Raw genomic sequence first — 70,632 nt, forward strand, 5'->3', positions numbered from 1 at the left:
CAAGGTAGATTATTTTTATCCTTAACAGGTTATTCAACAAGATTCTAATAACAAAATACCTCTGGATGCGCCTGAGAAGGAACACAGACAGAGGAGACATCATGGAAAAAGAGAAAGCAAAGAACAACCAAGCCTGTATACTGAAGATTGCGGCAGTAGTGTACAAACCCACAAAGAAAAGAAATGTACGCCCACCGAAAGAAGAGAAAGAACTAGTAATTCCAAAGATAAGTTCTGGGATAGGAAAGAAATTTCTGAAGAAGAGCATAGATCAACGCACACGAGACAAATAGATAAATTTGAAAGTAAAGGGAAAGGGCGAAGAAGACGAGATAAACCTCTTACATCAAAAGACCCTAAGCAGGTACAATCCGAGAAACAGGCAACAAAGTCTCAGGTTTGTATGAACAGTCTATAAAACGTAACGATACATTCATTCATCAATTCAATATTTTAAAAATATGAATCAATTCATATATTTCCATTCATGTCCACCATCAAGTATATAACGAACTCACAATCTGTGTCAATGGTCGTCTCTCCAGCTGGCTATAGATTAGCGTTGCGTCCCGGGTCATCGCAAAGGTCAGGGCTCGATTCCCGGTCAAGCCTGAAAATTTTCAGGTTCTTTTTCACCCTCTCAGGTTGGACACTTAACTGCGAAGATCATTTTCACTTTCATATCTTTATCCGCACTTCAAAAATATGACGGGTCCTTTCATATGTTTCCATTCATGTAAAGAAAATTTACGTTACACACCCATTTTGCCCAGCTACTTACGCTGAATACTAGTATAATTCTAAACTTATTATGCGCAAACACGAGTTTTTCATTCTCCTTTTTCTCGTTATTCTTTTGGTTATAATGGATTGGTAGTAAACCGTCAAACTTAACTATATCCTTATGCTCCTTTTCTTGACCCAGAAACAAACCATCTCCTCCGAGAAAAGCGATGTTTTGTCCTCCCTGGTGAAGTTAAAGGACGCTTTACTGTCTCAAAGTAAAGACCACAAAAAAGCAGCCATCAAAGAGGTGAGCAAGATGAAGATTTCTCTCGACATTTGCCTATTTTTTTTTTTTCAGTGAAAGCTGTGTTTTTAGCGGACACCGCTTGTTAAGTGGCCACAGGCGTCGCTAAGACCCAATTTTTTTTTTTAATTTTTTTTTGCTACATAAAACTGTATTCCACGGATACTCCTGTAAGTGAACACTAACGAGGGTCCAGTGGCTTTCCGCTTAATATGCATGCGCAGTTAGCGCCTTTTAGAGGATGGTCTACGAGTGGCCCCGTAGAGCCTTGAGAATGATCCTTGTTCCTAAAACAATGGGGCTGCGTTGTCTCCACCATCCGGGTACCAAAAAAAGAAGAGGAGGACTGAGGGAGGACGGGAGGGACTGTTCCTGAGTCAGTGGTTTGAAAGCAACTCAAACCTGAGGAAGCCGACCCTCGAAACGTCTAGTTTTTCCCGAACTTTTTCAGCGCGCATTTTAACAAGAATTTGACTTTAACACGAATTATTGTACAGCCTAGGGCTACGTATTTCCTGAGACCAATAAAATACCAGCATTCTAATCCCGGGTCGAGAGAACTGACAGGCAATTCGTGACCCGAAGCCTATTTCTTGAAAATCCCCAATAACCTCTCGGATCCGGAGTTATATTATAAAACTGAATCAAACCAAATCTGTAGATTGGTGGCATATTTTTTATCTTGCGAACAGATCTGCGTTTCCTTAGAATTTTTTTCCTTACCTTCTAAACCGTTTAAATCTAAATTTTTGGCTTTTGGTTTTTTTCTACCTTAACTTTCAGCAAGCAAAACATAATAGAAATGTTGTTGATAAAACGTACAAGAAATAGGCCCCAGTCCACCGACCTTGCCGAGAAAACACGGTATGAAGAGACACCTACCGTAATTCGTTTCCAGGCTCTTATTGCACACGGCATTTTTTTCATGCCAAGATTCTAATTTGTATCAGGTCTATGTTCCAATAATTCAATTTTTTAATATGACAGCTGTCGTTCGATTGTCAAGCTATAGTACATTTAAATTTCTACGATAAGCTACCAAGCCTTTTAAATGACGCCGGAAGATGAAGCCTACTGCTATTTATCTTTTATATTATTCATTTTCGACTTCCAAGTGGGTTTCTTCCCCCTTCCCTTTTCTGGAAGTCATCAACTACCACCGTTTTGGTGTTGCTATTCGCATAGTAAAAGCCCATATTCCGAGTTAAAGAACATCTCTACAAGTTTTATCCCTAATTCTTTGGAACCGTGCTGGATAACTTCTTGCGCAGGTATCACTCAGTATGTTTTTAAATTCTGTTAACTTTTGATCGTCTTATTTACAGTAACGTTAATTTATGCTTGTCCTATGATTATAAGCATCCTTTTGAAACTTCAAAGACAGTTTTCATGGTTGTGAAGCTTAATATATTGCCGCTTTAACTATTCGTTTTATCATTGAAACTGAGACTTTCTGCGAAATGTAAATAGTTTCGCGATAAGATAAATTGTACGTTCGCTGAGTGAAAAGCTTCAGTTTCTTTAACTGACAGTTATTTATACAAAAGTTTCTGCCGTTGCCCGTCCAAACGTTAATTAAAAAAATATACACGAACATTTCATCATGATAAATCCTCGAGTGAGCTTAAGGCGCTTATTAACGCCCTTTGAAAAATAAAAGGCATAAAAAGATATGCCAAGAGTAATGCCATCTTGTCTGCGTGGGCTTTTTCCGTTAAAATTGGCCCTCAGTTTTTTTCCAAAAAAAAAAAAATAGATTACTTCAATGTCGCCGATTTACTGGCGTTTTCTTGTATCCATAAACGGATTCCTTACTTAACCTAGAAAAGTACAGAGAAAGAAAAAAAAATGTTAAATGAACTGAAATTAAGAAGAAAGGAGCGGTAGAGGTTATCCGAAGCGTGGGTTGAAGATCCTGTTCATTTTCAATTTTGATTTTCACTGAGCAAAATCCTCTCTGGGTGATTGTAGATAAATTTCCTCAGAAAGAAGGGTGCTTTTAACTCTAATTAAACACCAGAGGAGAAACATATGAAATTTATCAGTAAGGGGCCGACCATTTGCCTTTTGGGGGAAGGGGGGGAGGGGGTAAGGGTGATTTCAGAAAAAATATATCCTGCAGACTGATTTCGAGGGAAAAAATCTTGAAAGAAAATCAAAACCGGGGAAAAAAATTCCTTGACTGAAAAAAAATTCTCTCCAGGTGCATAATGCTGGAAAAAATTCTTTCTCCAGAGGTTTGAGAAAAAAATTCTTACACAAACCAAATCAGCTATACCCCCCTCCCTCCCCCCTCAAAAGTTTAGCATATGTATGACTATTGAATTGTTATTCCCAGTCCGCGCGCGGTCACGGAGAGAGTTCACGCAGGTGGTTTGCTAACAAGCATTTTGTCAGTAAACCGCTTGCCGGGCAAAAAAAAATTAAGCTTGGCAATAAGTGTTGTTAAATATAAGTAGAGAATAAATGATTCCGTATGTCAAGAAAATAATTTTAAGAAAATTCCAGAAAATCGTAACTTCAGTTTTTAATTTACGCCTAAGATAAAAGTTCACGTGAAAAAATGGGTCGCTCCTGGTAATAATTACACATGTTTTGTAGGCTTTAAATCTTTTTCATAATTTAGTTGGCTTTGTCAGCAACTGCCTATCGGGGAGATCCTGTCTCGGTGTTTTATTCAAATTACTTATTGTTATTCAAATTTCCGTAACCGGAGTTCTCTCGGCCAAAGCAGACGTTTGATCGCGCGCTTGTGATCAAAGCGCAAATCTTTATGGTTAGCGCTGTTTTACAATGCGTGGGATAACTGTACATTGCCCGTGAAACCAGAGAAGTCTTATCCACGGAATTGAGATCTTGAGAATGCTGACTAAAATAGCTGCTGTTTAAATGTGAAGGTATATATTTCAATCTCAATTTTGACTATGTTTTGTTTGCATAGTTATATGACAACGTACCATCAAGGCAAGCACGTAAAATGCACGAACCACCACTCATCCAATCTGTTAAAAAGCATTTTTCTAGAGCTGCATTTGTTTTTGGCAAAGTGAATTTTTCTATGTCTCATACAACTGCTGAAATTAAATGTTCAAATATATAGAATGAGTATACACAAGCCTTGCTGGAATTCAGAAACGTTAATATTCGCCTTTCAAATTTTTTTTTCGCTTTCTGCAAAATAGTAAGAAATGGAGTCAAACTAAGTTTCGAGGGAACAAATTGAAACATTTTATTATTCTCAGAGTTATTACTACAGGCATCAATTATGGTTTGCTGTTCTCGAGATATCGGGTTGTTTCGTCGATGTAAAGGAATACGTTTGGCGTTTTAAAGTGATGGCTTATCCCAGATATGCCGATGTGAGACAATTATAGAAATTTTGATACGAAAGGAGATGATCTTTCAAGGAGAATTATTTATAGCAGTATTATTTTTACCATAGTGTACGTAGTTTAACTTCACTAAATGAAAACTGTGAGTCATTTGCAAGTCACATTTCCTACTTTGTTATCTTAAAATTAAATTGAGATGAATATCGACATAAATGCAAGAAGCCGCAAAATCGCAAAGTCTACGAGATTTCACGATACAGCTAGTAACGCTATTTTGATATTTTTTTGTCATATTTTCCTGTGTTTTGCCTTGTAAATCAGCTTCGTTTTCAACTACTGTTTTTTTCACCTGCTGGCATCGTAATTGATGTAGTTGGGAACAAACGACATCCTTTCACTGTTTCCTTTTAAATGTACCGAACCGAATGATTATGGTCAAATTTGTTAGTTTGCAAACAGAAGAGAAAAAAGTCCATCAGAAAGTGTTGCGAACGTTCGCCAGGTTTATAATCGTGGTGTTCATTAAACAGTATTCACTCATAGGTAAGATATGCTAGTGTGATCGGTCGTAGCCGCAAACAATGGCGATCTCAAATAGATTACAGTTTTAACAATAAAGCCACATCAATATACGTCAAACATAAGTTTGCTTTTATTTATTTTCTTCACTGATCGTACTTCATTAGAATGAAACAGCTGTTTGGCCTTTAACCTCATTATGAAAACGAGTTCACAGCACAGGTTACCCAAGCTGAAAATATCGCTTCGCCCATTCGTCTTGTCGTTTTGCCCAACAGTCTGTATGGAAAAAAAGAGTTTTTCCTACGCAAATCCTTTTTTGCTTTGACTGTTGCGCAGTTGACACAATTTGCGGACCCTTCTATTTCGAGCTTTGGATTGGCTGTGGTTCGAAAGAATAGTTTTTTGCAACGGCTGAAAAACATATTCAGTCAGGGAAAAATAAGAAAACAAAACTAAAACAAAAGTCGATTTCATGTACACGAATAAATTGTTTCCGCCAGAACAAAGAAGCGTTTAAAATAATTAAAATTTAGACCAAATAATGTCTAGAGCACGAGCATAAACGGAGTAAATTTTTTAATGATGTCTAAGTTTTGGTGAATCTAAGAATGAATTTAGCATTTTCATTTATACTTGTGCTAATTTGTCTTAAATTTACTTCGGACCGAAGTATTCTTCTTGCATGAGGCGAAAGAGCTGTTCTATTGTTTCTTTCAAATGAAAATAATCTAATAAACTACAGTGATCTTGACCTGTAGTTGCTTTTCGTGATGCCCACGTTTTTGCCTTTGAGTATTATGGGAAAAAATCGATCGTTATAGAGCAATCTCTTTCTGACAAAAGAAGGCCTCAGGCTTGGCGAGCGTCAATTACTAGAAAATTCGTCAGTTTTAAGACCATTACATAAGGAAAATCTATTTTAAGTTGTCTCGTTAAATAGCTTTAAAATTCTCCTGCGGGCTACAACCTGAGAGACCTATATTATACTGTCAGCTTTTTCATTAATAGTTACGTTGATGGAAAAATACAACGTGACACGAAACTACGGCTGTCTATTTTGGGTATTTGTCGCCCGTAATTACAGTTATCGTTTATTATACAGCAACAAACAAACTTTGTGTAGTGCTTTCGCGTGCACACGTTTTAAAATTGGTTTTAAAAAGGTTTCAAACTGTAGTTACAGACGATATTACATTAGTTACGAGACGGAGACGACCTTGACTTCTTATCTATTAATATTGGCCTTGAAAACCGTAATTGGTTGAAATTACTGAATATTATAAGCATTATGCTGGTTTCTAACTTTTTTCTTAATTGAACATTCTGACAAAAGGATGGCGGAAACCTCGTCAGAAAACCCGCATCTCTAACTTCAAGATTTTTCTTCGGTTATTGCACCAAATACTAAAATAAAAAGTAATCATCCATTATTTAATGAATATACGCTCCTTTTGCCCTTGTTTCGTTCAAACACCAAATCAGCTTCTCATTAATTTATAACATCATAATGTGAATCGTTACAGGATCTTATAACACTCTTGTTAAGCTTCACTAAAATAGTGGGTTACTTCCTTTTGCTGCATGGTAAGACAACGGGTACATTTCTAAAGGAAATTTAACGAAAATAATATATTCAGTTTGCTTATGTTTTACCTTTTGAAATTAATCCAGTCATATTGTTTAGATTAAGGCCATAATAGAAGAGCTTTCTAGAATTGTCTTTAAATTTCTGTTTAAATTAAGGTCGATAATTCTCAAAGAGAGGTTCGTCAAATCCCCAAAAGCCGTCAAATAGGTTCGTGTTTGTTTTTCGATAAGAAGGCATGTGGTCTAAATTTTTTGTTTGAAAAATATATTACTTACGTTGTATTCATAAGCATTAAAATACGCTATTTTGTTTACTAAAACACGTAAGCACTTTTTCCAAAAAATGACACGGTACAATAGGCTACAAGCACACATGCAACTCACTATTTTGCTTTTTCTTTAGCAGTGACGTTTCACGGGATTCTGATTATAAATTATGCAATAAATTCTTATCTTGATTAAATTTAATCTGTTGCATCTCTCTTCTGACCACGGCTTTGGAATCTTGCAGAGTTGCCCCATCAACCTATTCTGCGTCTTCTTTTAACCACAAAATAAGTTAAATATTGTTTCGGTATCACTGTACTCAGCGTACCGAGACTTGACAACTTTGTCCGTTATTTTCCTTGTTAACAGGGTTCTCCTTTAACCAAACAACCCTCAACCGTAAACGCTGAAGCTGTAAAGGAAGATTCAACCATGTGGCGAATCACTACAACGCGAAAGCTGGCGGAATTTGTAAGTTGTCTGTGGTATTCTTGACGTTAAGGAGATAATTGACTTTTTTCTTAAGCGCGACTTATCTCAACGTGCAGTGGGAAAATGCTGTTGTTAATATCATTTTCAGCTTTAAGTTTCTTGGCTTATTCACTCGATTTTGGGGCCAGATTAACGATAGTTTTCCTGTTCATTCAAAATTTCACTTTTAGTCAGGTTATACCTGGCCTGGATTGACTCCGATGTCATTAAGGCCTACGAAACTAGTAAAAAATCTCACCATAAAGCACTTAAAACACTTATCACTCATTTATTTGTATTGTTTCTTGTGTTTTTCGCTTTGTAATGTAAATTGGAAAAGAAAAGACGACAGGAGAATAAAATTCGGCTTGTAATTATCACGTGACTTTTGTAATACTTAGGACATGCGCAATGGAGCTTTGACGTTATTCCCTGTGGGGGCCTGGGCGCCCCTGCAGGTAGAACTAAAGATTTTTCTGTGGAAATGAAATTGTGGGAGATCAAACGGTTTGCGTCATTACATGTTTGCTCCAAAAACAAATGATTTCTAAAGTATCAAAATGTTAACGCTTGTTTCAAGGGGTTCGCTTTACAAGACAGCGATTACAATGCTAGCAGACATATCAGATTTATTTGTTTATTTAATTTCTTTACGTTTATTGTACAGTTCAGTATTCTTTCTTTTGTTTGAATTTATTCATAACGAAAATATCATCCATCAATTTTTCCCAACTGTGAATGACAAGAACAACCTCAATTGCCATATTTATTTGATCTCCGTCATTTCTTATTCAGTGAATGCTTTCTATGTACTGTAAAAATCTTTATTAATTACCAAGATGGATCTTAGTTTGCTCTTAAGTTTGAACAATATTTCATCTAATAGAGAATGAAGACGCATTTTTCTATGCGGTTTGATAAGAGTAGATAAAATCTAACAGACAATAGCCAACGGATTCATAACAACCACGAACGATTTGAAAAGTTTGGCTACGTTCTTCCACGTTTTATTAAATTCATTTCCTGCCCTTATTACATATGTGGTTCATAAACGCAGCAACAAAGTAATGCAAATGAAAGACTCCAGAAAGACTCAGTCAAGAAGTTGGATATGTGAAAGTCTCACCGAGATAAAACGGAACGAGGATTGTGGCCAGAGGTATGCCGGGGGCTTTCCCCGGCAGCATGTACCTACAAAGTCTACTGCATAGATTCAAATTCAAATTCAAATTCATCGACGACAATGACTCGCTTCGAAGAAGAGATAATATGTTGGAAGACAAATGACGGGTTATATTCCTACCAGAAACAGATACAGTCGGTTACGTATGAGGTTTGTAGATTTGTGTTGTTAGTTAACTCTCCAACGCTGGGTGCATAGTTAGGTACTTCAGTTGAGTAAGGAATGTCGAGTAAATGCCGTTTTATCATGTCAACGTTGGTGTAGTTAGAGACGCAGACGGGGGATATATTTGATAGCCATAAACCTTCTTTATCATTCTTGAAAATTTCCGCTGAAGTTATTGGATAACTAAAATAATCGGTTACAATTTTTTTGCGAGCCGTTTCGTCACTTTCAAGCGATTCTGATTCCGAAAAAGCTTATTTTACGTCAAGAATTCTTTTCTAAACGAAGATTAACAATAGCGAAGGAAATCATAAAAATTTTGTCTCCATTTAATTAAGCTAAGAAAACATACTTCTTATTCAATTAACACAAAATTTGCATTAAAGTAATTTTGGACGCCAGATCATATGGGCCGTTCTTCTTGACCTATCAGCTGCAGGTTATAGAAAACTATATTTGCTCACAAATGCAAAGATAGTCTCTTATTTGATCTTACATCCCTAATAAACGATTTTTTGTGAATCAAGACCCCCATGGTGGTCGCCATAATTTTTTGTTACTTGTGTTAGCGTCCAGCTGTGTCATATATTTTGCTGATAAGCTGAATGTGAAGGTATTTTAGAAGACTCGTATTTGAATGGTACTGGCTAACTACTGGCTAACTAACTAATCATTTCTTTGATATCGGCTGAACTGATAATGCGTTGTTTATTAGTTTTGTTCATATCATCTTTCTGCCTAGAGCAGAACTTATTATAGTGGAAGCCGGTGAAAACGGACTCAAAAGGGACAAGCCAAAGAGACCCGGGCACCTGCTTTATCGATGCAAAGACAACGATATTTAATGTCGTAGCTGTAGCTGCTGGAGAAGTACAACCTGGAGAAACGAAGTTAAAGTTCACCCAGTGTTTTGATTGCGACCATGTACTCTAAACTCGTTCCCAGGCCGGTCTCTCGGCCCATTTCTGAAGGGAAAGCCCTGGGGATGAGGCTGGTTCCTCACACAAAACAAGATTCTGGTAGCTTTTAGGGATGTAGGAAATTTTCCGACGGTCTCTCCGGTCATGTTTTATAGATAATCGAACCTTGGGCGCATGAGGTTGGTCGATCCATATGACGAGGGAGCAGAGGACGGCCAGGTAGACTGTTCACAGTCCCCTAATTTTTCGTTCGATCATTGGGATCGAGCACCTACCCTTACGAACGGCCATCGTGGTTTGAAATGTACCAAGTCTAGCCTGAGCAAATCCCAACGCCTGCACCCTCGGTAACCGTGGAACCAAGATGGCTGCTGGTGACGGATTAGTCAATTCCAGCTGCGCCCAGCCTTCCCACCCGCCCCCGAGCTACTGCGGGGCATTTGCCCGCCTTTTCAGTCCCGCGGGTGGGGCATTTGCAAATTTTGCGCTGCCCGGGAGCCGGGCATTTGCCAACCCCGGGGGTATTCCCGAGCTTTTGACACGCACGCGGTTTCCTATCAGAATATAACTACACAGAGGATATTACTGGAAAAAAAGGGCAGATTGGCTCATCTGTCAAGGACAGGGAGTTGTAAAGGCATGTTCTCAATTTTACGCATGCATTTCTTCACTGTTTATCAAGCCAGAATTACTGGCGAAACTAGCTATCGACGTGAATCAACGCTTTTTGGTTAGTGAATCAAATTTCTGTTGATATTATTTAAAGAATATCCTTTCATAGTTATAACCTATTCATAACATATAACTTTACAGCGCTCTATTAATTTTAATGTCAATAATTTTATACTAAAACTAAAACCATAAACCGGTGCATGTCGTCGCGGCGTGAAGTCTTAATTAGAATCCTAGGGCTATTACAAAGGAAGACGTTTCTTGAAACAAAAAATCACACATTAATGATTATATAAATTTTTTAACACCGCACCATTCGACTGTGCAATCAATGAAAAATGTTGCAGTGTTGAAAGAGAACGGGGCATTTGCACTCTGTTTTCGTCCCCACCCCGGGAGATTTGACAGCTCAAGAGTCCCCACCCCCGGGAATTTGCCATCCATGGTCAAAAAAATCCTAATGCCCGGGAGTCAACCCGGGGGGAGGGGAGCTAGGCGCAGCTGGAATTGACTGATGCATAAGCGCTCGATCTCGGCGATCTTTCGGGAAAAGTAGGGGACTGTTAGCAGGCTAAAAGCCGGGCGGTTTCGCTCAGTTTCGAGAGGAAGGGATGATGAACCCTCGCTATGCCTCGCTATTGTGACTGTATTGTTGATATTTTTCAGTATTTTTTTAACTGATTCGCAGTAGTCTCAGCCTACCTTACTTTCCAAATTTTTCTCTTCCCCAGACTTCCCTCTTCTTTACCAAATCAAAATGGCAGCTAACCATTTTATGCAAAGAAGCTCAACTCGACGTTCACAACTCCAAAACACACATTCAATTCAAGCTACCTTGCCTGTGCGAGGAAATTCATTTTCATTTTCATTTATTTTTCATCGGGAGCAATCAATTTTTCAAATTTCCAGAGATGACCTTGCGATCGTAGATTATTAGGGTCACCCGTAGTCGTGAATTGGATTTATAACACGAGTGTTTTCTTCACAAGAGAGCGGTGGAAACGACAAAAGCTTTCCTAACAAAGTATATTTTCACAATAAAATGTACGCGCTTTTGTTTACATTGTTTAAATATCCGCAAAGAAATTTTTGCTGCTGTACGACAGCTTGCGATAACAACATAACCGGGGGAATCAGTTTTCCTTTTTACTCAATACAAGACGTTATTTTATGCTTTCTCCGCTCGAAGTAAAAGCCGTTTTTTAATCAAACAGTTACATTTACCAGAAATTTTTCTTGAAATCGAAAACGTAATGAAATCGTCCCAGTGTTTTTGTTAACGCCTTGCTTGACAGCATTAATTACTTCAGGGAAAATATTGTTTCGATTATTGAAGTCTTTAGTGATGGATGAATGTTAATAAGGAGGAGGCAGTAATTTCATTTCTTGCGGCTGATTTTCTTTTCTTTTTTAGCGTAAATAACCAATATATTCAGCAAACCTCCCCGATGATTGGTTCGTCAATACGACCGTATAAAATATTGAAAAGTAATGACATATTGTGATAATTGCAACACATGTCGGAGTGAAGGGAGTGAGCCATTGGTTTTATTTCCACTGTTCAATTTTTAAGGTTCAAGTTTATTTTTAAACGTTTATATCACAGTCGGAATCTCTTCCCTTTGCCTCGGGGTCATGATCTGGGCTTTGCGTGGCGCGCTAGTCACGGCAAAATTATTAGTATTTTTGCTGTGTAATGTCGAAGAAAACCAGTAATAATCGCCCAGAATTGGAGCATCGCATGTTTCCTGCAGCGCGCAACAAATTTTCCACGACAACCTGAAGAGCATTCTGAATCACAAAATGTCCGCCGAGACTGTTGACGAGAAGAAAACGAAACCCGAGAAAATATCGGTGAGACTCGCTTTAATTTTGTTGGGTATGCGAACACTAATGGAGAAAGCTGTTTGTAATTTTTTGCTACTGTATGCTTTAAAGTACCTAAAAAAAGATTATTTGTAACATTGAAATTTTTACGTGTAATGTGTTTCTTAAGCAACCGGAAAAAGCATTTTCCATGATTCTTTGTTTTCGTGTTTTTAAGATTACACTTAGTGTAAAATTTAAAGATGAGTTTGAATATTTTCAGGAACACAAGATGGCGTCTGTTCGAGACGACATGGACATGAATCCCGTTATGATGGATAATCCAGTTTTTGCGACCGGCAGTTCAGTGAACTTATTTTGTCCGCTGTGCCACGAGATGTTTAATAATCCTCGTCTTTTACCATGTCTGCACACATTCTGCAAGCGATGTTTGGAAAATCTGGTAGTCCCGAGGTCAAGTACGCTCAGCTGCCCGGCTTGTAGAACAGATGTTCAGCTTACAGTACGTTTTAGTGATTTTCTCTTGCCTTTTATTAATTCCAAACAACCCAGTATTAAACTTGATCCAATATTTCAAAGAGTAATGAAAATCAGAGGGACACACACGTGTAAGTAATTCTCAACGGCTTCTTCTTAATGCGGGTCGCACAAGGAGTTTGCCTTTAAGAATACTAATTTAAACTAAACCGCAGAGTCAAACAGATATATACACCAATTTATGTATTCAGCACTCTCTTGATTTTAGGCAATCATTTTGCTCAGTTCCACAAAACAACGTGGTGTTTTAGTTAATACTGAACGAAGTTACTGTGTCAAGTTTAGATCTCAGTGTGGCTGCGATAAATCAGAGTTAAATTGTGATCGCAGTATAACTGCACTGACCTTTTCTATCATTAAAACTGACGCGTCGAGCCTTTTTTGCCTTTTTTTCTTAAATTTATCATGATGATCTAGTTCTTGTTCACTTAAACAACATAGCGCGCCTGTGATTTTATTTTGAAGCTTGGTGTTTATTAGCGACGCAATAGCAAGCCAAGTGAAGACGAACAACGACGAAGCACTCTGAGCCCAGGAGTCCCAGGGAAGGGAAGGATTTGATTTTTGTGCCTGTGTTAAATCTTGCGTCAAGGTAGTTTTTTAGGTGAAATAGGGATCCTTATCATTACTCTTGAACTTGCATCGCTAGTGAACACCAGGCAACAGGCACTACGCCGAAACGAACAGCATTAATATCTTGTAAATGATAATATTTTAAAGCTAGCATAACCATTGTTCACGACAAGACCGCACCGGCGTGAAAGTACCAGTCAATGGCTTTCGCTTAAATTGGCTTGTTTTGGGATTCTATCCACAGATTAAAAAACTGAGGACTTTTGAAGCAGTCGTCTCACTCATATTTGTCTCCAGGACAACAGAAGGCCGGTTTACAGGACACGTTTACAATAGACCTTGTCACGGTTTTCGACGCCATCTTGACGAGTAGGCAAACGCGTGAGAAATTACAGTGTTTGCGTGAGAATCTAATGTATAATAATTTCCGTAAAACGACTGTTCTGAAAAAAATATGAATTTTAAACTAAAGCTTCACTCCTACGGATTCTACCGAAAAAGATTGTGGGCGTTACATGTGCTAGAAGACGTAAAACAACTTTTTAAAATTTTCTACACATTTGTCTGTAAGTGTAATGTACCAGGAATTTGTAGTTTGTAATATAGCAGGAAATTGTATAACGAACGCAGAGAACTCAACAATATTTTACTTCAAGTCTGTAAGCACATGGCAAGAACAACCTACTGCGCATGTACGAAGCGCATAAGGATTCATGGGATATGACAGTAAGAAAGTCCCAGGAAAAATTTACAGACAAATATATGGAAAATCTAAAGCAAGCCTCCGGAGAAATTTAAGCACAGATACGCCTCAAAAATGTTTTAGTACAATCCTTTGCTTTGTACGTTCAGTTTACAATTCATATTTGTTTTAGAACAGCCGTTTTACGGGAATTATTTGACATTAGATTCTCATACAACGACGAAACTCTGTAATTTCTCACACGTTTGCCTACTCGTGAAGATGGCGTCAAAAACCGTGACAAGGTCTATTAGTCGACGAGATCTCTTGGCAGCCAATTCACTCATGATGAAATTTTTTTTCTATTTACGTGGAAGGCCAAAATTAAAAAATCGGGTCGAATTTTGTGTTCGTTTTATATTTTCTTTCCAAAATCCGTTCGGCAAGTCGTAGCGCGGAAACCAGCGCAACAACTGATATTTAACTTTGATATTAAGGAACCGATTGCTTCCTCTGAGACCGACCGATCTAGGGCAATAAAGAGCTTATTTCTTTTTTTTTTCCTATTCCAAGTCCATCATTTTCCATTTAACCCCTTTTTTAAAAATATATGACATACAGACATTTACACTTCATTGCATTCAAATCTTACTTATACAGTGCATGCATTGGTACAAAAATTACAAACTGCACAACACAACCCTTAAACGACATTGGTTACAGTTTGAGGATTGAAATGCATTTTTTGAAAACTGACTTTTATTTTCTTTATTTCTCACTTCAGGAGCGCGGTGTCGGCGCTTTCCCGCCAAATTTCGTGGTCACTACCATGATGGACGTGGCGGCTGTGCGCGCGCATGACAAGAACCCAATCATGTGCAGCAGCTGTGAAGACAAACTTCCTGCGGCTGCGCGGTGTATTGAATGTATGGACTTCCTCTGCCATGACTGTAGGAATGCACATATGAGGCTGCGTTTAACCAAAACTCACAGAGTAAGATTTAAGAGTTTATAAGATATACTATGACGGGGAGAGGAAACGGGGACAAGGAAGCCTTGCAATGCATGGAAGAATATTCTACATGTGTACAGTTTACATCCCTCGATGCAGACCTATGATGGTCCGCATCGAGATTGATATCCGGAGCACAATTAATACCTTTCGACGAACTTTTCCAATATCCACGAAACTTGATCATGATCATTAGTGTTGGTCAGGTAGACCTTGTGACTTGATATGATACATGGAACGTCAATCAAAATACTTAGACGTAACTTAGGAAGAACAACAGATTTATTTTATCGAGGGAAACTTCAATAAATTACAGTCAAACTTGATCTTTGACTCCAGAGCTCTGCTTGTCACTGACGTTAATTTGCCGGATTTTCAGGTTGTATCTTTGGATGAGCTCAAATCCAGTCCACGGCCACAAGACTTACTCCACCGACCAATCTTCTGCATGGAACACACCCACGAAAAACTAAGGTACCTTACACTTTCAAGTAAGACTTGCTTTAAAGGAAAGATGTAATAATGGGTAAAGAAGTATTCTTTACTTCCTAACCGAGTTCAAAATTGACATTTTCCTCTTCCTGTGGGGGACTTTTGACATTGCTGATAACAGATTTTTTTTTTTGATATTCGAAGATGACAGCGCAAACGTCAATTACTATCGTCGCTTTTATTTTCTAAAATTTGCCATATTTGGCATTCCTCTGGATCTGAATTCTAAAGGATCGTTTCTAAGTTTAAGAACAGCGTGTTCTTGCAGCCAGGGATGGTAGAGAAATAAGCATAAAAGTTTGATGAACGTGCAGAGTTATTGTTTTGCTCATTTAACCGACAAATTGTTGAAGTTTTGTTGCCGTCATCGTGGTGTCCATGACATACAAAGTATTCGCGATAAACACTAACAGCATTTAGTCTACTGAGAGGTAGTTAAAAATTTCGTTCTTCTTTTCTGGTATTTCTTTTTTTAAGAAAAACAAAGCTTTGCATTTGGAGAGCTATTCTACTTAATCTTTTCAGGTATTACTGTGAAAGCTGTGAACAAGCTATCTGTCGCGAGTGCACAATGACGTCACACTCAACAGAGCGTCACAAGTACACCCAGCTAACAGACACAATTGACAAACAAACTCAAACTATCTCACAACTCGCTGATAAACTCAAAAGAAAAGTTCCTGTTGTCACCCAATCCACGAAAGATGTGGAAGAGGTGACTTGCCGTCTGGAAGCTCGAGCTGAAGTGGCAAAATCTGAGATTCAGAAATGTTTTCCACGCATTTTGAAAGCCCTGCAAGATCGCGAGAAAGGGATGATGGCGGAGGTGGAATCTATGGTGCAAAGGAAATCCAAGGTTTTGGGAATGCAGCAGGAAAGGCTGGAAAATGAACTGAAACGGCTTACATCAACATGTAACTTTACTGGTAAGATATAATGAAATAAATCAACTAAAACGAGTTCCAAATGACTTACGCATTGTAAAGCATGGGAAACATAAAAGCCTTGGCGAGCACGGGAAATCTTGCACCCGGGGCGCAGGAAAATATCCAGTTGGCGCCAGGCCTCGTGAAACTTATAACTGGTGCCATAAAAACGCGGGAAATCATAAGCTCAGCGCGGGAAAACATGCAAGTGGTGCTAATGGCGCGCAGAGGAAATGCAGCCAGCACCAGACGCCGCAAAGAATGCAATCGCAGCAAGTAGTACCAGTGTTTGTTAACTCGTTTTTTTTTTCATTTTGTTTTCAGAGGAAGTATTGAGGCATGGGAATTCAGTAGAAATTCTTGTCATAAAGAAACAGCTATGTGATCGACTGAACGAACTTATCTCCGCTAAGTTCCAAGGCGAACCAGAAGAAAATGACGTCATATACTTTTCAGCCAATCAGGATGAAGTGCTGAAGGCTCTGGAGAACCTGGGACAGATAAAAACAAGTAATGCCTTTCCCACCATGTGCACAGTGGCAGATGACATGAAAAACCCCACTAAAGGAAAACGATCAAAGTTTACCGTTCTTACTCGGTAAGGGTGTAGTACTCATTTCAGCTTCCTCACTAAACTGAAAACACAGTCGCCTATTTTGAGTGTGGCTTTCGAGGTCGATCACCGAGATTGAGATGCCGCCGTCTTGATTTTGTATGAGAATAGTTCAACTGAATGCCCGAGGGGACGGCTCCCGGGGGACGGCCCACAACCCGACTCGGCAAGCGCGCGAAAAAATAGGACTGTGAACAGGGCAAGAAATAAGGTTCGTCCGATAGTTAACCCTTTAAACCCTAACATCAAAATTCAAATTCTCGTGTGTCACCCCTACACATTTTCAATAGAAGTAGTGGGGAGAATTTGTTGCAGTATCAGTTATATTCATCTTGGGTGATCATGTCCTTAATTCTCATAACCACACTGTTTTACAAACCATTGATATTAGAAGGAGAAAATTGATGCTGATCACTCTTAGGGCTTAAAGGGTTAAGGACAAGTAGATTTTCTTGCTGGGCAAGCAAAGTTTTAAACTTACTCGCCCAATTTGCAAGGGTGTAGGCAAGTCAACATCTAAAGAAATCATTAATTTATAAGAGGAGCAAGAAGTGGCTCCAGGCAAGCAAAGTAAGACAGCTGCTTGCCGCAAGGACAAGCTGGAATGCCTTGGGTGAACACTGTACTCTTTGGATCCCAACTGAGAAAAGAAAAATATTTTCAATGAGCTAAATTTCCGGAATATTCACTGTGAGACCTTTGAAAGCTCCTATTTAAAACTTTTTAATTGCCCTTACCTTGAACGATTTTGAGATAGTTACAAAAGCATTTTTTACTTCATTGCTTCAACCAATGCTTCCTTGTTGTCGTCCTACTGTTTGTGTAGAGGTCTGTTTACATGGTATTTTTTTTCAGTGAATTTTGCTGCAGTTTAAGGCACCTTTTTGGCAACTCTCGCGCAGAAAATCGCTGCCGATAAATTTGATCATAATTCGAGCATGGTTGAAAAAACGGCGATTGCGAGGGGGACATATGGTCATAAAACCTCCGTCAGTTGACACGTGCGTTTTAACCTTTCCCTCCCCCCCCCCCCCCAACACTACCACCACTCATCCAAAACTTGAATTATAACTTACGACAAATCGCCTTTGTAAAAAAAAGAAAATACCATATTTACTCCAATAAGCGAGGCCTCAAATGCGGCGCTTATTTGAGGGCAAGGTTTGTTTGAAAGTTGGACGCGACAAGGAATTGTTCTAACCACGGTATTATTATTTTCCGTTTTTAAACTTTTGACTTTGATTATAGCCTGGCCTCGGCGCTTATTCGGAGCCGGTACTTATTAACTTCTTTGTCCCAAATGGGGCGCTTATTGTAAAGGCTAGCTTTCACTAGCGACAGAGTCGGAGTCGGAATCGTAAGCGGACTCGTAAAAGCGCATACGACTCAGTGAAAATCAAAAATCGGAATCGTAAGCAGATTCATAAGCGCGGAGGAATCGGAGTGGGAAGAAAAAGTATGTTTCCATTTTCTTCCGACTCCGCTTATGACTCCGTCGTTTACGATCCAGTGAAAACCAGATTGTGGGAGTCGGAAGCAGAAGGGGAATCATAAAGCAATCACAGTTTACGTTCCCACGCTTTGTGATTGATTTAGTTCTTACGCTTATGCTTACGACTCCGACCACCTAGTTTTTACTTGATCGTAAACAACGAAATCGTAAGCAGAGTCACAACGCTGTTTTCAATAGATCATTAAGTTCTACTCTTCTGATTACGACTCCGACTCCGACTCCGTCGCTAATAAAAACCAGTCTTAAGGTATTGAACTAACCTGTTTGTGATGTGTTTAGAGATCATAGCGGTGCTCCGTGCAGCGGCGGTGGCGAGGATGTATTGGTTGATGTTTACACATCTGACGGGAGAACAGTGCCTGCCGAAGTAAGACAGCTTGCTGGCTCCTCCTCCTATCACGGTTCCGCTACCTCCTCCTCACACGCCCCAGTCTCGCGTTACAACTCACAAAATGTTAGCATTTCTTTCAATCTGACATGCATTGTAATAATGATTCATGCACAAAATTATCGCTTTTGTTCCAGTTTGTCTGTCATGTTAGTTTGTTTCGTTGTATTTTATGCACCTTTTGTGTTTTTAATTAATAATTCACGGCATGTGTAACATCTAAAACTGCCCTAGTCGAAAGTATTTAAGTTTCTTACATCCTCTTAAACCACCAAGTAGGAACCACACCATGTTGTGGTTTGAATAATCCTGAATCTTCTACTTCCTAGTGCAGCTCAGTCAAAGCGCACCAGTGAAAAAAGAAACAATTTCAGCAGCCTACGTGCAACATACTCTTTTTAACGTAGCGTGCAGCGTTTCATTAGTTCGTTTTGGTCATGGGAAGCGAAAGGTTTAGCCTTAATAAACTCCTCAGAGTGTGGTAAGGCAAGTCAGGGGAACGTCGAAGGCCACTTCCCATACACTAAGTACATATACTTCACAATAGTCAAAGCACATTTTTATTTATATTTCAATGTTATGGATTATTGTATGAAACCGATGAGTAGGGGTACTTTAAGATTGTTAGAACAGGCTGACAAGAAACACAAATTATTCTTATTTCAACATTCGACAAATTCAATGTCGAGTTGGTTAAATCACAATGTCCTGCACTGATATGGTATCGATCTTTAATCTAAGCTGTTTTTGTTGTTGTTGTTCGTATTGTTTAGTTTTTGTTGGCACCTGTTGGTAGACTCTTCTTAATGAAAGTGCGCAAATAGCCATAATGACCAGGAAAAAAATTATAAATGTGTAAGGCTTTTATTCTGTTCTACTAGAGGTGAAATTTTTCACAGTTTCTCATTACTGACTCATTGTACTTTTATAAGGTTGAAGACCACAGGAACGGTTCTTATGGAGTTTCCTATAGTCCAATCACTGCTGGGATGCACAAGGTACACTGTATTTTGATTGGTTGTTGAACGAACGTTAAATGTCAAACTCATGTACGGTTCACCAGATGTTCCTGAAAAGCGCGAGTGAATAAAACCCGGCCATACTCAGCCTTTTTCTGCTTTGTTTGTCATTTGGTACTGATAGAAATTAAAGAAATATCTCAGATAACAGACATAGGAAAATCCCAATTCAAAAGAAGTATTCTCAAGAGAAATCACAGTCTAGCAAAGTTTTCTAAGAAGAACGGAAGTTTGGGTTAGGGAAGGGGAGGAGGGCGGGGGGGGGGGGGGCAATTTTCCAGATTCACATACTGATCCAAATATTTGAAGTTCGTAATTGCATGACCAAAAAATACTTTCTAGTCAATCAGAAACAGGAAATCTGTAAATGCTACTGGAATTGGTTCTGTAAACAGTTAATGCCCACGAATCAACCTTTTTCCGTTGTAAAGCGACTTTTTCCGTAAATACACCGCCCAAATTCGCTCTCTTTCTGGTCTCCCAGGATATTTGAGCGAAGAAAATAAATTACTTTAAATAGCCGAAAAGGTTTATGTTTGTTTTATTTTCAGGTTTCAGTCACAGTGCGAGACAAACACATCCAAGGAAGTCCTTTCAAAGTTAATGTCGTCAACACTGGTGAAGCTTATCTCAAGTTTGGCAAAAAAGGAACTGAAATCGGCGAGTTCAATGGTATATTCGGCGTTGCTGTTGATGATGAAGGTCGTATAATCATCACGGATTGTCACAATCATAGAGTACAAGTGTTCAATCAAAATGGCGGTTTTATGTTCCATTTCGGACGCAAGGGCGAAGGCAGCGGACAGTTTCAGTGCCCCACAGGGGTGGGAGTGGATCCTGATGGAAGAATTGTAGTCTGTGAGAGACTGGGTAGCAGAATACAGGTAGGAAGTGAAACCGCGGGCTACAAAACAGCCTGAATTTCATTTGTGTACTTGTTAACTGAAGCGGAATAAGACTACTCCAAGAGTCCCACAAGCCAATAGGGAGGAGAAGTCGTCATGTCATGTTGCCATGGTAGCAAAATTTCCGATGACAACAAACCCAAAACGTCTGTTAAAAAGTGAATTCGTACCGTTTCAAACTTCACCGATCCTAATCGATTTCATTGAATTAATTTGTCTTCGCTGTTTTGCTGTTATGATTCATTTGTCTCAAGGTGGATGTCCACTTGCGCGTAAATAAAATAGAGGCAATGTATGGAAGGTCACGCGTAAAGGTAAAAGTTGAACGTCGCTCAACTCCTCGTTTACGCGTGGCCTTTCGTACATGGCCTCGATTTCATTTACGCGCGTAAATTTTAGGTGCGTTCGCACGGAAAAATTACGCGACAGTGGAAATCAACCCTTAAACACCAGGATTTGAACGTCGGCTATTACAAAACTTTCCAAAGTTAGCATTTATACTGTGGTTGCATTTATCCTTCAACAACACTAATGGGTTACTAATACAAGGTTTTTTTGTTTCTCTTGTAGATTTTTGACCGTGATGGAATGTTCCTTCACAAGTTTACCGTACCAGACCTCAAGGCCTCCACGCTGGCAGTGGACGCCAACAGGAGGATCATTGTCGCGGATTCTGCAAATCGTTGTATTCACGTCATTTCACTGGACACAGGTCAGTACAATTTCTTCTAGTATAAAGGGTGAACGGCGTACTGTTATTCCTGAGGTGTTTGTACTACACTTTCTTGTCTGTTAATTTACCTTGGGACATTTACCTATGGATTGGAACGAATTTCCACCATGTTTTCAAGTTTTGATCAAGACCAATAAGCGAATATCCAGCGACAAAACTGGAAAGAGCGCCTTAAAGTAGTTTTACGAAAATTAAAGGTGATACTTGGAAAGCGAGCGAAGATATTGCTTTACAAAGTAGCGGAATTCTACAGAGGCTTGTATGGTGCGGGCACGAACTTGCTCCCCACCATACAAACGTCTGTAAAATTCCGCGGCTTTGCGGAGCTACACCTTCGTTAGTTTTCAGCAAATCACTTTCAAACTAAGGCGTTGAAGCGTTAAGACGTTCTTTCCAGCCCTGTTAACGGATTTTCGCTTACTGCTCCCAGTCAAAAGTTGAAACTTAAAAAAAAAAAAAAAAAAAAAAAAGTGGAAGCGTCTATTGCCACGAGCCCATCAATCAAACGTAATTTGACAGTGATATTGCCTTGCCCCGCCATGTGATTGGTTAATCAATGTCGTGCCATTTCTTAGCCAATCAGGGTAAAAACAAAACCCACGAGACTTGTTCGCGTTTTTTTCCCGCACTTTTTGACAGCTGCGTGTACTTGGTGCATCTGGCCGTTTTTTGACTGGTCAGAGTTGATGACTTAACTTTACAGCACCTTGTAACATATTGCTCTCTGTCGTTTTTACAGGTCAATCGTTCAAGTTTGGCTCATTTGGCGATGGTAATGGGGAGCTAAATTATCCTTGTTACGTAGCAGTGAACTCTCAAGGACACATTATTGTGTCGGACATGCACAGCCATCGGATTCAGGTTTGCTTCTCTCTTGTCGGCTGTAGTGTAAGCCTTGCTTGTAAAGGTATACCGTATTTACTCGAAAAAGCGCCGCGGCAAGGATATAATCGAAATCAAAAGACGTTAATTCGGTTAGTTTAATACGGAAAATGATAATACCGTAATTAAAACAATTCTTTGTCGCGCCCAATCTTTAAGTACACGCCGCCTTGAAATAAGCTCCGCCCTCGAACAAGTGCCCCATTTGAGGCGTGAAAATGTAATAAGCGCTGAGGTGCTTATGCGAGTATATACGGTATATAGGTTAGAAGATCATAAAAAGAGAACTTATTGTTTTTATTTTCGTTGTTTTCTTCTCAGGTATTTGATTCACGTGGTCGATTTATGTTTAATTTTGGTCGTAAAGGCAGCCAAGTAGGAGAATTAATGCGTCCGACAGGTGTAGCCGTGGGTCATGATGGAAATATTATTGTCGCAGATAGAGACAATCATCGCATTCAAGTGTTCTCTAGCGACGGTCGCTTCATTAGCAAATTTGGCACTAAGGGGGATGGAGACGGGCAATTGAACGATCCTCATGGCCTGGCATTGACCCCTGAGGGAAATATAATAGTTGCAGACTTTCGTAACAATCGTGTGCAACTGTTTGGACAGCCAGCATAAAAAAAGTCGTGATTGACACTTGTGTCCATGCATCGAAGTACATTTGGATGGAGAGATGGAAGCAGGAAATTACTGTGAAGTTTTTCAGTCCAACAAAAGGATAAAAGCGTCTTGTGTTATCAGAGAATGTTCTTCAGATTGGAAATCTCTCAGCAAAGGGATTGGTAGATAGGCAACTCGCATTCTCAGATGGTCATTTGTCTTTTGAACACTTCTTTGTATTATTTCTTTAAATATTTTTATTTTTTTATTTAATGAACATGCCACTTTAAGAAACGTTTTCGCCCGGCAAGAAGAGGGGCAAAAAATTAAAGAAATAAGAACATATGCAGAACAGATAGTTGTCTATTGGTGGGCGTTGAGGGTGGGGAAAGAGAACAGGTTGATTGATAGCTGTCTATTGAGAAGAAAAATGCCTTATACAACCAGTTACTTTAGGAAACGATTTTACCTCGCAATCATCACTCGAGTGTTACACAAGATGTGTTACATTTCTATCTAAGTAATGCTAAAACTAAGGCAGTACTGTGGAGATAGACTTTGCCGGCGAAAGGAGTTCAAAGGATCATGCAGTGAGATCAGTAAATGAAATTTTTCATCTTGGTTGAATGGCGCGCTTTTGTTAAGCCGCCCCTCTCCTATTCTCCACTTCACTCCCCCTCCCCCTCCCCTGCCCTTTTTTCTCGAACGTTCAGCCTCTCTCTTCTGCTTCGTTTCATTATTTTGAAATTAAAGTTAACTAAGCTTAGAAAAATTTAGACAAGTAAATACAACCAACAGAGCTAAAAGCAGAATTTTTGAGTTTCTTTCAACTTTTTCACTCTTTCTTTCTTTCTCGATGATTTTTAGAATTAGAGTTTCAGGCAAACTAGTCTATGAACAAAGAAACAATGTCATTTCCCTACACGTTAAAAAACGCGCTCCGCTTCCTTTATTTAATATTTAACTATTATAATTTGACTATTTTTGTTCTCAGATAGCAATATGCTCTTAATTTTGTAGACGAACATAATGATCGCGCGTTTATTACGTACTGACATTGTATTTTTTATTTCTATTTTGATGTTTTTTATTTTTATTTTTTTAGCGTTTTGTGACACGACAACTTTTATTAAATAATAATTAGGGAACACGAATAAATGATGAGTTTACTTATTTCCTTTTACCTAAAAAAATATGATCCACTAAAATGTCAACCCCTAATCCATACCATGGGTCACCGTTTGCTTTTCATATAGCTGTCAAGCGAGTCCGTCTTACCTTAGTAATTGAAGAAAAAAATATCCTGGGCATGTTTCCCGGGGGGGGCACTTGGGTATTTTTTGGGTGGGTATGTGCCGCCCGGGACTCCAAATTGGCAACCCGTTCTAGAAAAAACTTCCCCTAAAATTGATACCCCGTTCTAGAAATAGGCCAATTTTTTATACCCCGTTCTAGAATTCGCCCTAAAACTAACACCCCGTTCTAGAAATGGGCCAATTTTTTATACTCCGTTCTAGGGTGCAACAAGAGTACAACGGTTTTTGTTAACGCACTGAACCGTATTTTTAAAAGCAATCTGTCCTTGAATGCTTTCAAATGGCTGCTTAAAAAAGGGGAGAGCTTTCGTGCGTTCGAAATATTATACCCCGTTCTTGAAAACGCCTCTGAAATGGATACCCCGTTCTAAACCAGGAGCTTCAAAATCACAACCCCTTTGAGCGGCACATACCCGTATAGATAATGTATGGGAGTACCCCCCCCCCCGGGGCATACTTATCCCAATTAAGACCTCATTGTCTAAGGAGAACTAGTTACCCGCTACTTTTGAACTACTTGAAAGCACAACAGTGTTATTTACATTTTGCTGAAACTGTTTTCCTTTAAAACGTTTAAGAGCGAGCATTGGTGAAATACATGCAAAACACTTTCAATGGGGTGTTCAGAAGTAATCGAATACTGCAAAGACTGAGGGTTGGAAAAATTCAAAGACCGAGGGCTTAAAAATCTCAAGCTACGTTCAAACAGACGCAACAACTCCCAACAATGTTACGCCGTTTGCATGGAGCTAAAAGTTTGGACAGTTTGACCGGTTTCCAACTTTGCCCAACAGCTCCCAACAACACGCAATATGCAACAGGGTGTGCAAACGGACGCAACATGTAACATTCGGTTAATTCTCTCACAAACGATTTTTCGATGCTTAAATCACATTTTCAGATTGCGCTGCCTCTAAATCTCCCGAGGGCCATCTTTCGTCCTCTCGTTGACAGCAAACACATATGGTTACTTCGTGTGAAATGTTAGCCTTAGAAAACAGCCGACATTTGGCGACGCCACCTCTGGTTTTCCCGCGAAATGATTGCGCTCGTTCCTCAGGTCATTACGACCTTTAGATTCTAGAACGAAAACGACCACGAGTACGAGAATTAACTTAAAGTTTTTTCGCGTATTCTCAAATTATAGACACCCCGGAAAGCTTCATAGCGCTTCTTTTTCACCACAAAATTAGCACTGTTACCTTCACTGAAGGAGCTTAAACCATCTCCCGGCCACAAAATGATGACTCCTCTAACACTTTATAACTTGTTTCCGGTACCACGGTCTACCACGACATTCTCTCTAAACTCGTAAACTCTAAACGACGGCGAACATGTTTTCCCGCCAAAGTGACGCTGGTTCACGCCCGCGCACTACTTAGTATTAAGGACATCTTTTACTCGTAGTCGTACTCGTCTCAGAATCTAAAGGTCTCTATTTCGCAGGGAAACCAGTCTTGTCGTCGCGAAATGTCGGCCGTTTCTCAGGCTAGTGAAGCAGATAACGTTAAAAGGTTGGGCACTTGTCGACTTCGTGTGCGGACCGTCAGTGCAATAGGAAAAGTAGAACGCTTACTAATAAATTCAATGACAGTCTTTTATTTATTCGGACAAGACTTTGAGATTCAAGGGAAATTAAAAACCGTTTGAGTTTTGCATTCAGTTTGCAATGACCGCTTGCAATAACACAGCATTTCCTACAAATGCTCTTTGCTTTAAAATGACTAGACCTACCGTTCGTTTACTAGATATTTGAGTAAGGTGACAATCTTTCACACAGCAGCGCGGTTTGTTTCTTTTATTCGCAATCTCTGTCTATAAAAATACGTGGTCCTCCATAGGGTATATATTATTCGTTGTTGTCAACAAAGACTTGTAAATAAGATTTGGATTTTTTCTATTCGTGGATTTGTTCGTTTGTAAATTTTACTGAAATACCGACTCGTTGAGCTCCAAGTTGTAGTTTCAGGATATGTATGTAGGCTCAGTTACTTGACGGAAGGTCGAGTTGCTCGTACGACGATTAGCACAAATCCAGATATAGTTTCCATTTTTTATCCACACAAAAAATTCTCCAGACTGAACTCTAGACATTTACTTAAAGAATAAGTTGAGAGAATTCGATAAAAGATCACAGCATTTTCCCTTAGGTGATCATTTTATTGATTCTCCTAAGCTGTTCTCTTGATGATGTATTGATGATGTAAGGAGAAAATTAATGTTGGTCACTCTTGGAAATCGTAAAGGAATATCCCAGGATTAGAGCGAACCGAGCTTCCAACAACTCGACCCTGATAAGAAGAATTCACGGGCTTGTCCGTGGTCATTTCTCTGCACCATTTCAATTCCCTGTCTTCATACATTTTAATTTGTCTTTAGTGGTTGTCAAATCCTGGCATTGGAAAACCTCTGGCAAAACTCTCCACCTCTCCCCTGAGGGTATCAATTTTGTCTTTGGTTTCTCGATTGGATTCGATATGAGACAAGAAGTCTTTCATGACGTCACCTGAGAAAGAGAAGCCAATAATTAATCAAGGTCTGACGTCTAAGGACATCACTTCTTTCCTTGTGCAACCAATCAATAGTTGTGGCTGTTTCTTGATGTGCGGAAACCATTGGTTTTGTGACGTGGGTATTTATCAATGTATTTTCAATGTTTTGTGTTACGTCATTTGGTGATCACACCCGTCCGCAGGACTAAGAAACTTGTGGTTTTGTATCCCAGCGTGCACTGCCTGCCCGACAGCAGGGCCTGGAAAGCAATAGGGTGCCCTACGCGTTTACTTCCTTTGTAAAGCCTTCTATGCAGGCTAATTTCGTGCGCTTTACGATTTAATAATGAATAAAACTAACAGGCCTTTCTATATGTACCTGCTTCTAGTTATGACCTGTGCATTAGGGTTTTCTACTATTCCTAAAAAGTTCAGCCCACTAAAGGGAGTCTTTCTAGGAGACTGTGCACAACTACCTCCCTCCTGAACCCTTAAGAAAAAACCCAAAAGAAAAAATGGTGCAGGGAACGTAAGGGTACGATGAATTAATTCCAAGGAATAATCGATTTCTTAGTAATACGTAACAAGTTAATTTTTTACTTGTCAGCTATTGCTGGTAAGTGTTCAGTTTTTATAACCTTTTGCATAAACAGCAATGTTTTAAATTTCCCACTTAGAACTGATATGAATCTGACGTTAAGGCTGAAGTTCTATTAAAACTACAAAAAAGCTTCCTCGCTAATATGACCAGCAACCTTCGGAAAAGGCTAGCAAATGTACCGAACACATGTACATGTTACCTATTTTTACCTGTTGATTTTTGAGCCTCTAAAGCAATCTTAACTCCTCGGTCAATGAACTCCACAACCTTTACAAAGTCCTCCTCCTTGAAATTGCGAGATGTCAGTGCGGGCGCTCCTACAAGGAAACCAGGTATCTTAGTCTCGTAAGAAGTTTTTTTTTTGTATTGTACACCGGGCAAACTAGGACATTTCTACGCGGTAGAAGTCGTATGATTTAACTTCCAGCTTACCCTATGGCATTTTGTAAGGTGACTCTAACTTTTGAGTCTGAGGACGAAATCCTATGATGTGATCATTCAAATGAAAGCTCTGTGCCCGAACTTACACATGGTGCTATGAGTTTTTCAAAATTTCACAAAATGAAATTTGGAAATTTGGTCGAAATTTGCTTTTGGCCAAATTTGGAAATGAAAGGGTTAATAGAATAAACAGGACACGTATAGCCTGAGAATACAGCCGACATTTTGCGATACCAACACTTGTTTCCCGGCGAAATGACGGTTGAGGTACGAACACAAAAACTCCATACTGATAACGTGTCACCACATGTACTCAGATCTGGGTAGTGACACGTCATCAGTATGGAATTTCCGCAGTCGTTCCTCAGAAGTCGTTTCGCGGGAAAAGCAGTGGTGACGTCTCGAAATGTCGACTGTTTTCTTAGGCTAAGACACTTTAAACTAAGAAAAAACTGTAGTTTATTTACCTAATCTGAGTCCACCTGGTTTAAGAGCGCTCTTATCGCCAGGACACGTGTTTTTGTTTGCTGTTATTGAGGACATTTCTAAAACCTTCTCCACACGGGCTCCGTCAATTCCCTAAAGAACAAAGACGTGACAATAATTATCATTCATCCATTTAGCCACACCGACATGCGCAAGCTGTAACTTTGCATAAGATGGAAAATCACCTCAGCAGTTCTTCCACAATTCCTGTTGGGGCCTATTTTAGACTACGAGCAATCTCTCTTTCTTCTTAGTCCGTCGAACAAAACGCGCAGCGAAAATGACCACGTGCCGCCCTCGTTTCTTTCCTCGACGCTCGCGCGCACGTGCATTCTGCTTAGTAAATCTGAAGAAAAAGAGAGACTGCTCGCTGTCTAGGCGTATCTTGAAAACTTTGTATAAATGTTTCTCGATATCGCTATTTTAAATGTAACAAAGCTCGTGAGAACGTCGTAGTTGAGTATTCAAAGACAACTACATGTAATAAACTTACCCTGGGTCTCAGATCTAGCAGGACGAGATGATTGTCAGTTCCACCTGCCAAACAAGTGACAAATACAATAACGGGGCTGATGCAAAAAAGATAGCAACAGTTTTTTAAGGACTGTTCAACGACCTCATTCGATTTTCAAGGACCATCTACCGGGGATGGAATTTCACAGATTGCACAAAAATGCACTTTCGTGGTCCATTTTAACAGAACTTTAAGGTTTAAACTGTTCGCTCCAAAAACTTCTCTAAATTTTTCAGTTCACTTATTTTTGATCGATAGGTAATTATTGCATAAAACAAAAGACGCCTTATGTAAATCACCTTAAACTTTTGTAGCTATAATTTATATTTGGTCTTGGACAAGCAAAAAGGACTTTTTGGCCAATTTCCAGACCACTGCATTCAAAGTTGAAGGAAATTCAAGGACTTTTCAAGGACTTGCACAGACATTTAAGGACTTTTCAAGGGCTTCCCCTAAAATTCAAGGACTTTTCAAGACCGTGCGAACCCTGAATAATGGAGATACATATAGTTCTCAAAGGAATGTAAAGAGCAAGCAACCCTGTAGAGTTTCTATAGGATAACTGAATTGTGAAAAAATATGAATATCTTCCAACAAACATACCCGATACAATGGAGTATCCTAAGTCTATCAAAGCTTTGGCCATGCTTTTTGCATTCTTCAGGACCTGTTGCTGGTATTCCTTAAACATCTTTGTTTGTGCCTGAAACATAACTACAAGTTAATTATCTGTTGAATGCCATTATCTCAACTTTTCCTATAAGCTCCAATATTCAGATAAAAATGCTCCAGACTGACCTTCATGTATTTTTTAAGGAATTAGTTAAGAGAATTTGGTAACAGATCAAAGCATTTTCCCTTTGGCGATCATTTTTTCAATTCTCATAACCTTTTCTATTGATTATCTACTGATATTTTTAGGAGAAAATTGATGTTGGTCACTCTTGGGACATAAAGCGCAAATTTTTAATGAGCAGGATTGATTACAGTTTTTCTGTAATTTGAAATCCCTGAAAAAAACACACTTGCCCGTTGGCCAAGTTAAAAACAGAATACGCTAGCCGTGGGCTATCAGACACGCCCTTTTATGCACCCTACCAAGGCAATACTGTTGCTTGCTTGACACTTGCTACTCACCTGTTTGAGTGCGACACCCACGCCAGCTATAGCATGGTTATGTGGGCCTCCCTGGAGTGATGGAAACACTGCAAAGTCAATGTTCTTATCAAAATCATACTTGATCTCTGCAGCATTGTCAAGGACAATATTGTACGTTAATGTCAATCTGAAAGTGCTTAGTAAAAATGGAGGTGTGTGTGAAAAAGAATCTAAGTAACTGATGATTTTGTTCTCCCCATGTAAAGGAATTCGAGACCGTCTTGGATTCTGGATTCCTGGTACTGGATTCTGGATTCTTTGTCAGTCAAACTTGGATTCCCAAGTCCAGTCATTAGTGGGATTCCAGATACCTTGATCTGTACACTGGATTCCAAAGCCCAGGGTTCCAGATTCCACAAGCAAAACCTTCCCGCATTTCATACCTCGGATTCTGGAACCTGGATTCCCCTACAGGGGGTGAATTTTAGACTCAGTCTTCCCCCCAAGCACAAAGCAATTCAAACAAGAATCAAGCAGTTAAGGCTACTTCCAGAAACCTCTTCTATTAAATAGCTATAATCTAAAAGGATATCTTTTCCAGTTTTCTTGTTGATTCCTTTAACACCAACACGGTAGAAAATCAAGCCAGCTCTGAAATAGGAAAGGATCAGTACCAAAGGCTGAAGATTAATCAACCATAGCTTTCAAAGCAACACAGTGACATTAAAGCCATATTTAAAATGTAAATTTTGAGAAAATTCATGCTACCTGACAGCTCGAAGAGTCTTGTGAGTTGTTGTGGTTACAACATGGGAATGATCAAATGGACTGGGAATGACCTGTTAACAAACAAAACAATAAAAAAATATATTTTACCAAAACCTTACAAAGGGATTTCTTGTGCAGATTGGTCAAGAGCCATGACTGATAAGAGTACAGGCCGTGAAAATGATATAGTGATGGCACAATTTGTTTTTCTTTTCACACATGTAGTTTCCCAACAAGTTTCAATGAAAATGGATGTCAATAACTCTCAATGTAATGGTAAAAAAAAAAAATTTCCATGGAAATGAGCCCACCTCAAAGTGTTCACAACTTCTCAATGAAACCACTCACCCGCAGCTCCTGGTGCCCCTTAAGTTTTGTACATTTTGAGGTCATTTTTATGGTCGATAAGGGTAAAGACCATGAAAAATTGTTTTCCACTTGGTTAAATATCCAAAACATAAAGACGTACAGTAGTCACCCTGGTTTGAGTCCGTAAGATAGTAAAATGAGTAACATTTTCATTTTACTTTTACTTGTTTTAAATAGTTAAAATTTATTCACATATATGTAAATTTTTTATCTTTTTATAATTACATTGTAAAATTGTTATTGATTTTATGTTTATTGACGGCCACAAGTTAATCAGTTTAGGTCAAAACTGTCACATGTTTACCCTCTTTAAATATAGGTGTCACTTCACTTCACTTCACCTTGTAAAAGTCTTTTTCATTGTCTATTATCTCGTCATAGCTCCTGTTTTTGCTTTCGAAATTTTCAGTTTTTCTGTTGAAATTATTTTCAGGGTGGCAATAAGAAAAGTTTTCATGATCAATTAATTGATCAACATGGTCTTGATCTGTGGTGACCAATAATAATTATTAATCAACACAGATCAACACTGTGTTGATCAATTAATTGATCAATAATTATTATTGTAACAGGTACAAAAGGTAAAATAGATCTGTAAGTTCTTTTGCAAAATCAGCCTATGATATGTGCAAATTAATTGTCTCCTTTCAATGATTAAAGTCTGCAGGTCTTAGGTTTTGATTGATTTCTATAATTTGCAGCTTCATGGGGATTTAATAGGCCTCAACTTCCATCTCTATACAGAGGTGTTCAGGAAAATGTGTGTGAAAAAAATTAAACGGCCTCCAAAATGTTGATAAAGATACCAAAGGGAATTTACACAGGTAGCAATTATGCACTGAGACAATTTTACCAACAAAACTTGAATGAAGAAGTAAGATGCAGGGGTACTAAATGAAGAAACAATAAGCTACTGAAGTGAAGTGGTCATTAAAGAGACACTTTCACTAGTTGAAAGTGAAAAAATCTAGGACCACAGTTACTACTTGTGGTTCAACAGAACTCCAAAATTCAATTCAAATACATGTAGGACTTAACCTTTCTAAGACCAGTAACAATAATACATGTGATGTTTTACAAGACAAGTAATAATATTTTTTTAAAAAGGTAGATATTTCACTGACCTGTGCAGCTACAAGGCCACTGATATGCGCAATGTCAGCAAGTAAAACAGCTTTATGTTCATCTGCAATCTGACACAACAACAACATCAAACCGACTTTCAAATTAAAAGCACCAGTACTATACTGTAAATAAAGAGGCGTAACATTTTAAATTATTGAATTTTAAATGCCATATATTTACTGCAACATTAATTTTGTTGGTATGTACACAATTCAAATGCACTCAAGGGAAATTTTATTTGTTCGGCCATCATGTCTGACAGCAGTTAAGCTTCATTGTTCAGGGGCCAATGTTTGCTAGACAATGACTGAAGACCAAATATTATTGTAAAAAACAATAATTATTAAAATTATTGTAAAAAACATTAATTAATTGTTATCTGTAGCTCTAACATCTCCATAATTCATTCAGGGATTGAAAGTACCTTTCTCATTCTTTCATAGTCATAAAGTCGAGAATATGCACTAGCACCAGCAATAATAAGGCGTGGACGGAACAGACGAGCTGTTTCCTCCAGTTTGTCATAGTCAATCAACCCTGTATCTTCCTGAAATAAATAACAAGACAAATGATAGTTACAAAATCATTCTTGAAATTTACAGTGGTGTCAGTCTGTGAAATAAAGCAAATCTAACTTTTATGTTTTATCTTCGGCAGAGTAGATTCAATTACTCACAGTCTAAAAAACCTTTGTAACACAGAATTTAAGAAGAATTGTATGAAAATGAGAAATTAAAGTATACTTTTGTTTCTGATTTACTGATACTCATAAAAAATTGCTTAAACCTTAAAATGGCTACTGGTACAACAATGACTAGGGGGAATGGGGGAGGGGTACCACTGAAAGGTGTTTTGCACTATTTTTGATAAAATAAAATAAAAACATGCTCATGCAATGTAATGTGTTGGTCTAAGTGTCTCAATTAATATTGTCACTGATTATATGAATCGCAACAAAGGAAACATGAATGTTTGTAGCATTCACTGGTTTAGCCATAGGCCTTTTTCAAAAATACTATAAATTATACTCTTTGTTGTCCCTCCAAAATTTGCATAAGCATTGTTTTTAATTTCTCGTGGTGATTGTAATAAAGTCCCAAGAGAGATTGAAAACAATGCTTATGCAAAATTTGGGAGGGGTAACACTGAGTGTGAGCAGTTCGTGTCTAATGTAAGCCGTACATGTATAAATAGTTCCTTTCGCGTCTTATGTAAGCCGCGGCTTATTTTCTCTCATATAAACAGCCCTATTATCTTACATTCAGTCTGTATGGCATTGACTCAAAATAAATTGATGTTGCTGAAATCCTCTTAGTATCAGTCATAAAGCCGTGCGTCAAGCTGAAAATATAAGAAAGAAATCACAGAAATTACTAAATTATTATTACTGAGTTAAAAACTTGGGATTGAAATTCTGCTTACAAAAAGATAAGTCAGGCTCCATTCCCCGTTTCTTCCAGTTCCTATAGTTAGGGTCCGTCCACATATGTCTGTATAATTTTAAAACCAGACATTTTTTTCACTGTTTTAGCCTTCTGTCCACCAAAGATGGCATATTTTTCAGGCACCAAAAATGCAAGTTTTCAAAAATACACCAAAGACAATTTTCTTTCTTTCTTTCAATTTTTTACAGGAATCATGAAAACTTGGTAAAAGTTGTTAAAATTTCATGCAAAAGATTTCATTTTGTGAAATGTGAAATTTATTAAATTTTTTTCTCTGAATCCCATAATAAATTTTCTCTGATGTTAATTATTACAGATAACTAATTACATTTATAGCCCTTGAAAAGTGTAAAAAAGAATGTAATATGTTTCAAATTATTCTGGTACAAATTTTTTGTCCACTGAAAATGAAACGTAATTCCATCTTAATTCATTTTCTTAGTTAACAACTCTGAGTTGTAGCAAACTTACTGTCCCCCGTGGGGTAAGTCCAATCCCATTATTCTGTCATGAGGTTTTAAAAGACCAGTGTATGCAGCAAAATTAGCAGGAGATCCTGAAATTCAAGAAATTTTATAAATACTTGTTCATGTGTGTGCTTGAAATAAAGAATAATGGTGGTTGAATGAAATTTTTCAATCAATCAATATTATTTTATATGTCGGTCACAATAACGGGTTAATTAAGCATCACTGACCAGTCAGTTGTGGTGGGTTGCCAAAATAAAAATTTATATCAATAAAAAAGCTTCTAAGTGTCAGTACGTACAACACAGTGGCGAATCCAGACCTTCAGATGGGGCGGGGGGGGAGGGGGGGGGGGGGTGTCATCCAGACCCTGAGATAAGAGGAGGCCCGGTCTTAAAAAAAAAAAATTTCAGCCCTTTAGGCTCAGTTTAGTCTAAAAAATAAGGGGGGCAGGCCCCTCCCCTGGATCTGCCACTGCAACAGGTACAGTAATTCTCTGTACATAAAAAGTTTGAGGATATTTTAATGAGTTGAATGAAAGAGAAATTGAAGTTTTTTCAAATAGGACAGTTCACAAGTAACATAAAAAAGATGTACATGCAATAAGCTATGAAAAATATTGGGTGCAAGTGCTCACTGATCATTAGAGAGGGAGAAACTCAAATGGTTGTCTGGGCAGAGTTAGTCACCCTTGAATTGAAGCAGTGCGATGTGTCCAATGTTGTCACAGTCATCAAGTTGTTTACAAGCTGATGAAAAGGACATCTTATTATCTCATCTCATTATTTGAAACCTGGTATAATTAAATATGTTTAGTTGGTGTGAATGGAATAGAACAGCTGTACCTTCTGCACAAAATGTCAATACTAGGGCTAGGCACCCTGGGCTTCACAGGCTGCAGGTTTTTTTCCCAGTTTTAAAGTGATTTTGCTATTTATTTGGATTTTTACCTGAGTATGGCTGAACATTTACACCCCATTCCTTAGGATCTAAGTGGAAGGCTTCTAGTGCTCTCTTCTGAACAAGCCGCTCAATTTTATCAATAATTTGTGTTCCACCATAGTACCTGTGTGACAGTAAAAAGAGAATGACACACTCTACGTGGAAGGAAGGAGAGGCATGTAACACTTTGGGGAAAAATAATGGCAATGAATCCCTGCAGATATGTTGAAAGAGAGAATTGACCAAAACGGTTGATGCTGAAGGTTTACAAGTGCCTCCAACTATGTTTCTTGCTGACCAAAGTTTGCAGTAATGTCCTGCAAACACGATCTTATTTGGGGAAACACTGTCTCAACCATCTGTTGGTTCTACAGCCCAAGGAACCCCACGATCTGTAAACAACTGACAGCCTACAGGTCCATATGCACCTTCGTGGAATACACTTCTCCATGTACCACATTTGGAACCCCTACCAAATCCAGAAGCTAAATCTACTGTGATGCGGAGCCAAGCACTTGATTTTGGATATCATAGGCATAAGAGAACACCAATAGGTACTACTTTGTAGTCAACTATAGGCACCACTGGGAACCCCTAAGAGCACCACAAATGAGCAGAGAGAGGGAGAGAGGAATAAAGCCCTACATTCCTAGGGGCAACATAATATTGGGCACAAGAATTTTTTGGTACAACATGTTATATGCTCCCATAATGCAAAAATTTTTTTTTCAATAGACCCCACACAGATGTAAGAGGAGGATTGCCTGACAAGCCCTTTGTAGGTGTGTATAGCACCACAAAATCTACTCCCAAATTAGTCTACAACAGACAGTTTGCTAGGTCCTAAACACACCAAACTCCATACAATAGCTACCAGTCTAGGAAATAGCCAGCATCTCTGTAATGTGGACTTTTGGGTTTGTCCCTTTGGTAGCTCTACTGTACTGTAGTTTTTACTCAGTTACACAAAAACTATTATTTTACATTTGTGAACTACCTTTGTCCAGGGTAGCCCTCAGAATATTTGTTGTTCAAACAAGATCCCATGGCTTCTAAAGCAGCACGGCTGCAGAAATTCTGTAACATAATTAGACAATCAGGTTCAGTTCATTTAGCTTTAAGAATTTGTTAGTTAATGACAGCAAAAATTTCCAAATTTCCTGTACCATTCTCTACCATTCTTTTTAATTCCAGATGATCTAGGTTGTACTACTCAATTCAACTCACTTCAGAAGCTATGAGTTCCAGGCCTCTAACTTGTCTGTCCTTCTCCTGCCTGATCAAGTCATTTATTTCAGGGTCATCATCTTCAAGCTTCTCCTGGCCTGTCCAGATGGTGGCCCTTATTGCCGAGGCACGGTAGAGAGATTGCAAGGTTGAACTGCTGAAGAGAGTGTCCCAGCAGGGCTGCAAACAAACATCAGAATGAAAAAAATTCGCTTCTTGAAAACCAAATGAACAGTACAAGGAAGTTGGGGTGAAACAAATATGGTAAATATGAGGGGAGAATGGCGGAGCTGTCTCTAGTCTCCCCTCATTATAATTATGTGCTTGTTGTATTTTTCAACCGCACTTTACTATTTGAACAGCAGGAACAGGCTAAGTGGAATTATTAGCTGCTCAGTTAGTTAACGGGCACTCCACTGAAATAATCATAAACAAGGTAAAGGGAAATTAAACCTAACACAGTTAAGAACTCACATCACTATTGGCAAAGGAGCAAACTAGTTTACTGTTTACTGAGTGTAACAAAGGAGTTGAATTGCAAGAAGAAATAAATCCAGTGAGCTATGCGTTCTTTCTAGTGAGTTTTTCATGGCTGATCCCTCTTAAAAACATAAAGTTTTTTGGTTTTCATAAACAAAGTAGTTTTTTGAGTTTTAATATTTGCAGTTGTGTTAGCTGTATTAGCTCATTTGAAAACTACAAATTCAGCAAACTTTTTAATCACTCATAAATATGTCCACAGGGTCACCCTGGATTTCATATGCTAGAGCTTTTCAGCTCTCTGTTAATTTTCTGAGTTCACAGCCATGATCTTTATTCCATTTTCTAAATTATTTTTATCATTTTTGCAATTTTATGATTTCAGCAGATTCAAATATTCTCCTCCTATATCTGAATGTTGGCACATGCTTTACTTCATAAATTGAGAATCCATTTTACTGTTTTATTTTCTTTCACAAACAAACACTTACAAAGGAATAAAAAAGTGACCAACATACTGTAAAATTCTGAAAATAAGCCCCTCCATGTATAAGCCCCTCCAAATATAAGCCCCACAAACTCGTAACGCAAAAAACCCTCTGTTAAATCGCCCCTCCAAATATAAGCCCCCCCCCCCCCCCCGCTGGGGGCTTGTACTTGGAAATTGCCCTCAAATACAAAGTAAAACAAAGCAAAAACGGTAAACTTCCTTCCAACTACAAGGCTAGCGCAATCGATTCTGAAACGCAAATTTCCCTCAATAGATGAGCCCCTCCAAAAATAAGCCCCTCAAAAAGGGCATTTGAAAAATATCAGCCCCGGGCCTTATTTTTGAAATTTTACGGTATGGTAACAGCAATAAATTACAGGGCTTGTCTCATACATGAGAATTTTCACATCATTCCTTTGGGTGGACAATCAAATATCAAGCAGCAATGCCACTGTAGCTGGATGCTAACTTTTAGTGATTCTGATGTTAATGTCACCATTACTCACAAATACCAGAATTGATTTTAGCAATAACCTAAATAAGCACAAGATAAAATTCTAAACCATTCTGGTATTTTCAGTAAAATGGCAACATTGTGTAAATTTCCTGTTTTACTTCACTTACCATCCTCAAAAAAATAGATATACTAGACATTACCAACTCAGTGTCCCCTCCCCCTACCCATCCCTTTCCTAGTTCAATTCCGGGCGCCACAATTTAATATAATTTAAAAATAACATGATTTAACGGGTTGAACCTCCTTGACAAGTATCTAAATCAGCAAGTATTCTTAATCATATGGTAATAACTCGTTACATTTATCAGCTACTAGATCCAAAGAGCTCAGCATATGGCGCAGACACAAACACAGACAAAGGAAAGAAATCTCAAGCTTACCAAAATATAACAAATACAAAGTGACATTAACTCAAAAGCAGAATCGCTGAAAAAGTCCAAACAACGCATATTCTAGAAGAAATATTAACTAATAGCCAAGTATCATTATCCTGTGAAAAGAGCTGATTAATTTTCAGCCAGCTTACGCAATTTCGTTCACAAAGCATCGCTTGCATTGCACAAGCTGGACTTTTGCGAAGTTCCACCTTCCAAAAATCGACTCACCTTTAGATTTCCAATTTTACGTGATAACGAAAGCATTTCTTAGGTGTAGAATAAAAGCCAAAAATTCAAATAAATGATCAGATTTACAGAGAAGATGGTTTAAAAAAGACAGCTTTGCTCCCTGCTCTGGGACTTCGCTTTGTAAAGGTAAAAAGGGCCTACAACATGTCGTATCAGCGGATTTACCTTCAATTCTTCCCACCCTCCCCTCCCCCAATCCAAAACTGTAGCTCGCCCCAGTTTCTCTTGTTCCCTCGATCTTCCCACAGGAGTTTCCGCTTGGTTGAAGTACGTTTATCTCATCGTGCTGTGTCTTCAAATCGCCAGTTTTCACCGCAATTGCTCTATTCTGTTGGAGGTCAAATGAATGAAACGGTTGTGTAAACAGTACCGAATCTTCGTGACTTTGCCTGGGCTTTAAAAGCGGCGGTTTTTTCGGACGGCATGCAGTCTTGGGAAGATACAGTTGGTGGTAACGTATCGTAGCTCGTTCGGTAAGTGGAGCGTTGCGATTTTTGCGTGAGTAGTTTTCAGGACAATAGGCTAGCTTAAGGACCGCCAATATTTTCTTCGACACCTACGAATCGTACTGTAATATTTTTTTATGGTTTTTGAGTGTAAATGTCGGTTGAGTTGTTGCCGGTGCCGGTTTTTGCTTTCTTTGCGCGGGAAGAGAACGATAGTGCAAGTTCCTTGCATACGAAAACCAAAACGTTGACATGTTCATAGTTCACATAAATTGGTCACAATTTTTTTTGTAGTTACTAGGTTATAAAACTCATAGGATGGAACTTTGGTGCGTTTGCATGAGCTTATTGTGGTCGTAGTTTAAACAACGGCCCGCGGAGATCGTTGAATCACGAAACGTTCACTTGAAAATTATTTATTTGTGTATGCTCTGATTTGTGCGTGAGCTCTCGGAGATCTAATGCGATATGATTGTTTTTGAAACGTCCGGTGGCATTTACTGCCGCAACTGAGTAGTCAGTAGCTTTTTTAAAGTTCCATACGTCTTTCAAAGTGATAAATTATTCACAGGAATTATCTCATTTCTCACTTGCAGGGGTCGGAAACCGCAACGCCGGATTCCATAGATCTCCCTTCACTACGTACGACTTACGAAACGCCCGAAGGTCGAGAGTGGTTGGACAATAGGAACGCACTTGAAACATATTATTGGCTTCGCTCTAAATTTTCGTCTCAATATATTGGATCACCGGGTTGAGTAAGACATTTGCAAAGTTGACTCATATTATTTCTTGCGAAACAATCTCCATTTGAATATTTGTGCGTGCATTTTGTCATCTTGTGTGGTATCGAAAGCACCTCGACGACAAATCGTACAGCTTCTGTTGTGTTTTTGTAAAAAGATGAGTAGTTCTATACTCGTGAATGGGAATCAGAGATCAGAACTGGTAATATTTGTATCTAAAGAAAAAAGGCATGGACCCATAATGGCTTCTGTTCCAGCAAACAAGGAAAATGTCTCTCCGGAGAAAGAAATCGAGTGTTTGTCAGACAGTTTTGAAAAGAACCTTTCGATGATTTCGAGCCACAAAGAAAATGATGGACGCTATTTTCTGGACTTAGTAGAGAAAGAAACCGAGCGATTTACGCGACTTTGTCACATAGCAGAACAGGAAATGACGGCAAATACAATTCCCGAAGATGGTAAGTCTATTTTTGGAGATGAATGGTTACAAATATGTACAGTGAATAAAACATACTTCGCTCGCAGGCGTGATAATTCGTCTGCCCAATTATTGTAGTTCGATTTTAGAGCCCATTAATGGGGAAGACCTCTCAAGTCAACTTAATGAAATTTAACTTCCATGTTTATCATGTATACTTTCATTTTAACACCAATGGTTATTTGCTATGTCTGTGGTTTTCAATTTTAGAAATAACCCTGTCTCTTTGTATCTGTGATTTTAAAGTGTTGGGGGTAGGAGGGGAGCCTTATAATCCTTTTAAGGCAAAAAAGAAATTCATAGACCAACAGCATATTTCAGTCTTCTCATTTAATGTATTAGGGCATTAACAGAATATACATACATATAATTATGTTCCAAATACATGGACATTTTCTTGTCCATGGTTATATTTTATACACTCTTTGAAGGCCTTAGGGGATATTAACCATGCTTATTTCAGTGCATGACTTGGATGGAGACAGGAGCATATCCTGCCGTAGATATTGCTTTTCAATACAGCTGTGTAACTCCAAGTTTCTACTGGATGAAAGAAAATGTGCACATTTAGTCAGCTGTTTTGCCTGGCTCTGATCCACACCCTAATTTCTCTTCAGAGTTCCAACTGGGAATGTTTACTGCTGTTTGTTGTTGTTTTGCATTTGTTAAAAGCCTTTGTTTTTGCTGGTGTGGTCTTAAATTTTACACACAAATAAAGAAGGGAAATCGGCAATAGATTTATGGAAATCACTTTCATCAACACGTTCTTCTTCCAAAAACTGTTTTTTGGACTGAAATGTAGAAAATTCAACCAAAAATTGAAACAAATGTTTCATACATGTGTTTTTACTCTGCTTAAATGCTTGAGGGATTGAGTCGTGTAACCAACTTTTTACATGAAAAACATCAGTGCATCGTAGTAAGGAAATTAGAATATTATGAGCTCTCGGTACTCTATTTGTGCATACTTAAGCAGCCAGTAACAAGCATAGTATATTTAAAAGAATGGTTTGCAACATTTTTGGCTCAGAAACCAAACTTAATGAAATGTTTTTCAAAGCTAACTCTAGAAATTAAATTATTACAAGTACATGTATTATTGAGAACATTTCATTTATGACCTTGGGAAAATTTATATACTTGATGTTTATTTTCACTGATTGCAAAATAGATGTTTCCATTTTGTTAATTTTTTAATCACATTCCTTGAGGTCTTTCTGTGTTTACTTCCTTATATATTATGAACTACTGATCAACAGAGCATGATAATCAATAACTCCTTTTATACTGACAAATATGATTTTTCCCACCAAGAATCTATAAATAACTTTATAATCAGTTATAGACAAGTTCTTGAGAGAGTGACAAAACCTTAAGTTCTATCTGTCAGGTAGGCATAGTTTTTTTCTAGAAGGTGACCCATGTTCACTTTATTATCATCAGCCAGACTGTGCCTGATGGAAATGGTTGTGCTTGTCCGTCAAATGAATCCTTAGAAGACAGTTCCTAAACCTACTTCTTAAACAACTGATATTAAGAAAAATCGATTGCTACTTGTCTAATGGACACAAAAATGGAAAATTGAAACCCAATGGAGTGCTTGCAGTATAGAAAGAAAAATGTTTTACCAGACAGTGGTAATCACTTTGTATTTTGTTAATTACAGGTTTGTTTATGGTAAATTTTGTTTTGGTTTTAAAATGTTACAAACCAGTTTTATGATCTCTTTCCGCGGTCATAAGCTGAAACAAAGGAACATTTGAGAACTAAAGGGCTATGAGAATTTTTAAACAAAGTTATCACTATCCAGAGTATTCAAGGTCATTTTAAAGCATTGGCTGTGGAAGTTTTGCAATGATCCAGTGTCTTTTATATCTATCAGTTTCAAATGGATTAGTGACAAAAAATTTTCTCTTTTATTAGTCCTTGCTTGCTTTAGCTGCAAGACTATAAAAATGCAACTTTTTTTCCTTTTGTGTGTGTGCTCCAAAAAGGGGGGCGGAATCATGGTCCCAGGTTTTCCTAGCGGAGACCGAGGAAACTAGGGATAAGAATCACAACGTGTCACAGCACGTGTATATTTTGTGAAGAAACTTAGCTTAGGAGAGATTTATGCGAAAGATGTGACGAGTTTTTTCAGAACTGCTTGGTCCACAAATTATATCGTTTTTAAGCGTTGATTACTTTGGAACAAGTGAATACTTCAGTGGTTGGAAGAAAAAAGAGTCTTTACTTAGTGAGCAAAACTTTGATGGTGAGGCTAACTGGTCAGGTGTTGTAAGCTTTTGTTGTATGTATATGAGTCTTGTGATGAGCAGGTGGTTTATTTTCGGCGATGATTGAAATGACTCGCCATGTTCATCACTTTTTTGCTCTCTGGCAATGATGTTATTTCTCTCAAATTGAGGCCCTTGATTTTTGTGTATTTATACACGTGTACTCAATTAATTCAGAAGCAAATCGTCAAATACAATATAAAAAGTAAATATCCTGAAGAATACTCGACTGTCGATAAAGTAGGAGTGAAAAACTTTTGATGAGGAAATCTTGCTTCGTCTAGAATTAATCGCTTCCTCATTTCTTATCTAATCTCCAAGCAAGCAATATTTACTGCATTTAAAGGGGCTGTGTCACGGCAGTCCAGTTCATTTTGTTTAATTTTGCCAATTACTCCCCTTCTTCAATCGCTATGAAACTTAAAGTAAGAGAAGAAATTACATTAAGTGGCAAAATCAGAGATCCGTGACAAATAATTATGTCTCCTGAGCATTATTTTTGAAGTTGCAAGCAGCAGGGATCAACTTTCAAAAACTGTTAGGCTGAACAGTTTTCAAAAACCCTAATTTCAATCCGTTTCAATCTTCTTCAGTTTTGAATATCCGTGGCATCTGTTGTTTCTGTTATGTTATTTTAACCTTCCAAGTTTTAGGCGGTTATTTTTATGTTTATCTAAATTTAATGGGCATTTTGTAATTACCCAATTTGGCTGAATTTCGTGACACAGCTCCTTTAAGGGCATTCTTGGTAGTTTTTAGGACCTGTGTATTTTTTAACAAGTTGACTTCTGATTCATGTTCAGTCTTATATTTTTTCTAGATGTATGGAAGCAATTTTTTTTGTTTCTCCAAAATCATTTGCCATTTCATTATACCGTGGACCCATTTTCAGCTAGAAGTCTAGAGCTTAATTTTGTAGTGTGCTCATGTCGTTATTAAGTAGATTATGATCTGTTGAAGCTGAAGATGACTACTGCACAGGTCAAAATGTCATTCAAATTCAGCAGCAGTCCTACACGGGACTGTAGCCCCCCAGATGATCATCCTGTTTAATGAAGAGCCAAAGCTGTGAAGTTGCTGAAATTTGATCAAATGGGGCATGTTCCCTGTCAAAGAAAGTCAAATTAATATTGAGAGCTGTGAAGGTATTCAGCACAATCCAGTTTATTAGTATTTTTAAAGTTATTAATGAGTGCCATACAGCCATTTATGCAGTGGTGAAAAACATAATGATTTGTTTATAGTGGAAGTGCACTTAGCTTTAATTCCAGCTAGTGTTTAGAGAAAGACTACTCAAGTAATTAAAAACAGAACAAAACAGGATTAAAAGCTCCAACTGGCAGGACGCAACCAGTAGGCTATGAACATGTAAGCGCATTTTGAAAGATTTGAACTCAAGATGTTACCCCAAAACAAATGTAGCTAGTGATCAGAGTAGAACTCCAATATGGAACCACTAGGATTGTGAATTTGCATGTTGACCAATTGGCCATTGTGTGGAGTCTTTTTTGGATTTCTGGTGATCACTGTATAATTATGTTAACTTCTTTTGTCTTGTTTCTATACATAATTGCTGCACCTTTTTTCCTGCAATCCTATTGGTCCAAAAGGTTCATGCACTGACTGTTGACTCCAGCCATTCTCAAGTAAACCATTGAAAAGAATACTAAGCCCACAGCAATCTCAAGTTTATTTAGAGAGTGCCGAGCACTGAAAGAATTTTTCTTGTAGGTTTTTGTAGGTTGAGTGCTGGAAATGCTTAAGTTGATTGTTTTAGGAGAGACTGCGTACTCAGTGATTTTCAGGGAATGAAAAAAAGGCAGGCTGTGTTTCAAATAACATCATGTTTATGGATGTAAACCCACGACTGTTTAATGGATTATCTGTCTGTTATTAATCCAACAAAAAGGGTTAATTTGCTCTGTTCTTTGTCCAATATTATTTATGATCATGTTTGATGTCCTGAAAATATACAGTTTTACCATATTACACCATATAATTAGTATTTTTAAGCCGGGAGCTTCATGTGACTTCTTGGAATTTTTATTAAAATCATTAATTACTCAAGGCTGTTTTTATACTGGGATGTTATTATATTTACTTTAAGACTTAGTCACAAACTTGTTCTTGACATTTTTTTGATATCCTTATGATGCCATGGAGAAAAGAGAAATAATAATTATTTCTCTAATCTCTATGGAATCATAAGGATTATTATTATCAATTTCCTGTTAGAGCTATTATTTTATTTTACCCCCAAGACAGTTTTTGTGTAGCAGTATTAGTTAATGTTAATGGCTCTCGCACAGTAAAATATATTAAAGAGGTGCAAATTCTATTATTTGTGACTTTGATTTTTAATTTTATCAGATATCTATGAGATTATCTAAATAGACTTTTAGTAAAATATTCTTAAGGATGCTGAAATTATCCTTTCAGGGGTGTGTTGTTTTTGGAGCTTGATGTAGTCATGTAAAACAGAACTGACCATAGATGACCAGATATTTATTGCTTTTGTTGTCGTGCTTCTACTATTATTAAGATACTACTTTTAAGTGGGCACTTTATTGTGCCCCAATCCACATACACTCACAATATCTTCCACCCTTCATATACATGCACGTTTCCCAAGTAAAGGAGATGTTTTTCATGATTATGGTTCAATCTGCTTAAACTCAGTGTTTTTAAAGTGTGCATCTCTGCTCAAATTTCATTGGTGACTTGAATAAGCTGTGCAAGAAAGAACTGGGTAAAGATTTTGTTGTCTTTCATTTATTTTAGCAATTGTTGAGATGCCACTTCTAGGTGGATACTGTATCTACAGCATTCATTTACATAGACTCACAATATTTTAACATGTCACCAGGGCACACCTCTTCCAAGGGGACTCTCATTCATTTCCTCAAGGGAATGCACGTACAGGATGTTCCTCTTCACATAATATTTCAACTATTATTGTTCCCACTGATTGAAAGTGATATGTATGGCTATCATACTCTCTATCATTAAATGGCAATTCATTTATTTTTTTTTAAATTTTATATTTCAGTTTTTAATCACACTGAAATACTATTCAATTTGCTATAATTTATTGTTGCTTCATCCACCTCTAAGTTATTTTAACAAAGTCAAAATATCGGTTTGGTCTTCAAAACTCCAAGAATAGCAACTCATTTGATATTATTTTAATATGTACGGCTGATGTTAATTTTTAAATGTACAGCCATGTTATTATCAATATCAATTTACTCCAGTAATGAGTTTTATTTTCAGCAAAAGCAGAATGTATTAAAGTTGTGCCTTTTTGTTCATTACAGCTTGCGGTAAAATCCGAGCAGCCACTGGAAAGGCAATGCTCTTGGTGAATAAAAAGTTCAAACAATTTAAAGGACTTTGTGATATGAATTTGGTGAGTTGCTGACAAAATATTGTCTCTTTTACATCATCTTCCTTAGATAGCGGCCTTACACGGCCTTGAAACAGCGACATAGGACAAGATGAAATGGTGACAAAGGACATAAAAATGGGTTGATACTGACAGGGACTACATGGCCTACTCCTCAAAGCTTGAAACAACCGCATTTGAAATTCAGACTTGCACCCCCTGCCCCCACAAAGGTGGCCTCTAGATACGGACTTAAAATTAAAGGGACAGGTTCACCGTTCAGTGCATGTCCATTAATTGAATTACTTTTTTTGAATTTATTATTAATTCTATCGGTTAATAATCCCACTCACATGTATCTCAGGCATCTCCGAGTGTATTTCAAAGGAGAAGTGTATTTCAGAGTAACCTGAAGTAGGATGGAGGAGTACTAAAATGGATTATGCCAACACTACTCCAATAATTTATTGTTGACTGGAAGGTTTTATTCCATAGTTGATGAATTTACAGCTATTTGCACATACGTTGATCAAGTGACTGCCTGGGAAGTGTGCAGATTGGTTCTTTGACAATGTTATGACATGATCATATTGCCTGGATAGACAATACAGCATGTCCCAGCAGAAAACAGCATTTTGATTAATGAGCATGCACTGAACTGTGAAACCTCCCCTTTACAGTAGATTTCACTTCTGTAGCATGGAACATGCTTGAAAACATGAATTGCAGAAAACTAGCCATTTCTATTTATTGGGAAGGGGGGAGGAGTGGGGGAGGTAAGGAAACTCCTGCCTCTTTTTACAGACCTGCTCAGTACATGTAAATGTTGTTTGTCCATTTAGCGATGTACAAAGAATTATAAGTTCTTTTATTGGTCAGTAGCATCTTTCTATGAAAGGAGGTTTTTGACAATGTTGATAGAAGCAAAAGTATCTATCTCAAACATAATATATTCTGGTTTCACCCCAGACAACACTTCCATTGCTGTTATTTTGCCCCACCACCCCCCCCCTCCCCCCCCCCCCTGCTGGTGCTAGGAATGTTCTGCAAAATTGGCAAGCAATTTAGTTGTCCTTTTCACCTCTGTGCTTGCTACACTTCAGTAAAACAACATTATTTTGGAGATATTGAATCTATTTTGGCGTGAAAACAATTTTTTTTTCTAAGAATTAAAAGTTTTTATCAGCAGCAAATTATGGTCATAACAAATTTGAAGAAAGGATATACTAGCACTTTTGAAAGTCCTGCTCATGCACTGCCATGTAAGATGTTGGCAAAGTTTTCTTCCAATAACTCATGTCACAGTTGCATCAGATATGTTCTGTGTGTTATAATACTGTTTTTAATGTGAGCGAATATTTCCGACAGGGTATTGGAGAAACCAATGGTAGGAGACCAACTAACGCTGACCTTGCAGGATTTTGGGATATGGTCATGATCCAGGTATGTGCCATTCCATATTACTTTTGCACAATACCTTTCAGTGTAAATTTACTGTGAAGTTCAAGTTAATTTTATATTAGTTTTGGCATTCAACCCTCTTAAAAAAGTTGAAAAATTGTGAACCCCTCAGATTCTTAGTGGTGGAAGTGGATCAGAACATTATTACCTATAGTAGGGGAGACTTGATGTGTCAGCTACATGTAGAACATTGTAATTTTGGCTACCTCTTGTTATGTCATGGTGTGTTACACATTTTACATGTAGCTAGTTCAAGGTTAATATACTGTATTCTTTTCTGATGTGATAGGTTGATGACGTAAATAATATGTTTAGTAACATTGACGAATTACGCAAGAATGGTTGGATACAAACACAACAACCCAAAGATGAGGTATATATAATAATAATTATTGTCTTGCACTCTTAAAATAATATTCAAATATGTTTTGCCTTATAATCTGTCAAGTGAGGGTTTGATTTTGTAAGGTTTGAATTAATAAGTTGATTAATTTTGACTTCATTAACACAGACTGATTCTTCAAAGAGATCATCATTAACACGTCAGTCGTCACTCTCACGGCAGTCATCACTGGGTAAAGGATCAGTGAGACGGCAAAAATCTATTGAAGAAGTAAAGGCTACTGAAGCAGAGCAGAGAGCTGCAGCAAGACAGCGGTTGGCAGCGGCAAAACGAGCAGCAAGGCAAAGAATGCAAAAGCAAAAAAATCAGTTAGATGATGTGGAGATATTTTGTTCACCCAAAAAGTAAAAGTTCAATTTCAATAATATTGTCAGTGCTAAGAATATAGTAAATAACGTTTGTAGAAACATATTTATGGAAGAAATTTAAATAACTTTGAAGTAAATAGCTGATAAAGGATGATGTCCAGTATTTAGTTCAACTGTTAAGACAAAATACTTGAATAATATTGTCTCTAAGTAATCAAACAAATTATCAAAAACAAATTGTGGGAATTATAGTTTTGGAAGAGATTTGTTACTGGCAATATGTGAAATAATGTTAGTCCCAATTACTTGAGGATGTGAAAGTGATGTTAGTTAATTGTACCTCAGCTAGACACCTCCATAGTTTATTGATACCTTCACTGCATGCATTACAGTCACCTATGCCTAGTCTGAAGTTGTTACTTATGGCAGATTGGTTAGACTGTGATATTATTTTATGAGGACGTTAATTTTATGAATTATTCTTTTTTTTGTTTCGGTTTCCATTTGTTTGTGTTTCTTTTTTACCAGTTTGATTTTGATGTCTCTCACCAGTGCTTTTGTGTAGATTAAATACAGCAACTTTTACACAATATGGTACAATATAGAGGATATTATATGGCCATATGGACTTACCAAGTTTCTCTTTAAGTATTGGTGCAATATTCTTCAACATGAGGAGAGAAATTCTGTATTTCCATGCAGCCAGGCAATGTTCTATGAATATATAAAACACCGATGAAATACCAAACCATTTCACTTTAACACTTTTTGCTGTGAGAGGCACCATTCATTATGTAACAGAAGCACCCGGGGTTATATGCTTCTGTTATGTAACCATAGCAACCATGATCTTTTCATAGTGTGAAGATAAAATGTTATTTATCATATTTTTGTGCAAAAGCTCACCTACTACTTTCATGATGTTTTTATTATAATAATCATAGATTTTTTCCTGTCTTCTTTACCCCTTCGCTGCCAGAGTACTTGATGGAGTTTTGTAAGGCGACTCTAACTTTTGACTCTGCAGACGAAATCCTATGATGTGACCATTCAAATGAAAGCTCTATTCCTGTACTTACACATGGTGCTATTTGTTTGTCAACATTTTAGAAAACGAAATTTGGAAATTCGGTCGAATTTGCCTTTGGCCACATTTGGCAGTGCAAGGGTTAAATTAAAAAGTGATGAAATTTGATGAGGACATTCAAGTGCAGGGTTCTTACAATATATTTGTAAAAAGTAAGAAAGTATTGTAAATATTGTAGCATAGGGCAACCTTTTTAGATGTCAGGAGTGGTTTTCCATTTATTCATTTATAATGCTGCTTGTAAAAAGGTCGTGAGAAAGAGTTGTGTTTAGGTCAATAATTTCGTGAGATTTACCATAAATTGTTTGGAAAAAAAAAAGAAGTGAATGTTTTATTTATTATCACAGCACTTTTTGGTTACATGTTTTTAGTTAACCACCTACACAATTGCCTTTAAAAAATAATGTATCTTTGTGTATATTTTTCTCCATTCATGAAGTGTGTATTTTTAGAAAAAAATGCTAGCTTGTTTTACCAATAATCTTAAGAAGGAATTACTTCAGAGGTCTAAAAGGAGGAAACAACATACTCATTGTCACGGTCTCACCAAAATTTCGTGAAAAAAAAAATCTTCAACTATTGTGCTTAACATATTTTCATTTAGAGTGCTAACTTGGAGGATTGTTACAATAGTCCAATAATTATAGTCCCCAAAATTCCAAACTTCATGAAATTCATTTTCTTAGAGTCTCCATGAACTGCTTTCCTACCATGAAAGATCAATTCTAATCAAGGGTGTTGGATATAATATATTAAATAAATAACTACACACTACTTTTAATGTTTGGTTTTTGTCGCATTAATGGGAAATCAGTGGATAACCAATACTGTTATCAATGTGCATGCCTATAAGCAAAGAGAATTTTGTTACCATAATTGTCATAATTTATTCTGTTAGTTTTACTGTACTTCTAATTTGATGGTAACAATACTGGTATCCCATAGCTAGTCATTAAACATATTTGCCATAGAATGCTTTTTCGTAGTTCCCATTTAGTCATTTTAAGAAAAATAAACTTTATTTGGGAATTTTTGTCCTGGTTAGTTACTACAAGTAGATCTTAGTGTTGACTTGCACCTTAATTCCCTCTTTTCCCTCGACTTCAAATGTGTGCCACACATGCTATCCTTAGTACTGTTATGAAATGCTGGTTTTTACAAACAACTGGTCAAAAAAATTAATACACATAAAGTGCATCAAAATTACCATTGGTATTTCTGAAATAAGTGCCCACTCTCTCTAATGAGCGCCCAATATCAAACAAGCCCCCCTCTCGAATAAGTGCCTTCTCCCCTCCCATCACTGTCTTTAATAGTAGGGAAACAAGGAAAACCTGTTTCTATGCCACTTTATTAATAACGCTGTGTGTAAACCATATAATGGGACTAAGGTACAGAGGTACAACAGGAGAACTTAATAAGCACCTCCCCTTGACTAAGTACCCATCCTTTTAGCCGCAACTTAAAAACACCCTACCCTGCGAGCAGGGGTTTCTCTCTTGCATGCCTTTTAGCATTTACGAAGTCGTTCGCGTGTATTGTCTGTCACGTACTTGGTTTGTTTACACCCCGAGAGAAACGTTTCTCACAGCACGTAAACAAACCAACTACACAACAGACAAGCCACGCGAACAACTTCGTAAATGCTAAAGAGCCATGCAAAAGAGAAACCTCTGCTTGCAGGGTAAAAATGCCTAGGTGCTTACTCGTGGAAATACGTTATTAACATTTTCTAGCCAAGTTACCAGGCATTCATCCATCCATGCCTTCACGTGGGAAAAAATTTAGATATTTGGTGTTAACACTGCACCAAAGTTTTTTACCATATCAGCTAAAAATTTGACCTGAAGTTTGGTGTTCAAATTTTTAAAATAACTAAGCACTATTGATCAAGCATGATTTTGTGTGAACAGAATACCCAAATGCAAGAATTTGTCCGGTACTGTGTGATCATAGCAACACAGTACAGTTAATGGGCAAAAAAATATTTGAGTACGACTACAGAGTTGCAACAATTTACTGTGTTTTAGCAGCCTGGTCCATAGGTGTACTCTCTTGCCCTATTGTCCTGACCCCGGTTGTTCAAACATTGCATAGCGCTATCCCCTGGCGCTATCCATCGAATAAATCACTATCCAGCAGATAAGTATTAGGAAAACCAATTATTACAACTGGATAGCGTTCTCCACCTTTGAAAAACTGGCCCCTGTTGTCCACGTGAAGTCTGGGAAAGGGTGGGTGAGTCTTAGCAAATATTCTAAAATGCCTAGGGACTAGGGAGGCCCCACACCATGCTAAGATGGCCTCACTAGGGTGGTCAAACTCTGGTCAAAAATTCACCTACACCTCTTTGGATCCAACTTACAGATTGTAGAAGGGACATCAAAGTGCTCAACATTTTGACTGGAAATATGAATGAAATTTTTTCTGAAAGATAATTCGTCGCTTTTTAAATAGCACTCATTTTGGTAGGGGCTTCAATTAGAGGTTGCAGGGGTTTTTTCGCGCGTTATAAAACTGAGAGAATGAAACTGACACGTTCACTGGAAGAGCACACTTATAATATAATTAAAGTGAAAAATAATAACATGTTAATGATGAAAGTTAACTGTCAGTGTTATGTTTCTTTGCAATCGAATCTATTTACAGATCAACAACTTTAATTTCTTGGTAATGTAAGAAGACCATTAATACCATGACAGCAAAAGAGTGATTAATATTACATAACCAACTTTATTTATTTATTTCAGTATTCCCACGTGAGTACATGGTATTACCGACATTATTTATGCTATAAATCTTAAATCAAAACTGGGACAAGTACATTTTCTTGCTGCCGGCAAGTTATTATTTTAAAGCTTTCTTGTCCAATGGCAAGCCAGGTCCAAGCAAGTCATCCTCCCACAAAATCATTGAGAGGAGCAAGAAGTGGCCACAAACAAGCAAATGTGAGAGCTGTTTGCCCAGAGGACAAGCTGGAATTCAAGTCTTTTTCGAGCCCTGCATTGTCTTATGCAAATAAAATATATATTGTAAAAAGTCAATTCCCTGAATCAAATATTGTAAAATATCCATTTACAGGACTGAGGTGGAGGGGATTTTTTCCAAGTCAAGGTTATAGGGAGACAAAGAAAAATTAAATGCATATATTATATTTAAATGATTTAAAAAAATCATTGTGCAATTGATCGGAAGTATAAGCTCTTATAAAATAATTAGCTTCAGAATACAATGGGTACTCATGCACATAGGATTATGTATTTCTTGTATCGATGAAATACACTGGAAATAATTATTATTGTGAAGTTACAAAAGTATTATGTACAGCCATATTTATAATTTTAAGCAAGCTGTGTGATCATGGTGACCTGTTCCTGGCCTTTTAAACTCGTCGGTAGACGCCAACTTGTTTCTGACAGTTAGGGCAGCTGTGGATGACATCCTTAAGTGAGTCCATACAAAATGGCACCAAACAACATCCAAGCCATCCACTGTGGACAGAGAAAGTAAAAAGCATGCACATGTATTAAAGAGAGACACTAACTAAATTTTCTGATAATAATAATAAAAAATAAATATGAAACTTATATTGCGGATATTCAATAGGAATATTTTCATATGCGCATTACAGAAGATAAGATAAAAATAAGTCAATTAAAAGCTATCATAAAAATGTATGTCAATTAAAAGCTATATTGTAAATAAATAAATAAATAATTGAATAAAATAAATAAATAAGTCAATTAAAAAAGGACGTTTTGAGAGCTCTTTTAAAATGTCTAAGGCTCTGAATGTTTCGGATCTCTGCCAGAAGAATGTTCCACAATTTCAGAGCCACTGACTGAAAATATGCTCGGTCACCAAGTGTAGGTCGGCTCCGTGCGTTGGCTGGTACCAACAAAGTCACATTCCTGAACTTAAGATTATATAGATCTAAGACCAAATCCCCCCAGATTTTTGGAAGTACCTATTAATATTCTCTGTAGTCTGCCTGCATAGCGGTCGCTTGCGTTTCCTTTAAAAAGCCAAGTAGGGCAAGCACTAATGACGTGCCAGGGCATTGTTTTGCTCCTTTCCTTGCGCGTCTCGTTTCTCCTGCTTGGCTTAAAGGAAACAGAAACGACTGCTATGCAGGCTACATCCTCAACTGGCTACACCTCAGAATACCTCATCTGTCAACAGTGGAACCGCCACCTTATGGCCACCTCGATATTACGGTCACCAATGTTATTAAGGTCACTTTTTTTTGGCCCGGCAAAATGGCCATACATTTTTGTACAAAAATCCCTCATTAATGCGGTCACCCACCAATACGGCCAACGGCCACATTTTAAAATCCCTAACAGTAGATGTCTTTTATAATTTCACCCCGTTTATACGGCCACTCATTCGAAATAGGAAAATTAAAATGCCTGTGTCATGTCAATTTCATTGACCTAGTAAGCTAAGCCTGTTATTTCTTTTGTTCTTAGAGTACAGTACATGAGTGCGAATGTGATGTATGGTGCATTTGTCATTTGAGATTTTACCTTGCCCCACTGGTTACAGGGACAGATCCAGGGGAGGGGCTTGCCCCCTCCCCATTATTTTTGGACCACACTGAGGCCCGAAGGGAGACCGCTCCCCCCCCCCCCCCCCCCACCTTATCAAAGGGTCCGCACTCTCCGCAGTCCGCAATCCACAATCGGCACTCTTCCCTTTACGCTGACCGTGATTACCACCAATCGTCAAATTCTGAAATTACTAGCTTTTATATTCGTACAATTTCCTTGAAATCAAACTTTTGGGTGTTATTACGGACCTAAAACCGTTTAATTTAGTAAAAAAAAATCGGAAATAAGGGTCACTGAAATGATCTGAACTTGTTAAACTGCAATCTTGCATGAAATCAAACGTGCCTCATTGCGTACTCGCAGCGGTGAAAAAGTTTGAGAAAATCCATTTGAGATTTCTTACCCCATCATCGCTACACCACCACAAGCTATCCAAGTCAGTGTTCCTGGTATGTATACAGTGCTTGTAACAATTGAGGCCTGACAAAAAGGACAAGTCATAGCCGTAGGATTCTCAAGAAACCTTAACCCAACGAAGACAGGACCGGGTTGCTGTATTACTGTGGTAGTGGTGGCTTGATAGCTTGGATGCTGTTGATTTGTGGGCAAAGGCTGTTTGTTTCCATATCCTGGTGGACCGGGGTAAGGAGGCGGCTGTTCCATTTTACGGTAGAAAACCTTTCACTTCAGGCGCTGAACAAATTACAAAACTCAATTTTTCGCTTTGAGGACAGATGATGTCATCACTCTGCATACACTTAATAGAAAATACGTCACGCGATGTCACCTACCGCCCATACTTCATACCTATTTTCGATTAAATTTTTATTGTTTCCTATGCGGCGTTTATTCAAGTGCGGCGCGCTAATTTTGTTTGAATACTGTAAACAATCTTAATAAGTAGTTTCTTAGAAATCGATTTTGAGATAAATATTAGCGATAAAAAATCACGACGTTTCGACCTCTCCGAGGTCATTTTCAAGTGTATAAAATTTCTCTAAATTAGCATAAGTTAAAAACAAGTTATAATAGATAAAAATGTGGTGAACGCTAAAATGTGGTAAAACATGTAAAAATGTAAAAAGTGCTAAAAATATTTATAAAGTCAAAAAACAATGGAAATAAAACAATGTTAACAAGAACTACTCTAAACAAATAATTTGGCGCGAATTGAATCGCACTGTTTGTTTTATTTCCATTGTTTTTTGACTTTATAAATATTTTATAACTTGTTTTGAGCTGTTGTTCGAAGCGGGAAGGGAACGCGCTTATTTCACTTCCTCTGTCACTGAAACTCTTCAAGCAATCTTCTAGCCCTGAAGAGATAAGGGAAACAATCAACGAAAATTTCAAATTCACAAGAATTTGTATTGAAAACCACTCAACCGTGGCTGGGTGGCAAGAGTAGTTTTTCCCATTCATATAGTTGCAATCGCTTCTTTTGAGATACTTTTAAAAAACCTTAGCCTGTGTACAGACGCCCCCCTCCCTCAGAAAAAAATCGGGAGATTTCTAAGGGAGGGGGGACGTCTGTACACAGGCTCAAAAAACCTCGGTACAACTTGGTAATTTACACCATCCAGACATTTACGAGTCTATCTCAGCAAAATAAGGGAGACATTGTAACCCTTTAAGTTACATAATATTTACAAACGATTTACAATAACTGTTGTTAGCGATTTTAAAAAAGTGATTTCGAAATAAACGCCGCCCTTGAATAAACGCCGCATTGAAAACGCTAAAAATTTGATAACCGCCGCGGCGTTTAATCGAATAAATACGGTAATTATTGTTTTCAGCAGTATTTACAGAAAGTTGATAACGTGATCAACAATTGTAAGGCTATTTTCAATTGTGTTCTTTGGTCTACACTTGACGTTGAATAATTACGCGTTGGAGAAAAAAAAACAACTGTTTTTGATTTCTTTTTAGTTAATTAGAAATGGTGATTTTTCGCCTTTTCAGTGTAGTCTTTGGACTCCTCGTGTTTGGTTCTTAATATTTTTTATGATTAGATCTCTTTTTATAGATCCAACGTTTATAACTAGCGGGATCTTCGTCCACGGTTTTTGCAGTTAATCTAATGCCAAAAGAATAGCTTGTTGCGTGGAATCCCACGACCAGGGCGGATAAATGATAACCTTTATCCGCCCTGCCCACGACGGGTGCATGTGTCCTCCGGATTTTAAGTGACAGGGATGATCGAATGGGGGCAAATATCAAAACCCAAAAAGATCCCATGCTGAATTTCCGAGCAATAAAAATTTCCAGAAAGCATTAAATGATATAACACGAAAAACAGAAACATAAGTTTTGACTATTAAAAAAAAACCTGCTTAAATCAAGCTACCCCGAAATCGAAAATTTCAAACCCCAAAAAATCCTTTGACAGGAGCCCATAACCTTTGATCATCCCTTTCACTTGAAATCCGCAGTACACCCCCCCCCACCCCCCACCCCCCACCTCCCAAGAGTGGACCATCACCCTACAGGCCATAATATATGGGAGCAACCTCCGGAAATATAATCCAAAGAAAAATGACTGTTTTTAACGGGATGCAAGACATTTTTATTTTCCATTTATATATATTTACAGACCATACCAACATAATACTAAAACATTCACATGTGTGCAGTCTTCATATGAAGCTCTTTCTATAAAACTCTCATACTTTCCTTATCTTTTCGCTCCTGCTGCTGCATAAACAAAAAATTTTAATGAACTAATACTGGTGCAAACAGTGTTGATTGAGATAAACAAAAAAAGTTGGTCTACCATAATGTCACAAACATTTTCAGAGACCAGATACTAGATCCAGTTTGGTAACCACCATTTTCACAAAACAGTCAGACTTATCTAAGATTTTGAGGAAATGCATAACCCAGCCCTCTCTTCCTGACAGAAGCACACAAAATACCTTGACTCAGAGACCTAGTTTCTGCTCAACAAATATTGTCAAAGTTTAAGTCAATGTAAAAGGAAAAAAAATTCACATCAGCATGAGCAGGATTTTATCCCACAGCATATTAGCCTCGTTTTCTCTGTCAGTACTCAGCAAATAAGCAGTATTTAGCTAATCACAATAATGATTCATATTGCACTGACCACTGAGGTCCATATATAACAATCACACACTGAATAAATATTAAATATGAAATTTGAAAATCAAATATCAGATGTCTCACAGGTAGTTTAAATATGGTATATGAATAAGCAGGATAAACAAACTTCAAATCTTGTAAGAACTAACTAAATGTAAGTCCAGTTCACTTTTTAACTATATTTTAAATAAAATATACACAATGACACATAGAAGAATCACTACATCTATCACTACTACCAGTAGTAGGTAAATAAAATCTTTGCACTTGCATGGTTATCTGGATGGTGGATAATAAAAAAAAAAATGAATGACACAGTGCCTACACTAAGGAGTTAAATGTTGCATATGTTTTGAAAATCCAGCATCATCAGTCTACATGCGACGGAAGACACCCACTTGCTTCTTGCAGTTGGGGCAGCTGTGGATCACGTCTTTGAGAGCATCAATACAGAATGGGATCAAGCAACAACCGAGCCAACAACTAGACAAATGTATAAACAAATTTAACTATTAGAATGAGCTTAATGTTTAAATCTACATTAGACTTCTATGTACATCCATAACTGTTAATAAGCAAAAGTTCACTATTTAATTCTGCCTTATCAGCCAGTACTTATAAGACTTATATAAACCTCATAAACAGGAGTGAGTGTCACCAGATTTTAGCCAGGCATCTTCACTTTTCCAATGGACATTCCATGAATCCAAATTAAAATTCTCAACAATGTAATACCATAATATGTTTACACAATATTTTTTTACTACAACCTCTCAATCCCCGGATTTACTGAAACAAGCTTATTTTATAAATACACAGGATGAAACAAAAAGCTGAGGTCAAAAATTAATTACAGCTAATAGAATCGGGTCAACAGAATGCTTGCTAATTTTGTTATGGGGTAAAAATTTAAGAATGGCAATTATTTTTTCTGTGAGGCAAATTTACCTCAATGTTCCTGCACGCTAATAGGCTCTTTCTCACATTAAAAACATGTGATGTGACATGAGAACACACCATAAATAAAATCAAGGAGTTCTTATACACTTTTATTTATTGATTCCTAATAAACAATTGCTAAAATCCCCACACAAACCCCTTATAATATTTCTGTTACGCAACAACAGTTCTTACATGTGAACTTGGGTAACCTGTGGTTCTCCTCTGGAGTCTCAATCACTCTTTATTAATCTGTGATCAATACTGTTCAAGACTGCAGAACAGGCATTATCTTTTTGCATTTTTCAGGCAAGCAAAGGTAAGCACAAGGCAGGCAAGAAGGAGGGCAATATTTTTGCCTATATCAATAACATTATGGTCTTGGCTAAGCTCCATCACTTTAAGCTTGTGTATTTCAATGTAATTTGCCTTTTTCCATGGTGGGCCATTATCTAACTTTTGCTACATTGTCCTTGTAATTATATTAGTGTGACACTGCAGACTCCAAATGAAAAACAAACAAACGTTGATGGGTTGTATTAGATGTCATTGCACAAGGAAAACAATGGTGGCCTCACAAAATGTTGGTTGTTTTCTTATCTTGGACTGAAAACACAAATCAACTAACATTTTGATTGACATGTCATCACCAAGGCTTCTGTTTAACAAATAGTTGGACTAAATATATTTTCATAATTCCCAAATATTAAGGATAAGCGGGATCTCAACTTGCTTCATCCATTCTTCTTCTGGCTTTTTGGTGCTTTTGTGATCTTTGCTAACAGTCGCATACAATTTATAACTGTGCCAGCTACGCTGGCTAAATATTTATTTACACAGCAAGTTCCGAACACTTGGTGGATTTCAGCTGCTTTTTCAAATGTCTTGCTCTCTAATAAACCACTATCCTTATCATGCTAGCGTGTTGGATAGCCAAGGAGAAAAAACACAAATTGGCCAGAATATGCCAACTGCAAAAGCATAAATGTTCATTCCCCTATAAATTAAAGCTGTCTATGAAAATAATCCATTTCTTTTTCGTACATACTTCAGCATCTATCTATCAACCCCACATGTCCTCAAATATTGAAAATTGATGGGGAAGGGATGATAGATGATGTCATAATGCACAGCACATGACATCATTTGTGAAAAAAAAAAACGTGCAAAAAAGATGTTGTTGGAATCGTAACATTTGACCTAATTGGTTTACTTCCCACCAATCACATTATTGCTTATAAATATAATGGCAGAGTGGAGTTTGTGAGGAAACGGTCTATGTTAACAGTAAAATAGCTCAAAAAACACAAAATATTTGAAATTTCATTGTCGAATCTACAAGAAACGGCAAACTTTGGCGATTATCCGGGAGATTTCAGACTCTAATCTGGAGACTGGGAGAAACGGTTCAAAACCTGGAGTCTCCCGGATTATCCGGGAGAGTCGACAGCCCTGAAAATTATACAGAGACGAGATGGGAAACATTTACCCTTCGAGCAGAGGTTACATTTTCAAAGTGTGAGCTCTCGTGCGAAAAGTAGCCTCTGAGGACAACTGATCAATTTTCTATCGTGCGCCTGCCAAATTCGTCACACGATTTGTAAGCAAAATTAATCATCAGCAGGTCTGTCGTCAAACGGCACAAGATTCATAAGAATTAAAAAAAAATTGCGACAACTCTGATATTCTGATACGCAAGACTCACACAAGACTCATGCAATGCTCTAACTTGGTCAAGAACAGGAAAAACCCAGTTTTATCAATTTATTCATCCAGATTTCTAGACAGATTTGAACGGTTGTCAGCAGATTTGAATTTCGGCGAAAAAAACGGCATTCTCGTTGCGACTCGTCCAGGACCCTGACAGATCGAAGTGACCAGCCTTAACTTCGTTCTATGAAAGGAGTAACAGTGGTTACACCATCAAGCCAAAAAACCAGTAAATGATAATCAAACACCAAAATACAGTGGAATACATTGTAGGTACCTCTTTTTTATTCATTTCATTTAAGAAAAAGTAAGGTTTAGCATTATTTAGCATTCGCAGATCTCAGTGATATATTTCTCATACAAAGTCTCTTATATTTTCAACAGTCGCCTGTAATGCGACACCGGCGTGTCACCTATGGTATGTAAATTACATTACACCCTTTCCTCGTAATGTGAGTTTGGGCCGCCTGTGACATGATGGGCTCACATATCGAAAATGTAGCCTCTGCTCGCAGGGTAGGAAACATCAGTCTCGTAAGTTAAATTATTAGATAAAAGCAGCTCATCCTCGGTGTAAGAACCCACCGGCCGGTGACGTAAAACAAAGAAAACAAAGAAATTATGAGTAAGTCAACACAATAAAACCTAGAAAAGCAAAAGGTACAAAACAAAGAAAAAGTTCACAGGTTCTTACACCGTGGTAAACCCGTAAAAGCAGATTGGGTGAAATAAAGTTAATTAGTTCGTTGAAGCAACTACAAACTCAGACGAAAACGTTGAAACACTTTGTTGAAAATTTTCGCTCCCTTTTCCAATGTTGTTTTAGCTAGTTAACACTGAAGTCACGTCTCTAATTTGAACAGGAAAAAGGCGTGTTTCAAGAATTTCTGGCGAGGATTGTAGCTGTTACCCCAATTAAACTAAATAGTGAAATATCCGATATCCTCGGCGTACACCTACCCAACAAGAGCTGTAGCACCGCAGGACAGCCACGTCAAAGTACCTGGTGTGAAATCAGTAGCGGTAACGATAGTAGCTTGGCAGTAAGGACAGTTCATTGATACTGGAAACTCATTGAACTGCTGCATGGCCATCATAACATGAGGCTGTTGATACACCACTGTAGTTGTTGTGGGGCCGCTGGGTTGAACTGGGTAGCCTGGTTGTTGTGGATATGTAGCTCCGGGTTGTTTAGTTTGATATTCCTGTCCTCCAGGATATGGTGGTGGAGATTGCGCTGCGCTTGGATACTGTTCTGTGCTCATTTTCGAAGGTTTTGCGAGAGATTTCACCCACTCAATACCACCTGCCTTCGATTTCTTCTTCGATCGTCACACGTACTAAGCAACCTAGCTTGTACGTGCACGATGTAAACATGATGTCATCACTATGCGCAAATAGCGCCTCCCACCCTTCCCTACATGGTCTCCGAAAAAAAACTGCAAGACTTCGAAAGACTACTACCATACAATTTGTCCATACAATAGATGGTTTTCATACTGACGTCGTCAAATTGTAAAGTCAAAATAGCGAGGTTTTACGAATTCTCTTTTACACTAGGTTGAAGATAAACAAAAAGTTAATCTTTGTACAAGTTTCCATTTCTGTAGCATGTTTCATTTCGCCATACAGCAATTTGAACTTCCGAGTTTTTAGCCTGCGAGCAAGCTCTCCTATTTGGGCGAGCGAAGCAAGACTCGCGAGAACGCGCCCCTCCTGGCTTCGCAACTCGCTCGCGCGTTCTCGCGAGACTCGCTTCGCTCGCCCAAATAGTAGCCTGCGTAGCTGGCGGTATTGTGCGGGTGCGAGATTATAGTTTTGGTGGCGGAGCCGTGTTCCAAAAAAAAGGAGTAGGGACTTCTCAAATCTCACTCGACTATATTACAACGGCTCCGCCGCCAAATCTCACTCGACTACTTCACAATATACCGCCAGCTACGCAGGCTACCCAAATAGGAGAGCTTGTTCGCAGGCTACCGAGTTTTCACACTGTTTCACAGTGCGTGACACCAAAATAGGAATGCTGTGTCGTTGAAAAAAAGTCTCTCCTCTTAATTTTCAGCAGTATAACCATTTGAAGTATTAGAAGATATGTTTATGCGCATGTATGCTAGTTCTCGAGTGAAAAGAAAGAGCTTTTATAGAAAAAGTGAACTCCAGATGTTTTGTTGATTTCCGGCGGCCATATTGGTGCACCAACCACCAAAACGGTGCACCAATATGGCGTCTCCATACAAAGCTCTACACAGGTGCGTTGGCAAATAAGTCAGAAACTTTGGGCCACAAAGACCTAAGACTTGGACGAATTGTTTAAAAATTAGTCTTTTAAAACATTTCATTTTCTTGGCTTCTTCCACTGGACGGTTTCCAATTTATTTTTTTGTTGCGTGACAGTGAAAACGATCTATAATAGAAAATTCCAACATTCAAAAAAGGCGCCCACAACACTGATCGAGGTCAACATCTTGAAAAATCGAATGATTAAAATTTATTGTTACTCGACGTTTGTTATTTGAATTTGATTGTAATTCGACGTTTCTAGTCTTCCACCCCGAGTTTCCCAGTGGCAGCTGAAAAAAGCCTGGAAAAAAGTAAGGCTTTGTTGCTTATATTTATTTGCTAAGGCCCTTTTTGCATTTCAAGGTAAAAAAATGTCAAATGTAAAATATTTGTGTGAAATAGTACGAGATTGTTGCATGCATAATAAATGTATTTAATAGAGCTGTATACCGTGGCAACTCTCACGCCTTAGGCGTGAGTCTCCCGCCTGCGGGTTGAAAACTTCGATCTCACGCCGGCTCACGCTTGCGGGCCAATTTCTCACGCCTGATTGAAAAATGTGAGTTGTTGCCGTCTTGCTTGACACAATTTCCAAAAATATGTTAGCTCAGACCAATGTAAGGAACGAAAACCATGTGTAAAATGAATAAATGACAATACCTTCCTCGCGATCTCTGATTTTTGAAGTGAAAAGCAAGTGAAAACTTCGCCTTCGGCAGACTTCGGACGTCTCCGGAAGACTTCGGACGTCTTCGGAAGACTTCGGACTTCTTCGGGAATCTTCGGAAATGATCGTGTCGTCTTCAAAAATCCTAGTACTCCCAGGATAAAAATCTCACGCTGATATCTCAGAAAAAGTTGGCAGGTATAGAGCTGTGTTTGATGTGGTTCTCATTTTTTCCTTATCACTGTTACAATAGTTAACCTGAACCTTTCACTGACCCCAATAAGATTTCTTGACTTTTTGAGCAGATAAATTATCAGGCGCTAATCTACATCCATTTCTCCGTCCGTCGAGCAAAACGCGCGAGACACGCAAATGACCACGCGCGACTGAAGGCGCCGCCCTCGTTTCTGGTGTCTCGCGTCTCGCGGCTTCGCCGCTCAACGCTCGCGCGCGCGTGCACTACCTTTACTAAAACTGAAGAAAAAGAGAGGCTGCTCGCAGTCTAATTTCTTCGTTCCACGGAAATCCGTTAGATTTCTCAGATACATTTTTTTTTCAAAATTTAAAAATTATAAATTCTCTGGGAATATTCTTTCCGATTGTCAGCCGACTCTGAACTTTACCAAGAGGAAAGGCGGACTTAAGAAGGTTACATCCAAAGAATCAGAGCCTTTCTCGGTCATTTTTTTCTTACTACATTAGTCCGCTTAATTATTGTTATAAACCAGTTCTGTGATTTTCTTAACCGGTAATAAGAGAATGAACGTCCACCAAGAAGTTTTGAATGTACTTTTTGCTTTGTTCACAACGGTGGTGGAAACGCAGCTACTTTTTTCTTTCAAGTTGCAAGCTCATTCACTATTTGCTCCTCTGAATACGTCCAATCAAGCATTTATTGTTTATTGTGAAAGTGCGGCCTTTTCCCACCGCATTGCCAAAGCCCAGCAACGTTCATACTTTAGGCAGTTTAGAAGTCCCACGCGTATTCACCCTTTTTTGTCTTTTTTCTTAAGAGCCAAGTTGAGCAAGTCGGCAAATTTTGAATATGTCCAGTCTTTAATATTGAAGCGTTGATTACCAGTCCTTGAACCCATGGTGCGTGCTTTTCTCTCAGTATTGAGATAAGTCTTATTAGAGCGTTTCTGCTGACTCATTGACACATTTTTATACAAACAAGAATATTTCTCGTGGTGTAGCAAATCAATTTTAATCGAGCGATCGTATAAATGAAGGCACCATTTTCAGGTTGATTCAAACTGTTTTTAGTCCGAAAACTGGCCACAGTGAAGATAAAGTACCACTTCAAACTACAGGGGCGGATCTAGGGGGAGGGTGCAGGGGGTTCGCACCCCCCCCCCCCCCCCCGAGATGACCTGCGGTTTTCTAATAAAACTGGTATTCTGCAAAAAAAAAAACTATGTGGTTTATTGGTGTTGAAGTAGAGCAAGAGACGAGTGCACCCCCTCCTAAAAAAGATCCTGGATCCGCCTCTGAGCTATCCATGGTGTGGAAGGATTGTCAAGATTCCCTTCTGCCTCTTCGAAGCCAGGTTTGTTCTTTGTTCTTTTTTTGTTTTGGCTCGTTAATTAAAACTAATTGCGGGAAATAAATCTCAGGTAAATTCTCAGGTATAAACAAAAACTGTGTTATCAGTCGTAAGTTGAACGGTTCTTACTGCTAAATTCAGTTTCTCGAAGAAAGCTATGATTCTTTTACACTTTACATAGCAGATCAGAGTGTCTTTGCATGATTCATTTGGAATGTTTTAAAAAATCCGTTGTCCGAAGTATTCTGTGAACCTGGAAAACAGTCCCTGATTTCAGGCTACTGATGTTACTTCGATAATGAACATGAAGGCAAAATGAAACTACAGTGTATGAGTATTGTAATTGTCGCTGAACAAAACATCGAAAAACTAAGGTGTCCGGGATTTGACAACGTACTATAGTGGAATATTTTTCGTAGTAAAATAAATATTAAAGGTAGTAATCGGTTGTAAGTAGAGAACCGTGTAACGTATATTTACTTGAAAAATTGCAAAGGTTGTCTCTGACCCGGACAATATGCTCAGAACATTGTTATTTATATCAAGTTAACTGGCATTAGTGCTACATGTAGTAAAAGGTCTAAATGATTACCCTATATAAGTAAGATTTGAAGGAAATTCAGTAATATGCGTCGATGGCAATGCCATTCCAATAAACCCTCCTAAAAGTGTGGAAGTGCCTTGGAATTTACTGCACTGGCTCGGGTTCAAGAATTGAGAGCGCTTTAGTTCACTTTGGGAATAACCATAGTTCATAAAATAATATCATGCTCCCGCTAAAACAGAAAACAAAGTCTTTTTAGGGCTTGAAGCGTGATTTTTCAGTTTTGTTAAGGTAGCTGAACACAGTTTCTCTGACATCAAGTTGCGCGCGCTAAGAACCTTCACTGATGAATTTGTTCAGCGCGCACGTTGTCTAAAGAAGAATTAAAATCTCAAGAGATATCGCCCTTAAAATACTTTATCCCTCCACTGTTAACATCTTTGTAATGAGTAGATATACAGCCAATGGAATTTTGCAGAAAAATTGTGAAAGCAGGCTCAGAAAAATGGCCATAAGTTGTCTGTAGAAATTTATCCCGTTGTCGTCCTTTTCTCATGTCGCGTGGCCCCGGCGCGCACACAACTAATGAGCGTCAAACCTGAAAATTAAAGTTCAACAGAGGAGTTTTCAAGATCAACTTTCACAAGAGAGCTACTTTATAAAAAAATATAATTCGGTTAAGTTGCTTTTAAAAATGATGGTCACTTGATGTAACCTAAGTGCACCTTTGTAATCAAGAATAAACTTAATTTTTCACCGACTGAAAATGAATGTACTTCAGCTAATTCATAATTAGGTTTCATCGTGTTCAAAATTTCAGATTGTACTTGCCGTCTAACGTAAGATTTTTGCGTTGAGGAGAGAGTTTGGCCGCATTTAGGGGTGGAAGAGTACTACATCAGTTAAACACTGCTCCATGACTAATGACGATTCGGTTGACAGGAAAGACGAAGGAAGGATTTGGAAACAAACCCATCTCGTAAATAATTTAAAATGGCAGTATTCATAATGCGTGCTAATTAAACTGTTATTTTTTTTACAGGTATACAGAATTATGCGAAGAACATAAAACTCCATGCAAAGAGGCATTCAAAAACAATAAAATATTAAAACTGCCACCGTCCTTAACAGGAACTTGCAACAAACTTCTTTGTATGTGTTATTGATTATTTTTACATGCTAAACCTGTGGTAAGTGTTCTTTCTTTGCGTAACAGCAATCTAATAAGCGAAAAATATACGAAAAATTTCTCCATCATTTAAAGCACTTAGCTTTTTTCAACGCCGCGGTGAGGGGGAGCGCCCAAGGGACTAAGGGTGGACCCGGTGTGGGGGAGCGCCCAAGGGACTAAGGGTGGACCCGAAAAAAATCTAGCCTGTTTAAGTGACATGTTTTTGTGTGTAGTTCGTAAAGTGAGAAAGGTTAACCAAAGTAAAAAAAATTGAAATCATTTACATTTTTCATCCTCTTTTTTTCGTACAAATTCAGACTGAAAGACTGAAAGTACTTCTAGCTGTCTTTATACGCCTTCCTGTTTGTTTTGTTTCCTTTGTTTTTAGGCAACAAAAAATATTCTAAAACAGGGCTAATTGTTTTCGTGCTCGGAAGACCACGTAAAACGCCGGTCGTGTCTCCAGTAGGAGACGTAAAAATAGTGAGTACGGGATCTAACTTGAGTTTTGCGCGTGCTCTAAAAATGAGACATATTGTAAAGCTTTATTTTACCTTTTTCACCAAAAAGTTAGTACGGTTATCCCGAGAGCAAAAGGATAAAACTTCTTACATTTTATAACTTGTTTCCCGGGGGAGGGGACTCCGCGTATGAAAGGGGTGGGGATGCTCGTCGCTTAGGGGTTTAAATTTCGGATTTTTGTCTCACTTAGGGTGTTCTGCGCAAAACGCCATCTATTTAGACGTGAAGGTCTCGTTTAGGGTTGCACGCAAAAAAATATAAAAAATATACATATTGTCAGGAACCTATCACCCGGCTCCTGATCACGCTGATATTGTCTATGTTTTAACACGGTCTCTTTTCTTATAGGGGTCAAAAAAAGCTTCGGCCACGCCCAGATCGGTCTCCTTTAGGGGTTCAATTCAAAATTGCCGACGAGCATCCCCACCCCTTTCATATGCGGAGTCCCCTTCCCCGGGACTTGTTCCTGCCACTACGACATTCCCACTAAAACCCGTTGTGTTATTAAATGGTGGCAGAAACTTTTATGAGTTTCTGTTGGTGGTTTAGCGTTTTTTAGGTTTGCTCGACCCAGCATTTTGAAGAATATTTGGGGGACAGTGATATTTTAATTTTTTAGCCTGCAGAACAGAGTTTATTGTTCGCGTAGCCTTGGGTTTAGCTTGTTCGCAGACTATTTTAGGACAGAGCCTGTGGAGTGGAGGAAGCAGAATCCGGATAAACCGTAGATATAACCGCTACTCTATTTACACACCTTCCATTTTCTCGTTGCAGACCATCCTGTGCTAGTCTGAAATGTCGTACTTGTGTTAAAGACGTATGAAACGACTGACAGCTACATTAGGAAAACGGGGTTAGGATGTTCTCGCACGCCGCTCACAAAATTCGTCAGAAAAAAAGGAAAGAGAAAACGTCCGTGCACAGCACTGTCAGGGGCACCCAACGTCAATTTTTGGAAAATATCTGTTAGGACGACGATTTGAGATCTAGAATTTTCGGAGCATTTGTTGTAAAATTTCTTGCTTGCCTGCCTCTCCTAAGATTTTCGAACAGCTAAAAAAATGGTATAATTGCCCCTTCGTTATCGGATTTTTACCCTAAAAAGATCACCTAGAATTTGCGGAAGCCTTTTATTTGGCTGCAATTTTCGAAAAGGTAACTTTTGATCCCTATTATTTTCGGATCACTAGACTTTCGGCTAGGAAATCCGAACAGATGAAAATTTTTAGGGTGTAAAAATATGCCTATATCTACCGTTTAAATACTAAAATACGTTTAACAATGCTATGTTTAATAGTGACTATAAGTGGTTTTGAACTATATTCTCGTTGGGTGCCCCTGCACTGTGTACAGGCTAGAAGAGACATTTCGCAGTTACTGAAAAATGGTTAACTGCGAGATTTGCATCAGTTTAATATATGTGCACAGTATTTTTTTTTACTAATTTTACTTTAAATTTCACTGAGATAATTAATTGCAAAAGTTTGTCGCCTATCTGTAGACATACTTAACTGCAAACTACTCCCTCTACACAATGCTCTAGTTTTACGGAAAAGATTTTTTCGGTGGGATTGTATTGTCTCAGGAAACAATCCTTTTCAGAATGCTATTAATTCGTGTTGACCAATCATTGGTTTTCTTTGGTGAGATGTTTTTGCGATCCAATCACATTTTAGAAATATTATGTAAGTTGTTCGGTCAATATTTTCCCGCGATAATATCAACATGGCGGCTAGGTGGAAGGTCCTTGCTTTCTTCATTGCACCCATAACTATTGCTTCATTTGTTGTTAGCAAAGATGTAGATGATGAATCTGTAGCATTTGATACTTCTAGCCAACATGGTCTCAACGTAGATTCCTTCCAAGTTGCTCTAAATGAAACGAAATTGGACAAAAGGTACCTCATCTACGATGTTAATCCAGGAGAGGGTTTTAATCTACGGCGGGATGTCTACATGAGAGTGGCAAATATGATGAAACTTCTTCGAGAAAAACAAAACTGGGTGCTTGTAGTTCCACCTTGGAGAAAATTATATCACTGGCGATCACCGATCGAGCAGAATGCTCTTCCATGGCGAACATTCTTCGATCTCGAGAGCTTAAACAGATATGTTCCTGTCATTGAATTCGAAGACTTTGTGAAAGAAACTGGCGAATCAGGTATAGATGAAATTCTCTATTTACAGGGATACGCAGAAGGCTGGAAGGATGGGCATTGGGAAGAAAAAGTCGATGATCGTGATTGTATAGACAGACCTGTTTACTACAAAGACCAAGACGGTTTTTATCGAGGATATTTTTGGGGAATGGACAATGTATTCGCGCGTAAATTTAAATGTGTATCTGTGCAAGGCACTTCAGCTATTTTAGTGTCTTTACTGGAGAAAACCAAATCCAGGTAAGCTCTGTTTTATTTTATTTTATAATACTATCTATTTAAACTCATCGCTTGCTTTAGGTAACCTTGAATTGAATTAGTTTGTAATGTTATTTATGAGCATCAATAGCACTTGAAATTTATTCATCTTCCACGTGTAATCCATAGTGCGACGGCTGGTGTTTTGTCATAGCTGCCATAAAGCACCACCAAAAACTGGTACAACGAATAGTCGGAGTTTTTTATTCTTTGTTTCAACAATAAAGAATTTTATATCTATAACCATAAACTAACTTTTCAGATATAAATTTAGTTTATTTAATTAATTTTAATGTCATGTGATTTCTAAATCAATATTTTAATTTAAATCATATTACTTACTTTCATGGACTATTGTTGTCTCTAAATGGAACAAAAAGCCCATGTAGCTAAGGCTGAAATCAAGGATAATACCATTCATGTATGGCTAGAAGGAAGACTGGTCTCAGTATGAAAAAAAACAAGATCTCAAATTATTGTGGTAGAAATAAATCTAGAAATAAGATTGTTGAAATATGGAAATTTTATCTTGCTCACTCAGTATGAGATCATTCTTAGGTCAATCCTGTATTTCAACCTATTTCCTGATCCTGGACTACCTTCTTGCATTCCCTAAAAATTCTGAAATGGTACGGTAATGAAAAAATAACAACTCTGAAATAACTGATTAAAGAAAAAAAAAATAACAAAATGCTCTACCATTCCTTCTTGTAAAATATATTATTATGGTCTCTTACTTCTCAATTACTAGTTTTGATTTGTGTTACTTTTCACTGACATGTTGACTTGAATTTCTTGGAGGGCTATGAGATAAAAGAATTCTCTTCTCTTTCTCAAAGCACAAAAAAGCAATTTTTGGCCTCACAGGCAGGCACTCTCTCACTCCTTGTGAATGTCCAGTCCTCCAATTCACGATGTTTATCTCAGGCCCTATATTTTTTGTTATGCACATTCTAGTACAAATATCTCATCCTTTGGCTCAGGCTTTGGTCTTGGAAAAAATACATTTAAAGCATGTCTGTCACATTTTTAGTCAACCATGAAAAAGAGATCTGGGGGAGAATTTTAACTACCTTGTGAAGTAATTCTCTTGGAGCTCTTCTTTCCAGAGTAACTTCATTTTTTTCACCTTTCCAGATCAGTGTTTGTAGACAGATTTGAAGAAGTGTTGCACATTGTGTATGGACAGAAGGATTACTGGGAGGTACTGTGCCTCATTTTTTTTCTGATGTTTTCATTATTTCAGATCAGTAATGATTGACAGATTTGAAAAGGTTTTGCACATCCATTATGGTCAGGTGGAATATTGGAAGGTAATATGTCTTCAAATAATCAAGCTAAGATCAAGTGATTTGGGCAGTTTGGCACATTATAGCCAGACAGCGACCAGAATACAGCTTGTCTATAAGCTTCAAGGAGCAATTTGGACAAAATTCCCAGGAGCGAATGGGTTTAGAACACCAAAATGCTGCAGATTTCAAGAGCAAAAACTGAGCAACCGATAGACTTACAGAGGGACTACAGTGCTGCAACTGGGGCTACGTAGATAAAGTTAACCAATGCAATAATAAAGTTGGTTCTTAAAGTGTATTACACATAAATAACAATACATTCCAAGAAAGTTGGTTGTGGGCCAATCAGAAGCTCATAAGAAAAACAAGGAGTTAGTAGAAGCTCAAAATTTTTAAATATTGATCGTAAATTCTTCCAAAATAGTAAAATATTTTGATCTGAAACTTTATATATTATGCCCAGGAAATATATTTTCGACAGAAGATGTTATGTTGTTGTCTCTCAGCAATTTCGTTGCTCACATTGCCACACATTAAAGTAACATATTACCTAAAGTCAAAAATATAACTGATGTTTACAATTTTCACCTCTGACAATCATTCTAACAGACCTCTTAGGAAACAAAGGCTTTCTTCAGTGGGTTCAAAAGGTCATGTTTGCAGGTTGTAATAATTTGGTTGATTTCGATCCATATTGTCTTTAGGCAGCCTTAGCAATGATGACAGAGATTGCGGGAAAAACATGACTTTTAAAATCAGTTTTCACTTTTTCAAATCTTGTGATTTCAATTACATTCTATACTTGCTTAAAATTTCATATGTAGGTGAGATTTCCTGGACTTAGACCCTTGGGGACAACACCCATGTTTAATAACAGAGAATTACTTGGCATTTGTTTATGTCGTCCATAAAATTAATTTATATCAAATAAGGAAACTTCATGTTGTTTTGCAGTATCAAAACGTGTAGTCAAAAAATAGTGTTCAATCTATTGCTTTTTTTTTTTTTTTTTTTGCTCTTGCCATGGTTGTTGTTTAA

The 70,632-nt window shown here is 38.0% G+C and overlaps 6 protein-coding genes across 11 annotated transcripts in view; 3 read left to right on the plus strand and 3 right to left on the minus strand.

Moving 5' to 3' along the window:
* The first annotated feature begins 935 nt into the window (after window positions 1-935).
* LOC140931360 (E3 ubiquitin-protein ligase TRIM45-like) lies at window positions 936-24,030 on the plus strand. 5 transcript variants are annotated; one of them, XM_073381160.1, is made up of 13 exons: window positions 936-1,033; window positions 7,108-7,209; window positions 12,239-12,478; window positions 14,553-14,762; window positions 15,160-15,254; window positions 15,798-16,198; window positions 16,523-16,796; window positions 18,604-18,778; window positions 19,645-19,710; window positions 20,283-20,615; window positions 21,207-21,348; window positions 22,109-22,230; window positions 22,573-24,030. In XM_073381160.1, exons 2-13 carry the CDS (start codon window positions 7,171-7,173, stop codon window positions 22,873-22,875), a joined length of 2,400 nt encoding a protein of 799 aa, XP_073237261.1. In that variant the 5' UTR covers window positions 936-1,033; window positions 7,108-7,170; the 3' UTR covers window positions 22,876-24,030. The 5 variants fall into 5 exon arrangements, with proteins under 5 accessions (XP_073237261.1, XP_073237260.1, XP_073237258.1 ...); XM_073381159.1 differs by lacking the exon at window positions 936-1,033 and adding an exon at window positions 3,749-3,927; XM_073381157.1 differs by lacking the exons at window positions 936-1,033; window positions 7,108-7,209 and adding an exon at window positions 7,629-8,542.
* A 1,722-nt stretch (window positions 24,031-25,752) lies between these two features.
* On the minus strand, window positions 25,753-38,386 carry LOC140931362 (serine hydroxymethyltransferase, mitochondrial-like). Its single transcript, XM_073381164.1, has 16 exons — window positions 38,241-38,386; window positions 36,149-36,328; window positions 35,919-35,998; window positions 34,930-35,045; window positions 33,984-34,068; window positions 33,327-33,408; window positions 32,492-32,614; window positions 32,067-32,135; window positions 30,574-30,644; window positions 30,397-30,456; window positions 29,845-29,950; window positions 29,311-29,410; window positions 28,687-28,730; window positions 28,175-28,286; window positions 27,476-27,583; window positions 25,753-26,679 (listed from the first exon to the last, which is right to left on the minus strand). Exons 1-16 carry the CDS (start codon window positions 38,274-38,276, stop codon window positions 26,549-26,551), a joined length of 1,503 nt encoding a protein of 500 aa, XP_073237265.1. The 5' UTR covers window positions 38,277-38,386; the 3' UTR covers window positions 25,753-26,548.
* A 128-nt stretch (window positions 38,387-38,514) lies between these two features.
* On the plus strand, window positions 38,515-49,895 carry LOC140931365 (uncharacterized). Its single transcript, XM_073381167.1, has 6 exons — window positions 38,515-38,734; window positions 39,304-39,911; window positions 45,525-45,616; window positions 46,961-47,035; window positions 47,343-47,426; window positions 47,565-49,895. Exons 2-6 carry the CDS (start codon window positions 39,611-39,613, stop codon window positions 47,802-47,804), a joined length of 792 nt encoding a protein of 263 aa, XP_073237268.1. The 5' UTR covers window positions 38,515-38,734; window positions 39,304-39,610; the 3' UTR covers window positions 47,805-49,895.
* A 1,669-nt stretch (window positions 49,896-51,564) lies between these two features.
* On the minus strand, window positions 51,565-54,144 carry LOC140932454 (LITAF domain-containing protein-like). The gene is made up of 2 exons (XM_073382063.1): window positions 53,808-54,144; window positions 51,565-52,342 (listed from the first exon to the last, which is right to left on the minus strand). Exons 1-2 carry the CDS (start codon window positions 54,065-54,067, stop codon window positions 52,234-52,236), a joined length of 369 nt encoding a protein of 122 aa, XP_073238164.1. The 5' UTR covers window positions 54,068-54,144; the 3' UTR covers window positions 51,565-52,233.
* A 1,805-nt stretch (window positions 54,145-55,949) lies between these two features.
* Window positions 55,950-60,504, minus strand: LOC140929873 (LITAF domain-containing protein-like). The gene is made up of 2 exons (XM_073379572.1): window positions 60,116-60,504; window positions 55,950-56,989 (listed from the first exon to the last, which is right to left on the minus strand). Exons 1-2 carry the CDS (start codon window positions 60,418-60,420, stop codon window positions 56,881-56,883), a joined length of 414 nt encoding a protein of 137 aa, XP_073235673.1. The 5' UTR covers window positions 60,421-60,504; the 3' UTR covers window positions 55,950-56,880.
* Window positions 60,505-67,604: 7,100 nt separating this feature from the next.
* LOC140931366 (GDP-fucose protein O-fucosyltransferase 2-like) overlaps window positions 67,605-70,632 on the plus strand; it is a 5,541-nt gene continuing 2,513 nt past the window's right edge. The window contains exons 1-2 of one of the 2 annotated variants that reach the window (XM_073381168.1): window positions 67,605-68,284; window positions 69,440-69,506. In XM_073381168.1, the coding sequence (XP_073237269.1) occupies window positions 67,611-68,284; window positions 69,440-69,506 (741 nt within the window). In that variant the 5' untranslated portion in view covers window positions 67,605-67,610. Of the gene's footprint in view, window positions 68,285-69,439; window positions 69,507-69,548; window positions 69,616-70,632 lie in introns of both variants that reach the window. The other variant, XM_073381169.1, reaches the window with a different exon arrangement.

Source organism: Porites lutea, chromosome 3, assembly GCF_958299795.1.
Source record: "Porites lutea chromosome 3, jaPorLute2.1, whole genome shotgun sequence".
NCBI lineage: Eukaryota > Metazoa > Cnidaria > Anthozoa > Scleractinia > Poritidae > Porites > Porites lutea.

What these genes read in the sequence shown, in the direction of transcription:
- LOC140931360 (XM_073381157.1), top strand. Translation starts at nt 8,453, where the DNA reads ATGACTCGCTTCGAAGAAGAGATAATATGTTGGAAGACAAATGACGGG. An exon ending in TACAGTCGGTTACGTATGAG is followed by an intron (nt 8,543 to 12,238) that starts GTTTGTAGATTT and finishes GAATATTTTCAG; the next exon opens with GAACACAAGATGGCGTCTGT. An exon ending in GACTGGGTAGCAGAATACAG is followed by an intron (nt 20,616 to 21,206) that starts GTAGGAAGTGAA and finishes TTTCTCTTGTAG; the next exon opens with ATTTTTGACCGTGATGGAAT.
- LOC140931362 (XM_073381164.1), bottom strand. Translation starts at nt 38,276, where the DNA reads ATGCTTTCGTTATCACGTAAAATTGGAAATCTAAAG. An exon ending in TGGAACTCATAGCTTCTGAA is followed by an intron (nt 35,999 to 36,148) that starts GTGAGTTGAATT and finishes ATTATGTTACAG; the next exon opens with AATTTCTGCAGCCGTGCTGC. An exon ending in AGAGGCTCAAAAATCAACAG is followed by an intron (nt 26,680 to 27,475) that starts GTAAAAATAGGT and finishes TCTCTTTCTCAG; the next exon opens with GTGACGTCATGAAAGACTTC.
- LOC140931365 (XM_073381167.1), top strand. Translation starts at nt 39,611, where the DNA reads ATGAGTAGTTCTATACTCGTGAATGGGAATCAGAGATCAGAACTGGTA. An exon ending in GGGATATGGTCATGATCCAG is followed by an intron (nt 47,036 to 47,342) that starts GTATGTGCCATT and finishes CTGATGTGATAG; the next exon opens with GTTGATGACGTAAATAATAT. An exon ending in CACAACAACCCAAAGATGAG is followed by an intron (nt 47,427 to 47,564) that starts GTATATATAATA and finishes TCATTAACACAG; the next exon opens with ACTGATTCTTCAAAGAGATC.
- LOC140932454 (XM_073382063.1), bottom strand. Translation starts at nt 54,067, where the DNA reads ATGGAACAGCCGCCTCCTTACCCCGGTCCACCAGGATATGGAAACAAA. An exon ending in GGTGGTGTAGCGATGATGGG is followed by an intron (nt 52,343 to 53,807) that starts GTAAGAAATCTC and finishes CTCTGTCCACAG; the next exon opens with TGGATGGCTTGGATGTTGTT.
- LOC140929873 (XM_073379572.1), bottom strand. Translation starts at nt 60,420, where the DNA reads ATGAGCACAGAACAGTATCCAAGCGCAGCGCAATCTCCACCACCATAT. An exon ending in GGTGCTACAGCTCTTGTTGG is followed by an intron (nt 56,990 to 60,115) that starts GTAGGTGTACGC and finishes ACATTTGTCTAG; the next exon opens with TTGTTGGCTCGGTTGTTGCT.